Raw genomic sequence first — 72,089 nt, forward strand, 5'->3', positions numbered from 1 at the left:
AACACCAACTCCACATGTAGCCTTGGTTGGCTTCAGAACCATGGGACAGAATGGCAACAACTGAATTTCAGATGTAGATCTCTCTGCATTCAACATTTATGAGTGGCAATAAAAGAGAAAGCTGGAATTGTATCTGCAGTTCCCAACCATGAGCCATAATTTTACACACTCAAACATCTGTTTTAAGATCATGGCAGAGAATGTCGGGTAATTGGCTCCCTTTTGTCCTGGGCCCATCAGTTAGGCCCCATCAATTTTTTTATAAATTCTCAGGGATTTATTAGTAAACAGAATTTGTGGAGCCCGCTGCTGCCACCCTGCAGCCAGGGAGCTTGATGTACGTGAGCGTGGGTCTGTCTGTCTGTGCTCTCCTGGGCAACCACGGAGCTTATGATCCAGGGAGAGCTGCTCTGCACGGAGCCCCCGAGCAGGAGGTGGGAGAGAGAAGCTGGGGGGTAGAGCTCCCTGGGCGGGAGGCAGGGCGGGGTGGTTCCCACCGCCGGGTGCTGCCTGGGGTGGGTGCTTGAGATGTGGGCGCAGAGATGGCTGCTGGAGTCTGGAGGTCGGGCACTAGCTGCTGGGTCTTGCAGCTGGACAGGCCGGGCCTTCGCCCCAGCCAGCTCCACCACACGTGAGCTGCGTGACTGTGGGTCAGGCATTTACATCTTCTGTGCCTCTCTTTCCCCATCTGCAAAGGGGATGACGGTAACAGGTCCTATCTGCCGGGGTGAGTGTGAGGATTAACAGCAACGTGTGTGAGGCCTCAGCCCCACTCTGGGCATGTAGAGAGGCCCCACAAGGAGTTTTTAATGCCAGGGCAGTGAGGGGAATTAGTACCAGCTGAACCGAACCCCCGCAGAGCAGCTGTGCCCACAGGAGCACTTGAGGACACACTGGGTTTGTGCCCCTTTACCCGTGGTCCCATATGGCTTCCTTCCTATGGCCGGTGTGGGCCTGTGCAGGAGGGAAAGTTGCTGATTGCCCGTTGCCATTAGGGCTGAGGGAGCGGACAGAGTCCCTGCGCTGCGCAGCCCCTCCTGGCTCGTCCGGGCCCCCATTCTAGCCCTTGGGCTGCATTGGCGCATCCCTAGCCCTCTGTCCAGACCGCCTATGGGCTCACCCGCCCTGCCTCAACTCCTGCAGTAGCAAAGGTGCTTAGCAAGGCCCAGGCGGGTGGAGGGGACCCACAGAGGGGATTGGCACTCAGTGCCCTCTGTCCGGGGGTGGCATTCTGGCTGAGCTTCCTCTCTGTGTTCTCATGGCAGGGCATTCCCAGGACACAGGGGTACTGGGGACCCAACAGGCCCTGTGGTCTGGGTTTTGAGGTGTTCTGGGGGAGAGGGACTGCCTAGCTTGGGGCCTCTCATTTGAGTCCATTGGTCCCGGCACAGCTTGTCCAGCTGACCTGCCTGGACGAGCTGAAGCTTGAGCAATTCCTCTGGGGAGCACATGTCCCGAGGCGGCTGCTCCCAGCCTGGCCCAGAGACAGGCTCAGCTTTCCTCATTGTGCCTGGAGCTCCGGTCTGGCCTCCCTTTAGGGGTGATGAGGAATCCCTGGTTCCAGGCTGCCCTGGAGCTCCCAGGACAACGGATTCCAGCAACAAATGCGGACCTGGTCACGTCATTCATACAGCTCTGAGCCCACAGACCTGCTGCCCCGCACTGGCCCTGGAGTTTGCAGTTTGCCTCTGGGGACTTGGCATCCTGATTTATGAAAGGCAGTGAGGATCGGATCTACAGCGAGGGTTAAACTGAACAGCGTCTGTCCAGTGCCTAGCACCACACCCGGCACCTGGTAAGTTCTAAGTCAATGTTAACTCTTCTTGTTCATTAGGTTAAATGAGGCATGCTGGCATCCAGTGTGAAATAAACCAGTCCAGGGTCTCTGTTGTAAAGAGATTCCTCTTGATGAGGCATAAATAATACAGACTCTGAAGTCAGGGCACAGTTCAAATCCAGGCTCCATCACCTGTGTGCACATCACTCATTCTCTCTGGGGATCCAGTTCTTCATCCACAATGTGGGCACAAGAACACTGCCACCCTCACAGAATTGTTGTGAGTGTCTCGCTAGGTGGGCGTCCGGGTGTATTATTAACGTGACAGCATGCTGACCGCCCTCCAGGGAATGAGGTTTTTCTGAGACCTGCTCTTGTGCCCTCACGGCCCCTGGCCCAGCGCTCCAGTGCATGTGTGGGGGTGAGCGAGGGGACAAACCCTATCTGTGTGTGGCACAGGCAGTGAGGAGGAGCCGAGGCCAAAAGGTCACCTCTGATTTCCCTGTGATCAGCATGTATCCATATTTCTCACCCGAATGCTAAACAGACAAAGAAAACGTTGGGTTTCCTGGCACAGAACTGTGGCAGGTCTATGAAGGAAAAGATATTTTTAGCTCCAAATGGGAAGTTAGTGTCAGGAGAGGCCAGCTTGGCAGGGGATGTGCACCAAATTGTCTACCAATTAAATTTAGAGGCGCCTTTGCTGGCAAGCTGGGGCTCTGGGCTCACTCAAGAAGCTAGCCTCCCCCTGCCTTCAATGCCCCTGGCGTGGCCTCCGGGCTGGCCTCCCCACCCCAGGGGAGCATGCGAGAGCTCTGTTTTCCCTCACCCATAAGGCTTCCTCTTAGGTGATCTCTCCAAAGGCTGCAGAACGCTCCAGGGACCCCAGCAGAGGGGAAAATGGAGGCTCAGTGCCCCAGGCTGTGCGTCGCCTGCCTTCCACCAGAAAGAATCAGAGCGGGCCAGGGCTGGCTCAGGGTGTGCTCACAGCAGCCTTTCGTTGGACCCTCCCTCTCCACCAAGGGGGTCCCAGCCTGGCCACCTCCCGCCGCCTCGCTCTGGCCCTGGACACCAGCCCTCCTCTTGCTCCTTGGTGGCATCCGCGCTCAGCTTGCATCTGGGCCTTTGTGCCACCATGTCGGCTGCTGACGGCTGTTCCTTGCTCACTTCCCTCAGGTCTCTGTCATTCCTCAGACAGGCTGTCCACCCCGTTTTTGCCTTCACAGGTCTTATCACAAGAGCTGCAGAGTGAGGGGGCTGAGAAAGAGGGTTAGCATGGGACGCAGCTGTTCCTGATCCCCCCATTTACTGGCTGTGTGACCTCAGATGACCTGTCTACCCGCTCTGTGCATCATGTATAAAATGGAGATAATAGCACCTGCCTCAGAGGATTAGATGAGCTAATACTTGTCGACTACTGAGAACTGGGACTGCCATGGAGTCAGTGCTTAGGAAATAGAGGCTCTTATGATTTTTATTGCAGTCTGTGCTTATCTTGTTCACTGGTGTTGTAGCAGCTGGCCTGTAAGCTCTGGGAGGAGACAAGCCACGTCTAACCTGGCCATCGCTATGCTCCAGTGCCTACGACACACCTGTGTCACGGTGGCCAGTACACTCGCGCTGAGTGAACCGGCACACCAAGGCTGTGACAGTGCCTGGCTTTGGACTGTGTGGGCCTTTCTTCACGATGTCCTGAGCTCTGGGGCTCAGCCCAAAGTCCAAAACAAGCAAATTCCATATAGTACTATTTACTCGGTGGAACTGGAGATTGGCCCACTCTAGGAGCTGCTCTTTTGGGCTTGATTCCCTCCATTCCCTGGCCTGGCTGGCGGGGCTGCTCGGTCAGACTGGGCAACGGCAAGGACTGCCCAATGGGTCACATCCTTCAGTCCACGGCATGAACTCAGGGCCTGCTGGGAGCCAGGCTCTTTCTGCCCCCCTGAGCCTAAAGTCCAGTGGCAGAGGGTTGAGGGTGGGCCTGGTCAGTGTGGAGGGGCCTGAAGATCAGGCCTTGCCCCGTGCCTGTCCCCCTGCCCTCTCTGAACTAAGTGTCCATGAGGCTTAGTGGCCCATGTCCACGAATCCTCATTACTAATGGGGCCTCAGCCACATTTGTCGGATTTATGTCTAATGTTCTACCCGTTTATACCTTTTATCAGCAGTTTAACAATGATCCATAAATCTGTCTCCCTGGGCTTCATCTGGAAGATCTGAGTCTCTGGGGGCCATTTTGATTTTACAAATTTTGTAAAGTAACTGGGGCATTTAAACTTTATCCTGGCTGGCACATACTCACACATGTTTCTTTGGCCTCTGGCTTATTAGGAACCAGTTCCCAGCATGGTCTCTCAGGTATTCTGTGGTTCCCTTTTATGTCTGTGAGCAGAATGAGTCAGGGGCCATGGGGGTGTCTGGCTAGGGTCATGTTCCCTTCTTCTGCTCCAGCTCCACCTCCTGGGCCCCACGCTGTTCGTGCGCCTGGGTAGGCCCTCCCTCTGGTTCTGAAGAGTGCTGTCACCTCTCTCCAGAGCTCCCCTCTTGGGCATTTCAGGTCCATGCACGTGGCCCTGAGCTCATGCGGAAGTGAAGAGAAGGTACTCCTCCTTTCCCGTGCTTTTCTCGTTTGGGAGGTGCTACAGCCCCAGGCTGCCAATGCCCTCTCAGCACCGCAGTGTCTGTGGGAGGGGGCTCTTTGGCTTGGTTTGTATCCTCTTCTCCCTTGTACCCAGGTTGGATCACCAGGGACAGAGTGGGATGAGATACCCCAATGACCCAATGTCCCAGCAGATTTACACATAGGGACATCCTACCATGTTGTCAAGCTTGCTGGTCGTGAGCGCAGCCGGGCTCAGCCTGCAACATCAACTGCACGTGGTTTTCCTGGCAATTGTTTAGGGATGATATTTTTCACTGAAGCATGTTGAAAGCCTGCAAGATAAGGGCTCCATGTGGTCTGGAGACAGACAAGAAAGGTAGAGCTGCCCACAGGTGGGTATGTGGCTCTGATTTAGTGGATACCACATTTAGAGAGAGAAGCTTACTGCTTCTTGTCCTGTGGTGTCACTGGTATTCTTCAGAAGGGCCTGGGAGTGCACTGCAGTGCATGTCTCCAGGTGTATGGACGAGCGGCCCTGAGCCATCCACACCTTCTCACTCAAGGTAGGAATAAATGAGGGGCTGGTGTCAAGAGTCAGATTACTGTTGGGGTCAAGGGTCAGTCAAGGGCCCCTGGGGCTGTTTGGGCTGCGTCTTATGGTCAGTAAGTTCTCTTCCTTTGAGAAAAGGTGCTTGGCCCATGGCATTGGAGCCCTGATCTTGTCCTTACTCATCATTCATTTATACAATAATTATTCACTGGGGGTGTGGCGATGTGCAAAATAGACTCATGGAGCATAGATTCTAGTGGGGGCAGACACTGAATACCCACGTGGACAAACGCAGTACCATGTGCTGTGCTGAGCACTATGAGGAAAATGTCCACAGTAGGGGAGACTGACTTCTTCCACGAGGAGGCATGTCTACGCTGGGACCCTGAGGGTGACCTTGAGGTAATTAATCAAGAAAGGTGGGGTGGGCATAGAGGATCAAGGCCCTGTGTGGGAGGGAGCAAGGTGAGTTCTAAGGGACCCCAAAGGTGGTGGCTGGAGTGCAGGGAGCAGGCGGCCATGCTGGGTGGAGGCCAGGGGAGGAGATGGGGTCTCCATCCTAAGAGCGGTGGGATGTAGTTGCTGGTGTTAAGCATGGAGGGACTTACCCTGGCTTCTGACTGAGAATGGGCTGCCCAGGAGCCAGAATGGTAACTAGCTGGGAGGTGACTGGAAGTGTCCAGGCGAGAGACAGCAGTGGCTTGGGCCAGGGTGGTGGCGGTGGAGATGCAGAGAAGTGCACGTATTTGAAAGAGATTGAAGGAGTGGGATCACCAGGGCTTGGGGGGGAGTTTGGACATGCTCTGTGAGGAAAGGGAAGGTGCTGGGGGTGGCCCCCAGGCAGCCCAGTGGGATGGCTGGCTGGCTGGGGGTGACACTCAAGTAGGAAATGTTAAGGTTTGGTGGAAAATGTCACCAGCCCAAATCTGGATGATTGAGTTTTTATGTCTATTATGTTGCAATGATGTTCTAATGTCTGAGAGGAAATGTCAAGCTGGCTATTGGATGCTTTAGACTGGCACCCAGAGAGCAGGCTAGACATAGGTATCTGAGAGTTGTGTGGCGATAGGACGCACACGGGTGAAGGAGAAGGCCCAAGGACCGTGTCCAGGCGACGAGGGATCCAGCAGCTGAGCAAGGTGCCTAGTGTCCAGCTTCCCTCTTGTCCATCCCAGGCTGTGTGGGGCTGCCTACCTTGGGGTTCTGGAACCCAGGCCTGTGGGTTTTCCCAGGTACCAGGAGGGAGGGTCCTTCACGTGGGGGCTGTGGATGGAGAATGCCAGGGGTCCTGCAGCCCCCCCTCAGGGACTGTGGCAAGCCTTTGTGCGGCTTGATGTCCAGACACTCCCAGAGCCCACCTCTACCTGGAAGCAGGCTCCGAACCCTAGCCAGGAGCCCTTTAGCATAAGCATCCCTGGATTTTGATGGCCAAGATGTTGACCCCCCCAAGAGCCCAGGGCTCTGGCAGTTTGCATGAGGAGCAAGTGCTGGGAAGACTCCCCTGGGCCGTCGCAGCGAGGGCTGTGTAGGCTTCAGCCCCGCAGGGGGACTCGGGGTCTTCCTCTGAGCAAGAGGGAGGACCAAGTGGTTCGCTGGCACAGTGGGGCCTGGCCACCCCCACCCGTCAGTTTAGATGGGCTCTGGCCGCTCTGGAAATGATGCCCAGCGTTTGTACTTTTTGGGGAAAACTGTTAGTGCTCAGAAGATTAAATTTTTTGACCAGTCTGAAGATATCTTTTTTCCTCTTCTTTATTCATTGTTATGAATTGCAATCAAAGACAGTTTAATGGTGAAATTGCTATAAAATGGCAGGGGAAATATTTCTTTGGGTATTAGTTTTGTTTTAGTAAGTTACCAAGTAGTGATTTAACTTGCCACCTTCAGGATTATTTCTGCCTCTCAGTGGGGTAATAGAATCAGCAAGATCTACTATGGGCTTCATTTTCTAGAGAACACAGATAAATAATCTCCCAATATGCTCTTGAGCAAACTCAAGTACCTGTGACTTTTGATATCTCCTGTTCAGAACAAGGGGCTGCCACTCTGTGTGGGTGGGGAGGAGAGATGCTGCAGGTCCACCGACAGTCTGCTGTGATGGGGGCAGTTAGGGGTGGAGGCTGGGGCCTGTGGAGAGTCACTTCTGGAGGGGGTCTGCAGGAACAGAAGTGGGCAGGGGTTTCCCAGTGGCCCCGTTGCACCACTGTGGAGAGGTTCCACAGGCACAGAGGGTTCTAGAGAAATGGGAGGGGGCCAGCACTAAGAGTGGGGGTCTGCCCAGCCCACTGGTGACACAGCCCACTTAGTGCACCATGAACTACCCACCCGGTTATTTAATAAACATTTTCTGAGTTCCTACTATATGCCAGTCCCCTGCTTGTTGGGCACAATTAGTTGTGTGGAGGGCACTGGAACAGGATGCCAACAGGTGTATTGTTCATAGGAAAAAATGCAGGTAGAGCAGCCATTCTGCCTGGGGCTGCCAGGGATGGCTTCACTGAGCCGAGCTCTGGCTGAGCCTTGATGGCTGGAAGGACTTTTCTAGGGAGGGAAGGGAGAACAGTACAGGCAGAAGGAATTATTTGGGCAAACGCACGGAGGAATGAGGTTCTGGGCTTGTGGAGGGCAGCTTGCAGGCTGCGGTCTCCAGGGACGCTCTTTCTGGGATGGAAGGATGGGCGGAAGGTAGGACCAGACAGGGCGGCCTCCTCTTCATGGGGCTGGAATGGCTCTGGGACTCGGAGGAGACCCTCTGAGAACCTTCTCAGCCTAGCCCCTGTCTAGACAGGCTGCTGGGGTCAAGGGGGGGAAGGAAGGGGGCAGCAGAGTGGGCAGTGGGCAATCTGGGATCTATTCTGCTTCTTTCTTTATGATGCCCTGTATGACTTTGGGTGATTCACTAAGACCCTTTGAGCCTCAGTTTCTTCATCTAGAGAGCGAGACAGTCTTGCCCTGCCCCGTAGGACGCTGTCAGGAGAGCCCCATGTCCGCAGGAATTGGGCAGCCTCTGGCCTGTGAATCAGTGTATCTACATTTACACAGCCTGTCTGCTGGTCCTGGGAGAGAGAAGATAAACTCGGTTTATCATCCGAGTAATAAAACTGGAGAGGCGGTTGGCTGGACAGTGTCCGGGAGCCCCATCCCTGAGAGCAGCTACCCTAGTCCTGAGCATGCGCAGGACGGGGGAGGCGGCAGTGGCGGAGCAGCTCTCACTGGGTGTGCAGGTGAGGAGCCCTGAGGGGCCTCTCAGGAGTGGGCACAGCTAAGCAACTTGGGAGGGGCACGGTCACGGGACTAGCGAGGGCGGCTGGACTGTGTTTTCAGGAGGCCAGTCTGGTGACTGGCTGTGCTGGTTTGGGGCTGGACCCTGATTGCTCAGGACCATGGAAGAAGGGTTGTGTCATCTGCGGTGTCTTTTGTCTTCCTGTCACAAGGCTCAACTGCTCCTCTCATTAACTGCTTGGCAATTCCTTAGAAACTTTCAATTTGAAAAGGCCCCTCCTTTTTGGGGTGGCCTCATGTGTTGGTCTGGCCTTAGAACAGCAGTGGTAGGGTAGAGCCGCACTGTCCTGGGGTGGCCACCAGCCACTGTGGCCACTGAGCACTTGAAATGTGGCTCATCTGAATGGAAATGTGCTGCAAGTATAAAACACACGCTGGATTTTGAAGACTGGACAAAAAAAGTAAACTAGCTCAATGATTTTTATACTGAGTATATGTGAAATGATATTTTAGATGTATTGATATTGACATTTTAGATATACTAAGTAAATCTATATTTATATAGACATATTAAGTAAAATATATCACTGAATTAATTTCACCTTTATAAAACTTTTTCTTCAATGTGGTCACAAGTAAATGTAAAATTAAATGTGTGCTGCATTTTGTGTCTATCGGGCAGTACTGCTCCAGAGGCTGGAGGGAGGAAGTGATGTAGATGCGCCTGTACGGAGTACCCCTCCTGCCGGGGCTGGGCGCTTGAGTGGCACTGCTCTGAGGCACTGGACGCTCAGTTCTTGGCAGCTTCACACGGGCTCTTATTGCTTCCCTCTTCTGCCTTCTGGGCCTGCTAGGAAACTGTCCCTGGTCCAGGCTGTGGTGGGGAAGCCAGAAAGTTCCACTTGAGGATCCCAGAAAACACATTCAGGTGTCCAGGGGAGATCACTGCCCAGGCCCTCTCTTCACTGGGCAGAGGTCTTTATGGATTGGGGGCAGCTCATATCATTTCTGTAGCTACAGAAACTGGCATAGCCCTGCATGCAGAAGGTTGGCTGGTTAGATGGATAGACGGATGGGGGGTGGTTGTACGGCAGGATGGATTTTCAAGGACATAAGTGAACCTAGAGGTTGAAAACATTGCAGCTGGATGAATGGATGGCTCTGTGGGGCTCAGAGAGATGGACAGGGGAATGGTTGGGTGGGAGGATGGATGATTGAAAGGGTAGATGAAAATACAGGATGTGCATCTGTGGATGAACAGACGAAGGGAGGCTGGCTGGCTGCATAACTGGATGGAGAGAGTGAAAGGAAGTTGGATGATTAGGAGGAGAGAGAATTGGATGGTGGGTTAATGGAGGGGTGAATGAAGAGGGCTCTTTCCCACATGGGCGTTGTTCAAGGTCTGCTGGGGACATAACCTCTTCCTGTCAGCATGTGGCACATTTCCTTCCCTGATTTTTTTGTGTTTTGCCCACACATGTCTGGAGCTTCTCCGGGCTTTCACTGGATCCTCCAGGGAGTTTTCATTGCCGGCTATGCTAATCAAGTCATTCCCTCATTAGGACTGTCAGCTCCCTGCTGGGCCAGCTCTGTCATTTTTTGGGGTGCATGCTGGGACATGAGGTGTATGGGGGTGCAGATGATGTGTTAGACTGTGTGTGGGGAATTCTTTGTGACAGGCTGATCATCTTTCTTTGCAAACCTCATTGGACTTTGCAGATTATCAAGGAATCAAGAGGGTGACTTAGAGGAAGAAGGAAGGGAAAGCATCTTAAAATATTCTGAGTTACTGGGAGAGGAGAGATAGGATAGAGAGAAATTCCTTTTTAGAACACTATTTCTGACCCATGTGGTTGTGTAATAACTTCCCTCTCATATGCAGACTGGGACCTTCCAGAAAGTGCTTTCTCTGATAGCTCATTCTCCTTACTCAGCAAGCCCAGAAGGCCCCGTAGACAGCCTGTCTCCTTTGGGGAAAAGGAGTTTCAGAGATAAGAAAGGAACGCCTCATGTCCCTGGATTTGAATCTTTTTCCGTAGGTGGAGGGAACGGATGCTGGGGTGGGAAGCACTTTGTCTGGTGCCAGGGTCCCTGAGGTGTGAAAGGAGCACAGGCCCTGGGCAGTTGGGGGAACAGGCCAGGTCTGGCCACTTCAAGTTCTGGATTTTGTGCATCAGCAAAGACTTTAATCACAGTGATCAGCAATCAACTCATCACCATTAATTCAATTACATTTCAAGCAGGATTCCTGGGGAGGTTCCTTCCTAAATGGTGCAGAAGAATGGGGCCTTCCTGCACAGCACACGGCTCGCCCGCCCTCTGGGAGGCTGTTGGGATGTGCAGCGACCGGCAGTGCTCTCCTCAGAAAATGCACAAACCTTTCTATAATGTCCTTTCCTCTTATTTTTAAGATTACAACCAGCAAATCTCATTGTCCTTGCTCAAAGTAGTACATTGGTTGTTTTTCCCCCCTGAAGTCAGAAAAAAATGGACCTCCTTTCACTAAGACAATCTCAGTACACAAGGCTCCAGGGCGGTGCTGAGGGTGATGGACAGCTTCACCCAAGTTTTCTAAATGGCGTCGCTATAACCAAGAGTTACACGGCAAGCTTCCTAAATGTTCTCTCTTACTGTAGAATCTTTCACTAAGAATCAACTTTATTGAAGATAGAAAGTTAGCATAAGTACAGCCATCTTAAAAGCTTAGACACCATTTTCTAACCTAGAAGGAAGAAAATAGGAAAATATTAGAACTTTGAAAAACAAGTTAGTCAGCCAGTGTTGATTGCAGTGACCTTTAGTTAGCTAACCTCAATCAGTTAATCATACATACCAAGCTTACTTTACTAAGAACCACCCTAACATTCCGAGGGTGATCTTATATCACTAGACCTCCAGGATGTGGCGTCAGCCGAAATGTATGTGTTTTTTAGAAAAACAATGTGATGTGCTTGTGGAAAAATACTGCCCTTTTTGAAAATGCTATAAGAACCTCTGACTTTAAGTGCTCGGGGTCCTTGTTGAGACCCGCTGCGTGGGGCTGACACTTGGACCCCAGCTAGCTGGTCTCTGAATAAATTCCTCTTGCTTGTTGCATCAAGAGACGCCTTCTGTGAGTGATTTGGGGCGGCGCTCTCCTCTGGGAGAATCCAACATTACCACTTAATGTCCTTGAAGATTGGCTCTTCTAGCAACTGCTCAGACCTCTGTTTCTCTTAGCCCAAAATACCCACTCTTTGGGTTAGCTTCCTTCCCTCACTACGACTTCTGGCTCTGGCCAAGACCTTTTGAGCATCTCCCAACTCCAAAATTTTGGTTTTCTTTCCATTAAAGACAAGAGTGTTAGTTTTTTTTCTTTTGTATTAAGGTATCATTGATATACAGTCTTATGAAGGTTTCACATGAAAATCATTGTGGTTACTACATTCACGCATATTATCAAGTCCCCCCCTAACCCATTGCAGTCACTGTCCACCAGTGTAGTCAGATGCCACAGAGTCACTGCTTGTCTTCGACAAGAGCATTCTTAACGTAGATGGCTTTAGGCCTTCTTGCTCATTCCCATCCTCCTCTGGTCCCCAACCTTAGGCCAGTCCAATGAAGGGAGCTAGACTCATTGTCACCAAGCTGGTTTGGCCAAATTTGCTGGGGTGATTTTAGCTCAGCTATGCTGGCTCAGGTACAGGGCTCAGCCTCTGGGAAGGTGAAGGTAGACAGAAAAGTGGTTGGGCATGCTAAGGGTGAGGTGCCCTCAGACTGCCCATGGCATCTCGTATTTCAGCTTTAGAAATGTGCTGGTGAAGTCATTCTTGGTTCTGAGTAACAGAAACCCAGACTAGTTAGTGACAAAAAGTCATATAAGGACACAGGAATTTCTTTGAGATCCCAGGGACAGGGAGGAAGCTAGGACTCAGAATGGGCTGAGATCAGAACCAGGAGTGTTGCCCGCTCTCTCCCCACCCCGCTCCCAGGTCCCCACCTACTCTACTTTCTCTGCAGGCCAGCCTTCCCCCCTTCTCTGGACATACGGAGGGAGGTGGGCACCCTGACCCTTTGGGTTCTTACTTGGCTCTCAGCTCTGGTCACATGAGGAAATACCCATTCTGAGTCCTGCTACCTGAAGAAGATTCTCACTGGCCCAGGCTTGGGCCTGGCAGTCTCCCTGGGTCCAGCCAGTGTGGCCGGGGAAGGGGGTGGTCATGAGGCAGGAACGTGGCTGCCAGGACCTGCACATGTGGTGTGGGAAGGCACATCCTCAGGGATGATGGGGTGACTCCCGGGCTGTGCAGGCACCCCCAAGGTGTTTGTCATAGGGGGTACTTGGGGCAAATAAAAGGAATCCTTTACCCAAGGTTGGGAAGTTCTTAGGGGACCCTCAGTCCTGTTAATATGGCCGATGTCAAACTACATATGATTTTGTACTATTGCATTATTGTCTGAGTAGTTTCCCATGTCATTAAAATATTTTATAGACTTCAAGTGGCTTCATTACAAAGTAATAATTTTTCTCAATGTGGTACATTGAACTACCAATCAGTAGTCTGAAAGATATTACCAATTGTAAAATTATTTTCCTAAAATAGGAAAACAATGTTATTCTCAGATAAAAGTATCATTTCCTAGATGGATAGGACTTTAATTACAGATGAAGAAGTCTATTCTATTTGTCCATTTTACCTTATTTAATCTTAGCTAGCCTATCACAAATGAGGTAATATTACTGTTAAAGACCAAGGATAAGGAAAATGAGTTAGGAGAAAAATGGAGAAAAAGTGTTCTGTTTGTACATATATTTAATTAATGGGAAACCATTTCCTAATCCAGTTATGAAATTTTGTTTAGCTTAATTGTTGTATGGTTTTGAACATCTCATAGTTCTCCTGCTAAAGGTTTATTTAAAAAAATGAACCAAATGTAAATAAGTCATGGTAGTTATAGTTCATCAATCTATTATCCACATTCACACTGTTTTTTTTCTACTGTATATATTTGTGTATACAAAGTGGCTTTTTCAATAGCAAATAAAAATTTACACACAAAATATAAACTATGGCACATTGTTGAATATAGTTTCACTGTGGAAAGCAGTTCTATCCTCTCTTTAACTCATTTAATACCTTTATTTAAATAATTCATTTCTGTCATTTCGTAATTGTTTATAAGAAACTTTCCTTGCCAAAGTTACATTTTAATTCTTACTGAATAGTTGTTAGGGGGTTAGATTCCTTGTCCTGTTCTTACTTTCAGTAGTAACTCCCGTAATGGAGACAGGAAACCAATTTGCAGCTATGCAGTGTCTTATGATTCAAAGGGCGTCTGGTGAATTGTGCTATTATATACATTTTTCCCCATAACTATCACAAAGTATCCTAGTGCAGAAACTACTTCTCTGTTTGCTGTCTTCTTCATAAATCTTAAGTATTTTTCTGTCACTTAATGAGATCCTATTTCGGGGTACTTTCCTCACTGGTGAGGAACAAAAGATAGAAAGAATCAGAAGTAAGAGTCCTGACTGCCCTGGGGAGGGAGTGGGATTGATTGGTTTGTCTTGTGTTTGCTTGCACATGTGTTTATAAAGCAAAACTTTATTAATCATCTTTTATGTGCCAGGCCCTTTGTTATGTAACATAAACGCAAAGATGAGCAGAGAACAAGATTTATTTTCTCAAGGGGCACAGTTGAGTTGGGCGAGACAAATGCATAAATATATAGTATCTGCAGCAGCCCAGAGCCTTTCCTGTGCTCAGAGCATTTCTTCCTCAGGTCCCCAGCCAGGCCAAGTCCACTTTTATTTTTAGCAGATGTAGCACGATAGCTGTGTTACATCTAATATTTTTGAGATTTTTTTTTTTTTGTAGATAATTATTTTTTATTGAAGGGTAGTTGACACACAGTATTACATTACATTAGTTTCAGGTGTACAACATAGTGATTCAACATTTATATACATGACAGTTCTACGTACCAGCTATCACCATACCAAGCTGTTACAATATCTTGACTATGTTCATTACATCCTGGTTACTTATTATTTTACCATTGGAAGTGTGTACTTTTTTTTGGTTTTTGTTTTTTTTGTTTTTTGTGAGGGCATCTCTCATATTTATTGATCAAATGGTTGTTAACAACAATAAAATTCTGTATAGGGGAATCAATGCTCCATGCACAATCATTAATCCACCCCAAGCCTAATTTTCGTCAGTCTCCAGTCTTCTGAGGCATAACAAACAAGTTCTTACATGGAGAACAAATTCTTACATAGTGAATAAGTTCTTACATGGTGAACAGTACAAGGGCAGCCATCACAGAAACCTTCAGTTTTGCTCATTTTCGAGATTTTTGATCAGTGGAGTGTGAACCTTTATTTTGAGGACATATTTCTTTTTTACTATTCCTATTCATAGTCAAAAGGAATAACATTCTTTATTATTAAAAACAAATACCAAAGCCTAATAAATCTAAGTTGTCACTTTCTTCATGCAAAAGACAGAGTTGTCAAAACTCTAATGAGCTTTTTAACATTTGTAGTGACTGCTTAGCAAACAGAGTAATGTCTTGCTTTATTTTTGGTCATTTACATGTAATATCCTCTATAGGATGATTCATAAGTGTAAGACTCACTTTTAGCCATTGATTTTACATTCAATCAGCAAACAGTCTAAATAGATCACCCTAAATCTGGATGTTTGACAAAGACTCTCCTTAATCAAACTGTAGTCAGGCGCCTCTGCATTCTCTTTTTGGCTGGGACTTGCTCTTGAGCTCTGTCCTTTGCTTATTTAGTCGTTATAGCAAGACTCCTGTTGGCTTAGTTGGGAGAAAATTCTGTGTCCTTGATGTCTGAAAAAGTTCCTCACCCTCCATCCTTGGAATCTGACCACTCTTGGTATCTGCTGAAATTCTTTATCCTCCATCTAAAATCTTTCCACCGTGGCCTGCCCTCAGCGATAATCCTGTTAAGTCAGTTTAGACAGAACCCTCTTACCCCTGTCGTTTCCTCTTAGTAATTTTCCATCACTGACCTTCTTAACTATAAGTCTGCTGTATTCATCAGAGTTGAGCCAGATCTCTCTCCCCTACTTTAAGACCTCATTGTAGTAGTCTCCCTGAATAAAGTCGGCCTCAGCATTCTGTAACAAATGTCATGAGTCATTTTTCTTTAACATACTATAAGTCAGAATGAATTGCTACAAGTTTTTATTTCATGTTAATAATTAACATATTAATTAAACGTGTGTGTGTGTATGCTATATGATTTTGCTATAAACTTCTCAGTAACCTCCAAAATTAGATATTTAGGGGAAAAAAATGTAGAAGACTTTGAAATGGACCAAAAAAGATTAGTGGGACTCTTAATGGAAAACTAAGTACTTTCTAGGATACACTCTTCCTGGTTATCTAATTCAGTAGATTTATGCGTTTAACTGGCTTTGAGCTTTTAACAAGTTCTTAAAATTGTAGATAAGTGATTGAAATGGAAAAGTGTTCTTGACCATAGACATCAAATGGATTCTTACAGTACAGAGACACTTGACCCTACGCCCGGCCCTTGCTTGCCACCCATTTGTGGGAAAAGTCAACAACTGCACTTACCTGAAAATTAATTTAAACATTCCTGATTACTTATATCTCTGTGGTATTATCTAAATTTAAATCTTACTGTGTGCAGAAGAATATGTCCGAGGCTGAACTATAATGTAAGCCTGGACAATAAGGCATGGTTGTTAGAAGTGCAGGAATCATCACAAGCACAAGATAAAAACTAGGTACAAAATTGGTCACTCGATTAATCCTTTTATCAAAGCTCTTTCATTTTGAGACACATATTGGGACACAAAGCCAATGTCCTTACAAAACCAGGCCACATCTACCGTCTAAAAACAAGTATAATAAAATGAGCATGTTGAAAACGTTCAGAACGCAGGAACTGCTTGCAAAGCACCCTCTGGGGTGCCGGCCTGAGCCCAGTTTCCATAGGAGTTTGCAGATTCGGCGCGTAGCGCTCTGTTCCGGAAGTTATTCCCGTCAGTACCGTTGTTCTTCGTGTCAGAACTGGTCTCACTTTTCCTCAGGCGTAGGCTGAAGCCGATGGCAGAAGAGTTTTGGACCGAAGGGCTTGCCGTATGGGGGCGTGGCCACGCAGCCACCTACCCGCCGACGCAGTTCACGTGCCGGCGGCGGCCAGGCGGTGGCCAGGCGGTAACGGCTGCTGTCGCTTTGTAGACGTCTTGTGGCCCGGCCGGGGACTCCGAACCTCAATAACGAGGTAAGTGCCGTGGTCTCCGAGCCTGTGGAGCCCCTTTTCGGGCCTCAGAACGGCTCTTCTGCGTCCCTCCATCGAGTGCGTGTTCTGGCGCGGAGCGAGGGTGGGGAGCGCGGCTGCAGGTTTCCCGGAGCCCGCATGATGGCAGCAGGACCTCCCCTTCTCGGTCTGTAGGCGTGTTCCCTCACACCTTGTGTACCAAGCATAATACCCCTCAACCCCTTCACCCTCCCCCACCCCTCCCCTTTGGTAACCGCTGGTTCCTTCTTGGAGTCTGTGAGTCCGCTGCTGTTTTGTTCCTTCAGGTTTCTTTGTTGTTACACTCCGCAAATGAGGGAAATCATTTGGCTCTTGTCTTTCTCTCTGGCCTATTTTACTGAGCATAATATCCCCGAGCTCCATCCATGTTGTTGCATGTGGTAGGATTTCTTTATTTTGGCTGAATAGTATTCCATTGTGTTTATATACCACATCTTCATTATCTATTCATCTACTGAGGGACACAAGTTGCTTCCCTATCTTGGCTGTTGTAAATAGTGCTGTGATAAACATAGGGGTGCATATGTCTTTTTGAATCTGAGAACTTGTATTCTTTCGGTAAATTCCTAGGAGTCAGAATCCTGGGTCAAATGGTATTTTTATTTTTAATTTTTTGAGGAACCTCCATATTGCTCTCCACAATGGTTGTACTAGCTTACATTGCCACCAGCAGTGTAGGAGGGTTCCCCTTTCTCTGCATCCTTGCCAGCATTTGTTGTTTTTAGTCTTTTCCATGCTGGCTGTCCTAACTGGTGTGTGGTGATATCTCATTGTGGTTTTAATTTGCATTCCGTGATGATTAGTGATGTGGAACATCTATTCGTGTGTCTGTTGGCCATCTGGATTTCTTCTTTGGAGAATTGTCTCTTCATATCATCTGCCCATTTTTTAATCGGGTTATCTTTTAAATCTCTCATGAATGTCTTATAGTTTCAGAGTATAGGTCTTTCACTTCCTTGGTTAGGTTTATTCCTAGGTATTTTATTCTTTTTGATGCAATTGTGAATGGCATTGTTTTCCTGATTTCTCTTTCTGCTGGTTCATCATTAGTGTATAGGAATGCAACAGATTTCTGTGTATTAATTTTGTATCCTGCAACTTTGCTGAATTCAGATATTATACCGAGTACTTTTGGAATGGATTCTTCAGGGGTTTTTTAATGTACAATATGATGTCATCTGCAAACAGTGACAATTTAACTTCTTCCTTACCAACATGGATGCCCTTTATTTCTTTGTGTTGTCTAATTACTGTGGCGCAGACCTCCAGAACTATGTGGAATAAAAGTGGAGAGAGTGAGCATCCTTGTCTTGTTACTGATCTTGGAGGAAAAGTTTTCAGGTTCTCGCTGTTCAGTATGATGTTGGCTGTTTGCTTGACATACATGTCCTTTATTATGTTAAGGTACTTGCCTTCTATATCCATTTTGTTGAGAGTTTTTGTCTTGAATGGATGTTGAATTTTATGAAGTGCATTTTTGGCATCTATGGAGATGATCATGTGGTTTTTGTTCTTTTTGTTGATGGGGTGGATGATGTTGATGGATTTTCTAATATTGTACCATCCTTGCATCCCTGGGATGAATCCCATTTGAACATGGTGTACGATCCTCTTGATGTATTTTTGAATTTGGTTAGCTAATGTTTTGTTGAGTATTTTTGCATCTATGTCCATCAGGGCTGTTGGTCTTTAGTTTTCATTTTTTTGGTGTCTTTGCCTGGTTTTGGTATTAGGGTGATGCTGGCTTCATAGAATGAGTTTGGAAGGATTCCCTCCTCTTGTATATTTTGGAAAACTAGAGAATGGGTATTAAGTCTTCTCTAAATGTCTGATAAAATTCAGGGTGAGTCCATCTGGTTGGGGGTTTTGTTTTGGGGTAGTTTTTTTATTCCCGATTCAATTTCTTTGCTTCTAATTGATCTTTAGATTTTATGTCTTCCTTGTTCAGTCTTGGAAGGTTGTATTTTTCTAAAAAGTTCTCCGTTTCTTCTAGTTTATCCAGTCTTTTAGCACACAGTTTTTCATAGTATTCTCTAATAATTCTTTGTATTTCTGTGGTGTCCATTGTGATTTTTCCTTTTTCCTTTTTATTCTGTTTATGTTTGTAGACTTTTTTTCTTAGTAAGTCTGGCTAGGGGGTTATCTATTTTTATTTTGTCAAAGAACCAGCTCTTGGTTTCATTAATTTTTTTATTGTTTTATTCATCTTAATTTTATTTATTTCTTCTCTGATCTTAATTTTGTCCCTCCTTTTACTGACTTTGGGACTCATTTGTTCTTTTCCAGTTTCAATAGTTGTGAATTTAAACTATTCATTTGGGATTGTTATTCCTTCTTTAAATAGGCCTGGATTGCTATATACTTCCCTTTATAAATGCCTTTGCTGTGTCCCACAGAATTTGGGGCATTGTGCTGTTGTTTTCATTTGTATCCATATATTGCTGGATCTCCATTTTAATTTTGTCGTTGATCCATTGATTATTTAGGAGCATGTTGTTAGGCCTCCATGTTTTTGTGGCCCTTTTTGTTTACTTTGTACAATTTATTTCTAGTTTTATATCTTTGTGATCTGAGATGTTCATTGGTACAATGTGAATCTTTTAACATTTACTGAGGCTCTTTTTGTAGCCTAGTATGTGGTCTATTCTGGAAAATGTTCCATGTGCACTTGTGAAGAATGTGGATCCCGCTCCTTTTCCGTGGAATGTTCTATAGATGTCTGTTAGGTCCATCTGTTCTAATGTGTTGTTCAGTGCCTCTGTGTCCTTACTTATTTTCTGTCTGGTTGATCTGTCCTTCAGAGTGAGTGGAGTGTTGAATTCTCCTAGAATGAATGCATTGCATTATATTCCCCCTTTTAATTCTGTTAGTATTTGTTTCACACATGTAGGTGCTTCTGTGTTGGGTGCATACATATTTATCATGGTTATATCCTCTTGCTGGACTGACCCCTTTATCTTTATGTAATGTCTTTCTTTATCTCTTGTGACTTTCTTTGTTTTGAAGACTATTTTGTCTGATACAGGTATTGCAACTCTTGCTTTTTTTCTCCCTATTAGTTGCATGTAATATCTTTTTTCCATCCCTTCACTTTTAGTGTGTGTATGTCTTTCGGTTTGAAGTGAGTCTCTTGTTGGTGGCATATATATGGGTCTTGCTTTTTAATTCATTCTGTAACTCTGTGTCTTTTGATTGGTGCATTCTGTCCATTTACATTTAGGGTGATTATCGATAACTATGTACTTATTGCCATTACAGGCTTTGGATTCATGGTTACCAAAGGTTCAAGGGCAGCCTCTTTACTTCTAACTGTGTAACTTAAATCAATTATTACACTATTATAAATACAGTCTGATGATACTTTATTTCTCTCCCTTCTTTTTCTTCCTTCTCCACTCTTTATATGTTAGCTGGTTTATTCTGTACTCCTTTTGTTTCCCTTGACAGACTTTGTGGATAGGTGATTTTATTTTTTCAATTATGTAGTATAGAGTTGGTCTACTTCCTTTGCTGTGGTTTTATTTTCTCAGTTGACAGATATTTGGCCTAAGGCATACTTCCATCTAGAGCAGTCCATTTAAAATACACTGTAAAGGTGGTTTGTGTGAGATAAACTCCCTGAACATTTGCTTATCTGGAAGTTGTTTAATCCCCCCTTCAAATTTAAATGATAATCATTCTGGATAGAGTATTCTTTGTTGGAGGCCCTTCTGTTTTATTGTGTTGAATATATCATACCATTCCCTTCTGGCCTGTAAGCATTCTGCTGAGAAGTCTGCTGATAGCCTGATGGGTTTTCCTTTGTAGGTGAACTTTTTTTCTCTCTCTGGCTTCTTTTATTACTCTGTCCTTGTCTTTGATTTTCGCAATTTTAATTATTACATCTCTTGGTGTTATCCTCCTTGGGTCCCTTGTGTTGGGAGATCTGCAGACTTCCAAGGCCTGAGAGACTATGTCCTTCCCCAGATTGGGGAAGTCTTCATTCAGCAATTACTTGTTCAAAGACACTTTCTATCCCTTTTTCTCTTGCTTCTTCTTCTGGTACTGCTATAATGCGAATATTGTTCCATTTGGATTAGTCACGCAGTTCTCTTAATATTCTTTCATTCCTAGATGTCCTTTTTTCTCTTTCTGCCTCAGCTTCTCTGTATTCCTGTTCTCGGATTTGTATTCCATTAACAGTCTCTTCCATCTCATCCAGTCTGCTCTTAAATCCTTCCATTGTTTGTTTCATTTCTGTTATCTCCCTCCAGAATTCATCCCTTAGCTCTTGAATATTTTTCTTTGGCTCCATCAGCATGCTTGTGACTTTTATTTTAAATTCTTTTTCAGGAACATTGGCGATTTTAGTTTCACCAAGCCCTCTTTCTGGTATTTGAGGGATTTTGGATTGAATAAGGTGCTTCAGCCTTTTCATGGCAATGGGAGTGGTTGCTGGTGAGTGGCGCAGGTGTCAGCTGGGAGAACCAAGTCTGTTCCTCCTAGCCGGTTGCCTTGCCTGTCTATGCTGTCTGTACTCGTTAACCGCACACAGGGAGCTGCCTCTGGGTTAATCCCCTAAGGTGCTGTGGGCGGGGCTGCACTTGGGATGGCCTAGGGGATTGGTGGGGGTCACAGATCATCGGCGTGTGTTCTGCAGCAAGAGCATAGCCCCTTCGTGCTTCCTAGTCTCTGCACCCATCTCCCCTACTGTGCCAGTCAACTTTGTACAGCGCGCAGCCCCTGGGTTAATCCAGTAAGGTGCCGTGTGAAGGGTGGCCTTTGGGATTGCCTAGGGTGCTGGTGGGGGTTGCTGCTGACTGGCACATATTCTCACGTGAGAATAGAGCCCCTTTGTGCCTCCCAGACTCTGTGCCCGTGTCCACTATCTGTGCCAGTCAGCCGTGCACAGGGAGAATCCCCTGTGTGGTTGCTGTAGGTGGGGCTGCTCTCCGGCTGGTCCACAACAATGGCGGAGACAGCAGGTTTGCTTGCAGGTGATGCCGGGAAAGACGGAATGGCAGACTTGTTATTGGTGTGAGGGGCCTTGGAGCTGCGTTGCCACCCAGGGCTATAGGGCACCTGAAGTTCCTTAAAGTTCCCACCCTGCTGGCCTGAGTGTGCTGGGACGATTTTGTCCACCTGTTAAACCCTTTTCCCTTTAAAGCTTTTAAAGTGCCTGCTTTTCTTTTGTCCCAGTGCAGCTTAGTGTGTGAACCGGTTTGCAGTTTTAGTGTTGGATTTTGCTTTTCCGCTCCTCTAATATACAGAGCACCATGCAATGTGTGTCTGTGCTCCTGGGGCAGATTATTTGGGCTAGTTATTTAGCAGTCCTGTGCTTCCACTCCCTCGAGACTCTGATTCTTTTCTTCCCACTGGTGAGCTGGGGTGGGAGGAGTGCTCAGGTCCTGCTGGGTCAAGGCTTTGTATCTTACCTTTTTCCATGAGATACTGGGTTCTTGTAGATGTAGCCTGGCTGGTGTACTGTATCTTCTGGTCACTCTTGTAGGAAGAGTTGTTTTTGCTGTATTTTTTAGATATATATGGTTTTGGCAGGAGATATATGCCACCCTACTCACACCGCCATGTTTTGCTATGTAGAATTTTTAAATTGTTCCTCATCACAAATAAAAAGAAGTAAATACAATAATTTATTCCCCAAATGGCCAAATTAGAAGTCCCCGTATAAAAAACATAAATTTTGTTAAGTATAAAATATTTCAAACATGGAAAATGTTATAACAAATGTTCCTTCATCTACCCTGCGTTTGGCAAATGTCAGTATTTTTCTGAATTGTAGTATTTAATTTCACCCACCTTCTTTTCCACATCAGAGGTAATTACTCTCACAGTGTGTGCTTTTCTCATACATATTTTTCACAATTTTAGTAACATATGCCCACTGTATAGTATTGTGTTGTATAGTTTTAAACTTTGCCTGTGTGATGTGATACTGTGTCATACTACATGTATCATCTAAAAGTGACCTTTTTTGCCAAACATTATTTTCAAGGTTTATCTGTGATATGCTTGCAGGTCTTCTGTATTGATTTAAAATACTACATTGCTTTTGCTTTATTTATATACAATTTTTTATCTCACTTGCAACATTTTATTGTTACAACATTTTGTTGTGTGACCTAAGAATGCTGCCATATAGAGTCTTGTGTGTAGCCTTTTCCTGTTAGGGGAGCTGTGTCTCTGGAGAGATTCCTGGAAATAGGATTTTTATTAAATGTTGCTGGAGTTCCCTCCAGATGGAGTATACCAGTTTACATTCCTACCAGCAGTGTATGACCGTGCCTGTTTCATTGCAGCCTCATCAACAGAATGTATTGTCAATTTTTTTGTTTTGCAGTCTCACAGATATGTCATGAATACCCAGAGTTTTTAATGTATCTAAGTAACACAGATATACTCATTTTTCTTTGTACTGCAGGCTTCCCTAGAATAGTACTAGCTCTTGGAATAATTGTTTTCTAAGAACCCTGGGGTTTTGTTGCAGGTTGATTAAAATGTATGGCAGAGTCACTGCATTGCCAAAAGAGGCTGGCTAGTTGACTGGCTAGCAGATAGCCAACTAAGAGTCAGTTCAAAGTAGACTTTACCTTTATGTTTGCTCACAGCTTTGTAGATCAGAAACTTATCATTGTTACCCCACAAGTATAAGTCATTCTCTCAAAAGCAAATTTACATGAACTGTAAGCTTATAGAAGTCTGTGTACGTGAGAAAGCTAGTTTTTTTAAGAATTAAGAAATATATCTAATGTAGATAGTAGCATTCATCTTGTAAGACACATTATTTTCCTTTCCTTTGACCTACATTAGCTGCTTGGAATATAGAGCCACAGAAAGGGTTTTGTTTTACTTGCATGATTCAGTGTTCAGTTATGACACATCTGTCCCCATTATTGAGTTATTCCAGTACAAATTGGATTTCTTTAGTCTCTGAGCAGGGGAACTCTTCTTGGAATCTCCTTGAGTTGGACACTGCCGGCTTTTCCTCTTTGTGGTTCCCTTTTTGTGTCATTGTCTACCAAAGAGGTGATGCAGGTTACATTACCAGGCTAACTGAGGGCATGTGCATGGCTGGGTTCTAGATGACGCCTCCCTTTCAGCACCTGTGTTGTGTGCTCTGTGTGTAAGTCTTCACTCCTCCTCCTGCTCTCATAGATTATATTGAATGCATTCTTTTGCTGTTTGGAAGTACTCAGCTTGGGCTTGTCAGTCATAGTGATGACCTACAAATTTGTCCTTCAGATGCTGTCTTCATATTTTTTTCCTGTCGTTTCTCTTTCATTTTGTTTCTTCTCTGTCAGCACATATGATTTCTATTATTATGCCACTGTTATCTCCCACTCACTTTATTTCTCTTTCCTTCCTTCTTTTCCATCAAAATCATACTTTTCCACATTTCTAACAATGATAGTTCTGTGCGCTTTTGGTTGAAGATTCAAGAAAGAAAAACATTGGCCTTCAAACAGTGCATGACGTTCTGATGATATTGGGTGTTTTTAGGTCTGTTTGTTGACTTGTAGTTTATCTGTCAACCAGCTTCATAATTAGTAGGTGCAAATGCATTGTCAACCTTTTAAATCCTAACCAAAAGGCTATTGGGAGCTAGCTAGCTGTCAGTGGTACAAAAATGTAAATGCTCGGAGGAAACTTAAGTGCTTGAGGTGAGTAGTTGTGAGAAAAATAGAACTGTAACTCCATTTTTACATAAAGTGAATATACTTATGTTTTTTAATATACTGAACTTATCAAATTTTTTTGCTGCCTATACACTGGTACTGAAGAAATCAGCATACTGAAGGAAAAACACTAAAGTCAGTATACATACTGAAAAAAAAAAGGCTATGAAAGCACTTCTTGGCATCAGCATGAAACAAATTGCATGAAACATTCCTTTTGCTTTTAAGAATTCCCTGATGTAGTACTGGCAACCATAAAACTCCTTACATTGGAATTGTAAAATTGGAGTCTTGCTTTCCATAATTGGAATGCAGTGCAACTGAGGACCAACTCTGCAATCTATTAGTTAAGTTTGTTTTACAGTGCTTAACAAATGGTATATAGTTACCTCAAGCACCAGCAGGGTATAGCACTTAGAAATATTTGTTAATAAATTTTACTGCATAATTTATCACTTGTTATTAATTATTTTATGAATGACTTAATTTTCAAAAAATGTCATAAATCCCTATTATGTTGCTTATAAAATGTAGCCATTCTTTTTTACTTAAACCAAGTCTAATGACTTTTCATTGATGCATGTATTTTATTAACTGAGATACCTAAAATAAAATGCACAAATCTTAGTGTACAGCTTGAGGCATTTTGACATGTGTATACATTCATGCCACTATCACTGAGATCAAGATATCAGACATTCTAACTAATTTTTTTCTCTTTCGTCAATTTCACCCATCCCCCATCTCCTTCCCTGTGGCAATCATCAGTCTGTTCTGTGTTTATGGATCGGTTTCTGTTTTGTTTTAAGGTTCCACATAGAGTATTTGTCTTTGTTTTATTTCACTTAGCTTAATAACCTCTAGGCCCATCTATGTTGCACATGGTGAGGTTTCATTCACTTTTATGACTGAGTAATACTCCATTATATACATACGTACCTCATCTTCCTTCTCCATCTGTCTGGTGATGGACACTCACATTGTTTTCATATTTTGGCTTTTGTAAATGATACTTCAGTGAACATAGGGGTACATATATCTTTTTGAATTAGTGATTTTGTTTTTTTCAGGTTAAATTCTCAGAAGTGGAATTACTAGGTCATATGGTATTTTTCCTTTTGTGAGAAACCTCTGTACTGCTCTCCATAGTGGCTGCACTAACTTAACATTCTCATCAACAATTTAGGAGAGTTCCTTTCTCCACATCCTCTCCAATTCTTGTTATTTCTTGTCTTCTTGAAATTAGTAGCCAGTGTGACTGGTGTGAAGTATCTCATTGTGATTTTGATTTGCATTTTCTTGATGATTAATGACGTTGAGTATCTTTTCACATCTGTTGGCCATCTATATGCCTTCTTAGGAAAAATGTCTGTTTGGGTGCTGTGCACACTTTTAAATTGGATTACATTATTTATTTTCTTTCTGAAGTTGAGTTGTGTGAGTTCTTTATATATTTTGTCTATTAGTCCCGTATTGGATATATAATTTGCAGATATATTCTCACATATGGTAGGTTGCCTTTGCAGTTTGTTGGTGGTTTCCTTTGCTGTGCAGAAGCCTTTTAATTTGATGTAGTCCCACCTGTTTATTTTTGCTTTTGGTTCCCTTGCCTGGGGAGACACATCCCCCCCAAAATTACTAATGTGAATGTTCGAGAGTTTACTGCCTATGTTTTCTTCTAGTTGTATAAAAACTGTGTTTTAAAGTTTCAGGGTTTATATTTAGGTGTTTAATCCATTTTGAGTTTATTTTTGGATGTGGTGTAAGATAGTGGTCCGGTTTCATCCTTTTTCATGTAGCTATCCAATTTTCCCAACAACATTTACTGAAGAGAGTCTTTTCAGTGTGACTTTTTTCTACATGGATCTAACTTTGAAACAAACTCTAAAGAGGTCAACATATCTAGGGGGAAAGAAACCTGATGACTCTGCATTCTGTTAGTATATACTCACTGCATTTGAAACAGTGAATGAAAAAGTGATTGTTGCAAACTTTCTGGTTGTTTATTTAACAAATATTTATTGAACAATTACTATATGTGATCCACTGTGTTCGGTGGTAAGATTCAGTGTTGAGTAAAACCAGATACTTGGAATTTATTACCTACTGGAAGGAAGACACATTAAACATAATTAGATTAAAAGTAAAATATTGAACTAAAACTAACAGTCATGATAAGTTCTAGAAGCACTCTAAGTGCTCATAAATGGAATGATTTACCTTCTCCGGGAGGCCAGAAAATAGTTCACTGAGAAGTGACAGTTGAGCCAACATCAGAGGGATCAGATGTTTACAAGCTAACTTGGGTAGAAAGAGCATTCGTACTAGTGGATATTGCAAGTGTGAAGACTTGGAGGTAGATGTGATCATGGTGAGTATGAAGGAATAAACAAGGCCCATGTGACCATCCTAAGAGCAATTGGAAACCACTGGGGAGTTAAGTAAAGGTGTGACATCAGATCTGCATGTTAAATAATGTATTATGACTGAATTGTGGATAACTGGGGAGGGACAAGTGTGAGTTGGAAATAATTTTAAACACACTCAAGAGGAAATGCCAGGTAGGCAGTTGTGTATTTAGATCTGGACCTAAAAGAGAGATCTCAGACAAAGGTAGAAATATTTGAGTCATCTTTGGTTAGGTGGCAGATTAAAACAATATATACATACACAATCATTTAGGGTTCAAAAGTATTTTGTGAAAAGAAGAGTTGCCCTTGAACTCTTGACTGATGAGAGGCCTGTGAGCCTTAAGAAAACCAAGATAGATTGTGTAGAGAGGCAGTAGGAAAACCAGGGGAGCGATCTGTCCTGGAAACCAAGGACAGAGTGTTTCAAGGAGGAGGCCCGCAGCAGTGTCAAATGCTGCTGAGATGTCAAGTAAATGAAGTCTGAAAAGTTCCTGTTGAATTTTGTGATAAGTTTAAGTGGACCATTGGGAAGGGAAACTGGAAGTATGTGGAATGCATGAAATAGTTTGAACTCTTTACAAGCTTAGCTCTGAGGCAGTTAAAGAGAGAGGGTGCTCCTAGTAAACTTGGTAGTGTGGATGTTTTGTTTTATCTTTAGTGAAAATGATCCCGCATGATTAAAAATCACTGGGACACATCCATTTAAAAGATTGACAATGCTAGAGGAAAGGAATAGTCTATAGAAAGGGTTCTAGGGAGACAGAAAAGGATGGGATCCCAAAACACAATTAGGAGACTAACCTGACATATGTGTAGGGGTATTTCTTATAACTTTATTAATAGAGGATGAGGATGCAAGTTAATTTGTATTTGTGGTAATCAAAGATTATGGTTCCCATCTGATATTTACTTTCTCCATGAAATTGCAAAAAAAGAGGGAGAAGGTCTGATGTTTTAGGAAAGCACGCAAAGGTTTAAGATAGTCGTTGTAGAGTGTATTGACCAAGAAGATAGAGTAGGGTTGCTAGGAAGTGTAGAGGCCCATTGAAGGTTAGCCATGGGGGATTTATAGTAGAATCTCAAGTACTTTCTGCCTCCTCTGGGTGCTGTGAAAAAGACTCAGAATGTTGCTTTCATCCAGTATCAACTAGAGGGATTTTAAGTTATTGGCAAGTGTTGGTCATGTACCCAACCTGGATAAAAGAAGGAAAATTAAAAGGCCTAATAACCATTTGAGAGAAGGTGAAAGGGGTCAGTGAACTGGTGGTTTCAGTGAAGTCACAGACCATGTGGTGGATGAAATTGAATAAGCAAGCTGAAGGATGTTGTGCTCTCATTGTGTGGAGTATTTGAATTCATGATTTTAGAAATGGAATAGTTATTAGTGAATGACAAGGGATACAGTGTGACCATGGCATTGGGTGGCTAAGGTGGAAACGTTTAGTCCATTAGAAAAGAGGAAGTCAAGAAGTGAGGATATAATATCAGATGGGTTATTCAAGTGGACATCTACCTCACCCAGAATGATGGCAAAACTTAGGGTGGAGAGAAACTGTAAATTGGTTGCCAATATCTTCAGTGGATAAGGGATGAATGATACTAATAGAGGGTAAGAGAAAGTGTTAAGGCGAAATCCAAGAGCCTTGAAGAAACAGGATGAGGTTGATAATGTTATTTTGGTGAGAAGAATTTGAGGAATTGTGTGTGCCAGGCACTCCTGCAAGGCACAAAAAACACTGTAAATATTGCAAGGCCCTGTCCTCTGAGAGGAGGTCAGACTAAAGAACAAGAAAGCCACATGTGCAGTTAGTGACAGTACTGTGAGATCCTACCTACAAAGTATAGTGGGAACCTCAAGGAAGAATAGGTTATGTTTAGCTGAAGAAAACATTGAAGGTTTCACAGGAGAGATGATATCTGAACTAAAAGTTTATGTAGTTTTTCAAGTGGAGAAGGCGAAGGACATTACAGAAAGAATTATAAGATGTATGGTTCCTAACAATGACAGAGGAACATACACTCAAAATGATAGCATCCCTTCTCGTAGTAAGCACTACTGTAATACGGGGTTCTTTATCATTATAATATCTCCATCTCTTTGCCAACAGTCTATTCTTTTGTTCTAGAGTTCAACATTGTTCTCTAATAGGATGAGTGAAAGCATGTATCTGGTGTATGTATGTCCTTGTGTTTTTGGTGTTTCTTTTAAAATTATGGTTGAAATAATATATTACCAAAAACAAATGCAGAGGGGCTCCATAAATAAACAAAATACAATTCTTTGACATATTTGCCATGGTTGTTACAAACACTCCTTCAGGAAATTAAATGTCTACCATTATGGGTGAAGTTCTGTTTTAAACCACAAGGATACAAAGATGAACATGATGGTCTCTGATCTCAGGGAACTTTATTATGATCCAGGAACAAGATGTAGAGGTAATATCAATATATTAACCACAGGGAATGCTATGACCTTTTTAGAAATCACAACTTACTTCCCTTAAATCCTCAGACATGTTTTTAGAATGTTGATTAATTTTTTCGCTGTTTATGGAATAGGTTTGATTTCATCAAACAATACAGTTAAAACAAAAATTTGGTTCAATTGGTAGAGTAATCTATAATAAGACTCAAAACAAAGTATGTTTCTTCTTGAATTAAGAGCCTTCCTAATTTTGGCTTTATTCCTCAAAGGTTGTGAAGATGAGAAAAGAAGTGAAGAGAATCCGAGCTTTGGTTATCCGAAGATTTGTCAGGAGTGTGAGCAGACTGAAGTCAGAAAAGTTAGTCACTTACACTACTGGTCCTGGGACTAATGAAATGTCAAAAGTTGTCTTTATTCAGTATTTACAAAAGTGAAGGGTGGGACCTAGAGGAATAATTAAATATCTTACTCATGCAGCACCTTGTTTTATGTGTGGAAAGGATGTGAGATCAAATGTGCTGTGTCAGCATGTCATTATATGGTTTGGACCTGACTGACTTTTAAATATGTCATGAGTTTTTCTGATTTTTCCCAAAACACTCCTTTTGGCCATTTTGGAATGAAAGCTCTTTGGGGTTGTTTATATGCTTTATGTTATTGGGAGTTAAGATGTTGCTATAGTTCAACAAATGTACTAATTGGTAATTAATTTGAAATTCTCAGTATCTTGTGGAAGTGCTTATGAAAACAATGTATTCAACCTAATTTTTGTGAAAACATGCTTTGTAATTTATTTTCACTAGTATTAGGGGCAAATATGCTATTTATAATTTTCATGCTAAGGTGTGTTTTATTCTATTAAATATTTCAGAAGGTAACCTTCCTTTCCAATACAATCAGATTTTTAACTTATATATTCCATTAATTCCAGAGAACAAGTTTTCATTTAATAAAATTTAATTCAACCTTTAATTATTGCTTATGAAATTTGTATTATGTTAAAACAATGTGTCATTAATCTGTTAGTTAAAAAATATTATTAGGCCATCCTGTGAAGGAATAGAAGGCAAACTGTTACTGTTAATAGTCATTAATATAGTGCTAGTACAATGCTTATCTTTGTGAAAAACTTGAGTTTGTTGATGGAATTGGGGTATGTATTGGGCAAGGGGAGGACAGTACAGGATGACAGAGTGTTTATTATTTAGAGATTTATTCTGCCTTTTTAAGAGAAATGAAGAGATTTTTCATTTGATAGGAGTCTAAGAGTCTAAGATAAATGCTTTCCTTTGCTACATATTGTATTATCTGCAGGGGTACTGAAGATGCACTGTTAAAAAACCAGAGACGGGCACGATCGCTTGAAGAAATCCATGCCATGAAGGTAAGGACTTCCGTGGATGTGTACATATGTGTGTCTCCATGTCTCCTGTCAGCCTGCACTTTGTGGCTGTGCAGGGGGTAGAGGTAGTGGTTGTGTTTATTTGAGTATTACTTCCAGTTGACTAAGACTTACTTATATGGGTCTGTTTAGTGCAGAATGTGCACATCTAGAAAGCTGTAATGTTTAAGCTTGCCTTTTTCCATGTTTTTTTTATGGAATTTTTTAAAGTACTAGACTAATTTGAGCCTAACAATGCTAAACTAAAGTCATGTATGTTCATTGATGCCTCATGCCTAAGGTTTTTGTTTTTACTGTAACGTGAGCCATAAAGTTTGAGAAGTTCAAGCATTGAATGTTCATGCTGTTTGGCAGTGTGGGTGGTGATATTGGAGGCTGACATCATGCTTTGCCTATTGCCAACTCAATAAATTTTTGTGTGGTGGTGTCAGCATTTTATTCAGCTCTGTAGTAACTTGAGATAAAATTCGTGTTGGCTCAAAATGATCCATATTTTTGTTTCTTTCAGCCAGACTCTTCACTAGCATGATTTTCAGGTCTTCTCACTGCTGTTACTTTGTGGAAAATTTCATTTACCAAATGACATACTATTAAATGTCTGGGAGGCTGTTTTATTGCAGAACTTAAAAACATCATTTGGTACCAACAGTTACCTTAATTGCAGGGTCATTTTGCATGTATAGTTGACTGTTACATTTTGGTATTACTTCTAAGTTTTGAGATAGATAAGAAAGCAAGACAGTTCTCCAATAATGCTTTAACTGAGTTAGATTATCAAAACTTCTCACCATATTTTCCTTTTGAAGAGATGATTAAGTGTTTTATAGGACAAAATTACCACAGTTAATCTGAGTTGAAGTTGTAGGACATGGTTTTTCTTTGGTGTGAAGTATGTTTTTTGTGAGGTATTTTCATTTGTTTTATTTTCAAAATACTGCAAAATTCGTGGAATCCATGTGATACATCATTCTCAAAGCTCCAATCCCCTTTTTATCCCATCATTCAGTAAAAATACCCTATATTTGACTTCTGATTATCATTTGTGTCAATTTGTGTTACACATTGTTTAGGCTTTTTTATATACTGTTTTTTTCCCTATGAAATTTCTATGGAAATAAAATCTTTAGAGATCTTTGTTCTGAGAATGACACTAAGATGGGAAATTACGATTTATCCTTTTGCCTCTTTCACTTTCACTTAACCAAGGTCCTTACTAAATTAGATTGCTTTATATAAATTTTTCCATATGATTTCTTCTGAATAGTTTACAATCATAGTCCTAAATTATCCAGAGGCTTTGAACTACTATACAATAGCTGATTTTATTTTACCATGGAAGGATGCATTATATACAGTAAGGCTATGTGCAGTATGTGAAGAGTTTGAGAAAAGAAGATTCATTACTGTTTAGAATACATTCCTTCTTAACTCTCAATAGTTGCTTAAATTTAATAATTAAAAAAGAAAATCCTATTTGATCTATGTGTGAAGGTTGTTTTTTCTTATCCTTAAATTTCCTCAGCAGTAAGACATCAGGCTCAGTCATAGAGTTCATAGGTTTGTAACACCTTTATGGAATTGTTGCCTCATAGAAAGCTAAAATTCAAGGCCGGTATGTTCCTTGCACTCATAAAATTAGTAGTAGTGAATTTGTGGTAGTGGTTAGGGTAGTCTAGATTGGTTGCTGTGACTTCAACACTTTTTGTAATGTTATTTGAAAATTGGATGAAGTTTAAATGAAGCAACCGGAATAAAAAGAACACGAGGAAGACTGTGTTTGCTTTCGTTACATGTCAAATTTCATTTCTCATTCATGGTTCTTTTACAGAGTTGGTCTTCCTTTCCAGAAGAGGCACATAGAGCATTAAAAAAAATCGAAAGGTCATTTCTAATTTCTTAAGGAAGTGTTTATCATGTACATGGGAATATCAAAGAAATGGTCACAAGGTAGAAAATTCACAGTTTCAATTAAATTTGGAGAAAAACCTCTACTTACTTGTTTTTTTCCAGATGGATTTTTTTCCTTGACTCATATACCACTACGTTTTTATAGCCTTGTTCATGACTTACTGTCCTATACTTGCTTTCTATGATGATAGGGTGTTTTGTTGCAAGATGACTTCTTTGAAGAAAACCTGAGATATTTTTAGAAATGAGAGTTTGTGTTTTCTGGCCAAGAAAAAAAATGCCCTGATCTTTATGATGCTATAAAGTCATAGGTTCTAATTTTATAGACTATAATGGATGAATACCAAGTCTTTGTTCATGCTTCTGTTCAAGCAACTTTTGCCTGTGTTTTCTTCTAAGAGTTTTATGGTTTCATGTCTTTCATCCGTTTTGAGTTTACTTTGTGTATGGAGTAGACAGTAGTCCAGTTTCATTCTTTTGCATGTAGCTGTCCAGTTTTCCCAACACCAGTTGTTGAAGAAGCAGTCTTTTCCCCATTGTATATCCATGGTTCCTTTATCATATATTAATTGACCATATATGTATGGGTTTATATCTGGGCTTAATTCTGTTCCATTGATCTATGGTTCTCTTCTTATGCCAGTACCATACTGTTTCTGATTACTTTACCTGTGGAGTATAGGTTGAAGTCAGGGGGGGTATTACAGCTTTTTTCTAATAGTGCTCACACTGAAAACTTCAGTATTAGTATAAATACTGGCTTCTGAGATTGTTCCATGTTTTTCTTCAGAAATTAGTTTGTTAACTTTCACAGATCCTTAAGTTACTGAGCTAGAGAAGAAGACGGTAAACTTAACTCATAAAATCAATCAGTCAATCCAAATGTACAGGAAATCGCTTTTTCCACAGTAAATGTAGTAACTAAGTTTTACTGAGCATTTTCTCCATGCCTGATACTATATTGTATGTTTTATATTCATTGTCGCATGAGGTAGAGATCATTATTATCCCTATTTTATAGACTAAGAAACAGAGACTTAGAAAATTAAGAATTTTCCCAAAGTCAGATAGTTGTTTGGTGGTGGACTTAATTGTACTCCTAAGGCAAGAACTTCCTGAAATATGTCTGGGCGCTACTCTTCCTAGAGGTTGAATTCTCGAGGTAAAATAGTAAATATTGATACTTGCCCTCTTGGTGTGACAAAAGGCCCAAAGATGTGCAATATGTTTGTTTGTTTGTTTTTTCAGATTCTTTCATGCCTCACAGCTAAATATACGCAGTTACCTCTGTCTACATTTTTTTTTTCCCTTCTTGTTCTCTGGGCCATTACTTTTCCCAATGCTGATTATTCCTATGCACTGAAAACTTGCATATTCTTCTGTGAGACCTTGCTAAGACTGCTATCCCTTTCTTCTGTGTTTTAAAACTCTTTCTCCCTCTGTTTGATTCTTCCCTGATTTTTACATGCCCAAGTCTCTGTTAGTAAAGACATAGCTTGAGTTGGCATCAGATGTTGGGATTGCCGTGCCTCCTGCTCCTTTGGAGCCTGTTTCTAAGTGGTTGTCGTTAGCGGACCCCAAATAGGAAAAATGATGTAGATTATGAAAATAACTATATCATATCATTTGAACTTTACCACAACCCTGTAAATTAGGCAGAATCTTATTTCCGGACATGCTTACAAGTGTTCTACACTGCACACATCCGTTGGATTTCAGGCTTATCATCATATGTATTCATGTAGAAGAATTTTGGAATACTTCTGGTTATGCATGCTTTCAAAAAGTTGAGATTTGTCTCTGTAATTTCACATACTGTGATTTTGTGAGTTTTTTCTTATGAATGCTTAAAAATAATGCCTTATCCTGTAAGTACACTATGTTAATTATTTGTGTCAAATGAACATTCAGCTTGCTTGTTCTACTAAAATAATTCATAACTTAATCTAAGTATAATTATTTTTGACAGTTTGACCTTTTATTTGTAAGCCAATACAAAGAATCAAGTCAGACTCACATATTAGAGATCTTACCTAAAGTCCAGGTTTACTAATAGTTTCAAGGAAACAGGCAATCAGAAAGCCCAAGTGAAGCAAGGAAGGATCGGGGATTCTGTGCAGTTCCACATGGCCTGCCTTTCTACACCAGACGTGCGCTTTTCTAGCCCAGAGTGGGTGAGATCTTGAAATGAGGAAGTCTAGTTGTTACCTCATGGCAGAGAGCATTTAGATTTTGAAACTTCTCCAGTACCCCAGGGTTTTATATAAACTGACATGATATTATTTTCCAGTGTGCCATGTCTCAAATCCATGGATTCTGGGTTTATTTACTATTAGCCTCATTAACAAGGAACATCCTACAAAGAACATTCTTCAGGTAAGGACTTTTCTGTTAACAAAAATCATTAGCCTGTTTCCATAAGGACTAGTTATTAGTATATTAACATATAGATTAAACTCTGTTACCTACTTTTCCCTGAATTTCCTCCTGGTAAAGATTTGAATGGATCCCAGGACAGCTGCTTTAATTCTCTCTGCAATTTTTAATAGCTCCCCTTTAGCTTCATTTGTGTTTTCCTTCAGCATTTTGGACATACTTCAAACCTACAGAAAAATTGTAATACCACAATATGATGACGATAATAATAATAATAATAATAATGCTTTGTATCACGTCCATGTTTGTCCCTTTGCTGGTGATGCTGAGTTCCAATCATTTGGCTTAGATGTTGTCTGCTGGATTTTGTCATTTTAAAGGCATGGTTTTTTAATACTTATTAAGTATTTTATGAGATGATAAGTTTGAGACTGACTTTCATACTAGTCTTCATCGCTGTAGTCTTTCATTCAGTGATGTTTCTACAACAGAATCAGTTAACACTTTTTTACCGTTTCTATTTCTCTGCTGGGATTTTTTTTGTTTCTGGTAAGATTGCAATTCATTGAGAGGAATTTTTTTTTCCTCTTATATCTATTGAAGATAGTGATAACAGCCATTATTGCCTGAAGAGAGGAAAAATGTTTATTTCTTGGTTCTTTGTATGCTGGGTACTTTTGTATTTTAACCTGGATATTTCGAAGATTAAGTAGTAGAGATTCTGGGTTTGCTTCCTTTGTTTTGCAAAGAGTGGTTGTTGTATGGTTTGGCTTTGACATCAAACTGATTTTTGTTTTTGGATAGCAGCTCCAGCCTCAGTTTAAATCTTTTGTAGTGAACTACTTTGAACCTGTTCCTGCATGAGAGGTTCAGGGTTCAGGGTAGGGATCTCTTACGTGGTTCCTCCCTCTGTGGGTTTCCCTTGCTCTCTCCGTGGATAAGCTATCCTGACTTTACTCTTCCACAGGGTGGTTCCTTTGCCACTGCTCCTGACCATGCAGGCTGCAGGTAGCCTCAGGCGAAACTCGGAAGAGATGCTGACTTTGTACAGCTTCCTGTCTTTACTCCCAGGAAGCTTGGACTTGCCGTCAGAGTCTGTCTGCTTCCACGCACCCTTCATTACCTTCAGGCAGGATTTTTTGTTGTATGTCCAGGTTTTATGGTCGTTATTGGGGGAGGTGGGAGAGAAGGAGGTTAGTCACATCATCTGTTAGTATCTTAGCCTCTCATAACCAGAAATGGGATTAACCGAAGTTGGAAGTAATTGTAAATAGCTAAGGAAAGAGGCCTGTGCACCTCAAGACACTGTAAATGTGAATAAGTAAGAGACTGAAGAAGAAAGAGAACCCAAGACAGTATGTCTAAGACACGAAGAGAAGAGTCTGTTTCAAGAAGGGAGTGATGAATTAGGGCTTTTTGTTGATGTTGTTGTTGTTTTTGAAGTTAGCAGTATTATTTTCAAAGCAGAAACTCATATATTTGATCATGATTGATGAGTTTATCAAGTTGTGGTTCCTCTGTGGTCTAGCCTACTTAGCAGGGCTGTGCTGATAGAATCAAAATGGTTTTTGTGGTTATTCATGTGATCTAAGTATATCTTCCCACCTCTCCTCTTCTCCCATCCTGTTACTTCTGTGTAAGAAGATGTCTAACTAACTCGAAATTCTGAATTGTTTGAGTAGCTGTGCTTTCTTCCTTCAGGTCTGAAACCTAGAAGGGAGAAGTGTAATGTTTCTTTCTCATCGACTTCCCTTACACCGTAAGCCGACCCATATACCCAGATAGGGTCTCTTATGGCCACATGATCTGCCACAGTCAGTACTGTGACCTGTGAATCCCTTTCATAAATCTATACTTTATAAGATTATTTTTCTTAAATGCATTAAAGAAACCAAATAATAAATAATTTCTTGACATCTTTAGTTCACCTTAAAAATCTCCAGTAAAAACTTTCACCTTGGCATAATATTTTTACCAAGAGGAAGCACTTACATAGTGCAGGTATCAATGAAAATGATTCCATCTATATGACTGTTACCTTTATTTCTACTTATCCTGGTACATTTTCTCTTCTGTTTTCTTTGTTTTGGCTATCTCTTATGTTATTGGTATTCTCTTTTGGTGGTCGCTTGATTAAATAGATAACTAATGTAATAGGTAAATCTGTAGGCTGAACAACGTAAAATTCAATGGCTGTTGTACTAAGGTGAATCAGAAAAAATAGCTGTTCTTGGAGAGGATGTCACTACACGGACAGGCTATTCACTCTTGGAGGGCATAAAAACTGGTGTATCCTTTTGAACCAGACATTTGGCAACATGTGTTGAAATTATTGACTAAGCATTTCCATTTTAAGAATACGTTCTGCAAAAATACTTCTAGATACACAAGGCTAGAAGGGAATATTCATAAAAATATTGTAATACTGGAAAATACTGTGCTTAGCATAATTTTAAAAACTTTTGAAATCACTAAATTACAAATTTATGTAAATTTATATGTAAATTATAAATTAATAGATTTTAAAATTAAATGGAGAGTGAATAAAATAAGGTGGGGAAAAATATCGACCCTAATGAGTTGTTTCATTTTATACATATACATTTTTATTTATATATATATATATATATATACACACACACATATATATATATATATTTTGTTATCATTAATCTACAATTACATGAAGAACATTATGTTTACTAGGGTTCCTCCTTCACCAAGTCCTCCCCACATACCCCATTACAGTCATTGTCCATCAGCATAGTAAGATGTTGTAGAATCAGTACTTGTCTTCTCTGATATACATGTATATTTAATGGTTTTACATACAACAGATACATTCTTCTTATACAGTAGATTTTTATTTAAATAGAGACTTTAAAAAAGTGTAAAGCAATATGAATTGAAAAACTTCCCTCTTAAAAAAATATTCATTGTACAGCAAAAATTTATAGAACGCAAAGACTTATTATATTGACATCATACGGGTGGGTGTGTGCACATGTGCGTATGAGTGAGCAGTGCATTTTTTTTCGTTATCATTAGTCTACAATTACATGAAGAATATTATGTTTGCTAGGGTCCCCCCTTCAGCAAGTCCCCCCCACAAACCCCATTACAGTCACTGTCCATCAGCGTAGTAAGATGCTGTAGAATCACTACTTGTCTTCTCTGTGTTGCACAGCCCTCCCCATTCCACCCTCCCCACATTATACATGCTAATCGTAATACCCCCTTTCTTCTTTCCCGCCCTCATCCCTCCCTACCCTCCCATTCTCCCTAGCCCCTTTCCCTTTGGTAACTGTTAGTACATTCTTGGGTTCTGTGATTCTGCTGCTGTTTTGTTCCTTCAGTTTTTCTTTGTTCTTATACTCCGCATATGAGTGAAATCATTTGGTATTTGTCTTTCTTCGCTTGGCTTATTTCACGAGCAGTACAGTTTTATATCGTAAAAGTTTTGAAAGTTTTAATGTGTTACTATTTAATTTTTTACCATGATTTGTTCTAAACTGACTTTTTTTGGTATCATTAATCTACAATTACATGAGGAACATTATGTTTACTAGGCTCTACCCTATACCAGGTCCCCCCTACAAACCCCCTTACAGTCACTGTCCGTCAGCATAGCAAAATGTTGTATAATCACTACTTGTCTTCTCTGTGTTGTACAGCCCTCCCCTTTCTCCCATCTCCCCCATTATGCATGCTCATCATAATGCACCCTTCTTCTCCCCCCCTTATCCCTCCCTACCCACCCCTCCTCCTCAGTCCCTTTCCCTTTGGTACCTGTTAGTCCATTCTTGGGTTCTGTGATTCTGCTGCTGTTTTGTTCCTTCAGGTTTTCCTTTGTTCTTATGCTCCACAGATGAGTGAAATCATTTGGTATTTCTCTTTCTCCGCTTGGCTTATTTCACTGAGCATAATACCGTCTAGCTCCATCCATGTTGTTGCAAATGGTAGGATTTGCTTTCTTCTTAATGGCTGAAAAATATTCCATTGTGTATATGGACCACATCTTCTTTATCCATTCATCTACTGATGGACACTTAGGTTGCTTCCAATTCTTGGCTATTGTAAATAGTGCTGCGATAAACATAGGGGTGCATCTGTCTTTTTCAAACTGGGCTACTGCATTCTTGGGGTAAATTCCTAGAAGTGGAATTCCTGGGTCAAATGGTAAGTCTATTTTCAGCATTTTGAGGAACCTCCATACTGCTTTCCACAACGGTTGAACTAATTTACATTCCCACCATCAGTGTACGAGGGATACCCTTCCTCCACTACCTCGCCAACATTTGTTGTTCTTTGTCTTTTGGATGGTGGCGATCCTTACTGGTGTGAGGTGATAGCTCATTGTGGTTTTCGTTTGTATTTCTCTGATAATTAGCGATGTGGAGCATCTTTTCATGTGTCTGTTGGCCATCTGAATTTCTTTTTTGGAGAACTGTCTGTTCAGTTCCTCTGCCCATTTTTTAATTGGATTATTTGTTTTTTGTTTGTTGAGGTGAGTGAGCTCTTTATATATTTTGGACATCAAGCCTTTATCGGGTCTGTCATTTACAAATATGTTCTCCCGTACTGTAGGGTACCTTTTTGTCCTATTGATGGTGTCTTTTGCTGTACAGAAGCTTTTCACCTTCATATAGTCCCACTTGTTCATTTTTGCTGTTGTTTTCCTTGCCTGGGGAGATATGTTCAAGAAGAGGTCACTCATGTTTATGTCTTAAGAGGTTTTCGCCTATGTTTTTTTCTAAGAGTTTTATGGTTTCGTGACTTACATTCAGGTCTTTGATCCATTTTGAATTTACTTTTGTGTATGGGGTTAGACAATGGTCCAGTTTCATTTCCTACATGTAGCTGTCCAGTTTTCCTAGCACCGTCTGTTGAAGAGACTGTCATTTCACCATTGTATGTCCATGGCTCCTTTATCAAATATTAATTGACCATATATGTTTGGGTTAATGTCTGGAGTCTCTAATCTTTTCCACTGGTCTGTGGCTCTGTTCTTTTGCCAGTACCAAATTTTCTTGATTACTATGGCTTTATAGTAGAGCTTGAAGTTGGGGAGTGAGATCCCCCCTACTTTATTCTTCTTTCTCAGGATGGCTTTGGCTATTCGGGGTCTTTGGTGTTTCCATATGAATTTTTGAACTATTTGTTCCAGTTCATTGAAGAATGCTGTTGGTAATTTGATAGGGATTGCATCAAATCTGTATATTGCTTTGGGCAGGATGGCCATTTTGACGATATTAGTTCTTCCTAGCCACGAGCATGGGATGAGTTTCCATTTGTTAGTGTCCCCTTTAATTTCTCTTAAGAGTGACTTGTAGTTTTCAGGGTATAGGTCTTTCACTTCTTTGGTTAGGTTTATTCCTAGGTATTTTATTCTTTTTGATGCAGTTGTGAATGGAGTGTTTTCCTGATTTTTCATTCTATTGGTTCATTGTTAGTGTATAGGAAAGCCACAGATTTCTGTGTGTTAATTTTGTATCCTGCAACTTTGCTGTATTCCGATATCAGTTCTAGTAGTTTTGGGGTGGTGTCTTTAGGGTTTTTTATGTACAATATCATGTCATCTGCAAACAGGGACATTTTGACTTTTCTTTACCCATCTGGATTCCTTGTATTTCTTTGTTTTGTCTGAGTGCTGTGGCTAGGATCTCCAGTACTATGTTAAATAACAGTGGGGAGAGTGGGCATCCCTGTCTTGTTCCCGATCGCAGAGGAAAAGCTCTCAGCCTCTTGCTGTTCAGTATAATGTTGGCTGTGGGTTTTTCATATATGGCCTTTATTATGTTGAGGTACTTGCCCTCTCTACCCATTTTGCTGAGAGTTTTTATCATGAATGGATGTTGAATTTTGTCAAATGCTTTTTCAGCTTCTATGGAGATGATCATGTGGTTTTTGTCTTTCTTTTTGTTTATGTGGTGGATGATGTTGATGGATTTTCGAATGTTGTGCCGTCCGTGCATCCCTGGGATGAATCCCACTTGGTCGTGGTGTATCATCCTTTAGATGTATTTTTGAATTCAGTTTGCTAATATTTTGTTGAGTATTTTTGCTTCTATGTTCATCAGTGATATTGGTCTGTAATTTTCTTTTTTGGTGGGTTCTTTGCCTGGTTTTGGTATTAGGGTAATGTTGGCTTCATAGAATGAATTTCAGAGTATTCTCTCCTCTTCTATTTTTTGGAAAACTTTTATAAGAATGGGTATTATGTCTTTTCTGTATGTCTCATAAAATTCTGAGGTAAATCCATCTGGCCCGAGGGTTTTGTTCTTGGGTAGTTTTTTGATTACCACTTCAGTTTCTTTGCTGGTAATTGGTTTGTTTAGATTTTATGTTTCTTCCTTGGTTAGTCTTGTGAGGTTGCATTTTTCTAAGAAGTTGTCCATTTCTTCTAGGTTTTCCAGTTTGTTAGCATATAGGTTTTCGTTGTATTCTCTAATATTTCCTTGTATTTCTTTGGGGTCCGTCGTGATTTTTCCTTTCTCATTTCTGATTCTGTTGATGTGTGTTGATTCTATTTTTCTCTTAATAAGTCTGGCTAGTGGCTTATCTATTTTGTTTATTTTCTCAAAGTACCAGGTCTTCGTTTCATTGATTTTTTTCTATTGTTTTATTCTTCTCAATTTTGTTTATTTCTTCTCTGATCTTTATAATGTCCCTCCTTCTGCTGACTTTAGGCCTCATTGGTTCTTCTTTTTCCAATTTCGATAATTGTGACGTTAGGCTGTTCATTTGGGATTGTTCTTCCTTCTTTAAATATGTCTGGATTGCTATATACTTTCCTCTTAAGACTGCTTTTGCCGTGTCCCACAGAAGTTGGGGCTTTGTGTTGTTGTTGTCATTTGTTTCCATATATTGCTTGATCTCTATTTTAATTTGGTCGCTGATCCATTGATTATTTAGGAGCATGTTGTTAAGCCTCCATGTGTTTGTGGGCCTTTTTGCTTTCTTTGTACAATTTCTAGTTTTATACCTCTGTGGTCTGAAAAGTTGATTGGTAGAATTTCAATCTTTTGGAATTTACTGAGGCTCTTTTTGTGTCCTAGTATGTAGTCTATTCTGGAGAATTTTCCATGTGCACTTGAGGGGAATGTGTATCCTGTTGCTTTTGGCTGTAGAGTTCTATAGATGTCCATTAGGTCCATCTGTTCTAGTGCATTGTTCAGTGCCTCTGTGTCCTTACTTATTTTCTTTCTGGTGGATCTGTCCTTTGGAGTGAGTGGTGTGTTGAAGTCTCCTATAATGAATGTATTGCACTCTATTTCCTCCTTTAATTCTGTTAGTATTTTTTCACATATGCTGGTGCTCCTCTGTTAGGTGCATATATATTTATAATGGTTATATCCTCTTGTTGGACTGAGCCCTTTATCATTATGTAATGTCCTTCTTTATCTCTTGTTGCTTTCTTTGTTTTGAAGTCTATTTACTCAGTCAGTACTAGTCTGATACTAGTACTCCAACAGCTGCTTTCTTCTCACTGTTGTTTGCATGGAATATCTTTTTCCATCCCTTGACTTTTAGTCTGTGCATGTCTTTGGGTTTGAGGTGAGTCTCTTGTAAGCAGCATATAGATGGGTCCTGCTTTTTTATCCATTCTGTTACTCTGTGTCTTTTGATTGGTGCATTCAGTCGATTTACATTTAGGGTGATTATTGAAAGATATGTACTTATTGCCATTACAGGCTTTAGATTCGTGGTTGGTTACAAAAGGTTCAAGGTTAGCTTCTTTAGTATCTTACTGTCTAAATTTTCTCATTTATTGAGCTATTATGAACACTGTCTGGTGATTCTTTATTTCTCTCCCTTCTTATTCCTCTTCCTCCATTCTTTATATGTTAGATGATTTATTCTGTGCTCTTTTGTGTTTCCTTTAACCGCATTTGTGGGTAGTTGATTTTATTTTTTGGCTTTAGTTAGTATTTTGTTGGTCTGCTTTCTTTGTTGTGATTTTATTTTCTCCGGTTTCATCTGTTTAGCCATAGGAGTGTTCCCATCTAGAGCAGTCCCTCTAGAATACCCTGTAGAGGTGGTTTGTTGGAGGCAAATTCCCTCAACTTTTACTTGTCTGGGAATTGTTTATTCCCTCCTTCATATTTAAATGATAATCATGCTGGATTCAGTATTCTTAGTTCAAGGCCCTTCTGTTTCTTTGCATTAAATATATCATGCCATTGTCTTCTGGCCTGTATGGTTTCTGTTAAGAAGTCTGATGATAGCTTGATGGGTTTTCCTTTGTAGGTGACCTTTTTCCTCTCTCTCTAGCTGCCTTTAAAGCTGTGTCCTTGTCCTTGATCTTTGCCATTTTAATTATTATGTTTCTTGGTGTTGTCCTCCATGGGTCCCTTCTATTGGGAGTTCTGTGTACTTCCGTGGTCTGAACGATTATTTCTTCCCCCAGTTTGGGGAAGTTTTCAGCAATTATTTCTTCAAATACACTTTCTATCCCTTTTTCTCTCTTCTTCTTCTGCTACCCCTATAATGCAGATATTGTTCCTTTTGGATTGGTCACACAGTTCTCTTAATATTGTTTCATTCCTGGAGTTCCTTTTATCTCTCTCTGCATCAGCTTCTATGCGTTCCTGTTCTCTGGTTTCTATTCCATCAGTGGCCTCTTGCATCCTATCCATTCTGCTTGTAAATCCTTCCAGAGATTGTTTTGTTTCTGTTATCTCCTTCCGGACTTCATCCCTTAGCTCTTGCATGTTTCTCTGTAGCTTTATCAGCATGGTTATGACCTTTATTTTGAATTCTTTTATAGGGATGTTGGTTAGGTCTGTCTCCCTAGATTCCTTCTCAGGGGAGGATGTCTGTGTTAGTCTGGTGTGTATCAAATTCTTCTGCCTTTTCCTGGCAATAGAGGTAGTTGTGGGGAACTGATGCATGTCTCGGCTGGGAGAATGTCCCTTCTTACTGGTTTGTGGCCTTCCTCTCCTGGGAGAACGGCGACCTCTAGTGGCTTGTGCTGGGCAGTTGTGCGCAGACGGGGTTTCTAATTCTTGCCTGGTTGCTGTGAAAGAAGCTCTGCCCTGCTGCCTCGGGCTGCTGCTCCACTATGGCGGAGTGGCGTCAGAGGGGAAATGGGCGGGAGGTATTTATCTCCATGAGGGGTCTCTGAGCTGCACTGCCGCCCATGGTATTAGAGCGCTCATAGTTCCCCGGGATTCCCAGCTGCTGGGCTAAGTGTCCTGTGGCACTTCCGTCCAGCTGTGGGGTCCCTGTCCCTTTAAGTCTTTCAAAAAGCACTCTCTTTTCTTTTTCCCAGGGGCACCAGCTCGGGGATCCACTCACAAGGTTTACTGTCCCATTTCTCTAGTATCCAGCGCCCCACTCAGTGTGTGTCTGCGATCCCCATGCTAATGGCTAGGCTGGGTGTTTAGCAGTCCTGGGCTCCCTCTCCCTCCCCGCTCTGACTCCTCTCCTCCTGCTGGGAGCTGGGGTGAGGGACGCTCGGGTCCCACCGGGCCAAAGCTTGTATCTTACCCCCATCACAACACGCTGGGTTCTCACAGGTGTAGATGTAGCCTGTCTGTTGTCCTGTACTTTCTGGTTTCTGTTTTAGGGATAGTTGTTTTTGTTGTATTTTCAAAAATATATATGGTTTTGGGAGGAGATTTCTACTGCTCTCCTCACGACACCATCTTGGCTCCGCCCCTCCACATCCTTTTTATTTCTCATCTTTTTGGTTCTTGTTATTCTGACTGGAGTGAGGTGATATCTCACTGTGGTTTTGATTTGCATTTCCCTTATGGTTAGTGATGTGGAGCATCTATTCATGTTCCTGTTAGCCATCTATATATCCTCTTCAAGAAAATGTCTTTTCAGATCGTTTTCTGCCCATTTTTTAATTGGATTATTTGTTTCTTTTTGGTGTTGAGTTGTATGCATTCTTTATATATTTTGCGTATTAGTCCCTTATTGAATTTATTGGTTGCAGATAAAGTCTCCCATTCCATAGGCTGCCTTTTCACTTTGCTGATGGTTTCCTTTGCTGTGCAGAAGTTTGATGTAGTCCCACTTGTTTATTTTTGCTTTTGTTTCCTCTGCATGGGGAGATGTATCCAGGAAAAAATTGACAATGCTGATGTTCAAGAGTTTAATGCCTAGGTTTTCCATTAGGAATTTTATGGTTTCATGTCTTATAGTTAGGTCTTTAATCCATTTTGAGTTTATTTTTATAACACTAAATCATCTTTGCAAATACTGGGAAACACCCTACTTTATTATTATTTTAATATTCTGTTGAATTTTGTTTTCTGGCATTTAGGATTATTATACCTACTTCCATAAATGAGAAGGAGCTATAGTATTTTCTTATTTTTACTATTTCTAATACATTTTGGTGTTAGATTTATGATAGTTTCTTAAAATAAATTAGAAAAGCAAACAATGGGTAACTTTTTCAACTTTTTCCTTGATGTCGGTCTTACGAAATTCTTATAGGGTTGACTTTGATAATTTATATTTTTTCCAGAAAATCATCCAAGAGTTTTTGATTCTTTCTTGTATCTGCTTTATCATTTAAATTTTTTATCTTTTTTATTTGCCAGAGATGTGACTATTTTAAGTCTGGTTTTCTACAGAGAACAACCTCAAGTGTATTTATTAGTGTTCTTAGCGTGTTTGAATTATTTGGTTTCTCTGTTCTTCTTGAAATAATCTAATATTTTCAATCCATGTCAGTGTTGCCTGTTTTTCACATAGGTGGTAAAAGTTGAGCTTCACTTTGATCTGTCACTGTTTTGCTGCTGCTCTTTGGCATTTCCAGATTATTCCATGAGTAAGTGCTACAAAACAGTGATCTCTGTTCTTTTCTGTCTGATCTATCCCAAGCGTCTAGCATAGTTCCTGGCACATGGTAGGGGTAGAACAAACACATACTCATTGGCCAAGGAAAGAATAAATCTGGGGAACTGCCAGGAGGCACCTCTCCCGGGGAGACCTCCTGGGTTCCAGGAGGAGGAGGAGACAGGTGACAAGCCTGAATGCCTCAGAGCGCCATCGCTTCTCCCGGCCTCGCCACCCACAGCCAGCTCCCACAGAGTGCAGAGGAAGTTCTGGGGAGCCGGTGCTGAGGGCCATCCCCTTTTGAGCTCTCTTCTCCCCTGCCTGTGACCTCAGGTGGTGAAGTCTCTTGTGGCCACAGCTAGAGATGCTGGCAGGAGCATGAAGGTGGGAAGAAAAGGCAGAGAAGGTGAACACTAGGCAGGAGACCAAGTAGGTGAGTGGAGGACCTAGACAGAGTGGCAGGGCCTCAGGGGAGATGACATAGTTATTTTGGTGAAAAAGACCGCCAGGTCAGGTTTCATTTCTGGCCTTGCGAAGCCCTGAGTTGAGCCCAGCACATCTGGCCTGTGGCTTCTGAGGATAGGGTGATCATGCAGCAGACTGTGCCTTAGGACTGAGGGAGACCCCCGGGGCCGGGCGGGTAGGTGCCCTACAGGTGCTCACCTGCCTGCACTTCATCTCCAACTTGAGCTGCCAGATAAAGTGCAGGACGTCCAGTTAAGTGAGAATTTCAGGTACATGACAAGTATTTTTTCAGTGTGAGTTTTTCCCATGGAATTGAGGCAAGAGGCATCCAGGACCTTGGAGAGACTGTTTACTGGGATGGCTGTCAGAAACGCCTCCGGAGACCCCCAGCACACCGTAAGATGCTCCCAGCAGAAAGTAGAGTCTATTGACATGAAAAGGCAAGGCCCCTCACGTCCCCCGGTCTTGCTCCTCAAGTGCAAGCGTGCATTCAGCAGCTGTCCCTACCTTCCGCACCTGGTAATGGCCCTTTGGACAGGCAAGTTCAGTCCCAGGCATGCTGCTGGACACAGGGACGAGTGGGACGAGCACTGGCCTTCCAGCAGGTCCTGCCTGTCCCTGGAAGTGGGGCAAGGGCCCAGGAGCGGGAGTTTGTGAAGGCTGTGCCTTGCATAAACTGAATGTCAAGGGCTCGGCCAAGAGGGTGGGCTGAAGGTATGAGTGGCTGGGGGGCCATGCAGGAGGTGACCAGATGCTGAGGGGGAGCAGCCTGGTGGCCACAGAGGGGGAGATGGGAAGCCAGGAAGATCATGAGTTCCCTCCCTCCCAGGCACATCCTCAGTGCCATTTACTTCCAGGGGCCCTGAAAAAGCTGAAGGACAAAGTCTTAGTTTGTGGGCCACAAAATAAGCTTTGAGAAGCAAGTGTCGTAGAGGCAGTAACCTCTAGGTATCGTCACGGAGTTTGTGTTACCTTCAGACTAGCCTCATTTATTTCTGGCCGAAGGTTAAAGCTATACAAATAATTTTAATGGACATAATTATGTTCTCATCACAAAATAATGTGGCACAGTTCCATAATTATTCAAAAATGATCATTGTGAGAGCAGCTATTAATTAGTGAATAGCTTTGAAAAAAAATTTCAATAGATTTGGGAAGCATTGTTAATAACCCATTATGATATATCTGGGGGTCAAATCACCGTATTGTGTCAAAGCAGAGATTTATGGCTCCATTTTAAATCCTTTCAAAATAATTAAGAATGTGCTCTGCATCTGACTGGGCAGGTTTGAGGCAAGAAAACCATGTATCTGCATTAGGAAGGGAATGGATCATTTCCGGCCAAAATGGAGATCAAAACTCTTGACATTTGGCAAGAGCATGCACATTTTAAAGCTTCTCAGAAAGCATTAATGATTTTTGACAAATAGCATTCAGCTTTTGTTTCCCTTTTCCCATGGCCTTCTTTCAAGCCCAGAGAGGAAATCCACATTGTCAGGGACTTCTAAGCTTGACTTGGCACTTCAGGGAGTCCAGCCATGTGTGTCATTACTGGCAAAGGGAGGGTATTTCTACTCTTTTTTTCTCCAGAGCAGGTCTACGGGAGGGAGCTCTGCCCTTACCTGTGAGGGAGACACTTACCTTTTGGTGGGTAGGTTGCTGGAATCCCCTTTGGCCCAGAAACCTTCCTGTCTCTCCGGAGCCTGAAATATTAGGGCATTTTGAGCCTTTGGGAGCAGCCCTTCCTCAGGGACTTCCCTGGACTCCTTACTGGGGAGGCGGGCAGGAAGTTGGTGCTTATTGGGTGTCTCTGCGCCGGGTGCTGAGCCGCACACTTCACATGCATCATCTCCACCCTCCAGTGGAGCAGGTCCCCACATCCCTGTGTTACCAGGGAGGAAGCTGAAGCTCAGCGTGCTGACAGCATCCCGCCAGACTGTCTCGGGGAGGAGGCCCAAGGCCGGAGAGGCTCTTTAGGTCCAATAGACCATCTGATCTTTGGCCCCTTTGGTGACTCAGCCAGGAAGAGGTCATCCAGCCCCAGCGTTCATCGCTCGGGGACGGGTGCTCAGTACCGAATGCTGTGTCCCATTCAGCGTGAGCGATGATCATATCCACCCATTGTGTAAACCAAAAATGCATAAAAAGTAAAAGATGATCTTTTCCCCACCTTACAGTCTTCTAATCCTATTTGTCAGAGGAAATCACTGTTAGCTGTTGAGAGTGTACATTCCAAATACCTTCCTATGCATGTGTAAACGTAATATTTTTAGTGTAAGGATCATAAAAACTGCTCTATGATATGCCTGTCACGCAGTAGGTTGTGGATGTGCTTTGGGCATGTATATGCAGTTGCTTCATTCTGTTGATCTGTCGTCTGTCAGCTCTCCTGCTATCACCTATTATTTGTTATCTATCTACTAACTATCTATCATCTATCTATCTATCTATCTATCATCTGTCTTTCATTCTTTTCTTTCTGTCTGTCTTTCTGAATCTTTCTCTCTCTCCCTCCCTCTCCCCTTCTCCCCTCCTCTCTTCCTTTCCTTCTCTCTTGTATAGTTAGTTCTACCTTCAAACTGCGGTCTTCAGAACAGATCTGACTGGTCACCACTTCTCCCTCCCTGTCCCCCGTTTCTTTGACTTTGTTCCCACCATCCCTTGGTCGCTCTGCTCCTGCTGTGCTGGTCTCCTTGCTGTTCTTCTGACTTGCCAGACATTCTGCTGCCTCAGGCCTTTGGAGTCACTGTTTATACTACTTGGCATGTTCTTCCCAGGAAGCCCTGTGGCTCCCTCTCTTCCTTCCTTTCATATTTGTGATCAAATGTAGTAAGGACCTTCATGACCATCTCTCCAAAGATGGATATAATTTTTTGACGTGATTAAAAAAATTCATGTACACATAACACCCGAAGTCAAGGTCAATGTTATCCTTCCTGATGAAATAATAGAAGCTGAAATTTACAAGATGAAAAAGTGGAATGGCCTCTCTATTCATGCACCTGCACCGCACCACGTGCAGAAGAGGAAGGGAAGGACTGGAGGCCCAGGACCTGTCAGAGTGTCCAGAGAGGCAGTGGTCTGACAATCAGGCAGAAGGAGGAGCTGTGGCCTGAGGGTGAGGCTTGAGTTATTGACAGGGGGCGTGACTAGTAGTGATGAGGTCTAGCGTGTGGCTCTGGGTGGCCACATGGGGTAGAGGAGGAGGACGCTGGAATAAGGTGGTCTAGGAAGTGGAGGTCAGGGTGCAGGATGGGCCATCCATGTGGGTGTCAGTCACCTAGGAGGGGGAAAGAGGGGAAGATAGTGCCAGGGACCCAAGTTGTGGTGAATGAATTGCCAGTCATTGAGGAGGTACGGAAGTGGGAAGTGACATGATGGCAGAGAGGAGAGGGACCCCACTTCCCATGCCCAAGGGCCTGGGGAAGTGGCGTCCTCCATGGGAAGCCGGGTTTCCAGAGAAGGCATGAGGGCTTTTGAGTAGACGCTGATGACACGGGAGAGTTTTTAAATTATGGAGCTGTAGTTCTAGAAAGCCCAGTGGAAGGCTGGAGTTTTTGGGGAGCTCTGTCCTAGAGAACTACGAATACTGAAATTCCTCATTGAACATCTCAGACACCCTTAATAAGAGAGTGTATTTCTAGCATTTTGTACCCATTTCCCTTCAGCTTACCAACTTACGTATAGTTATCTGATTTAGGCCAAAGAAATGCTCCCTCCTTCCCTTCCTGCCATCCTTCCTTCCTTCCTTTTTCTTTCTTTCTTTCCACTTAATGATTCCCTGTTGTCTGAGTTGCTGTGTCACCTCCCAGCTCTGAATGAAAACCACCTTTGGCTGTAATGGCTCTGCCTCTTTCCTAAGCTCATACCTGTGTCCACGAGCCCGGCTGGGCAGTTTCCCGCTTAATTCCCCTGCCCCACCTTCCTCAGAACAGCGGAGTGCCGGTGCAGATGAGGACACAGGCACAGAGGACACCGGCAGCTCGGGCAGGGGCCGGGCCTCCCTCCTAGGGTCTTGGCTGTGGACATCACAGAGACTTCCAGAGAGGGCTGTGCGAGCTCAGGAAAGACTGCTCCAAAGACCCTAGTTTTACTCTGGTTCTGGGGAAACTAGCTTATATGACAGAGCCTGTGAAAATGTCCAGCAGGTTTCCTGGTGCACAGTAGGTTGGTTTTTTTAATTGGTCAAAAGGCTTCTGGTGGCAGTGGGGTGTCCAAGCCATCTGTTCGGCCTCCAAGGGGCTCGTGTGGAGCTGTGGCTGCCGCACAGTGAGTTGCTGATGCAGAGACATGAATCACAGCACGAGAGCTGCTCATAATCACCTTATATGTGTTTTCAGTTCTCGAATTTAAAACCATTTACTGCTGGGAACAGATGTTAAATTCAGTACGCTTGTCAATTGTTGGCGCTGTACACAAAAAAGATGCTTAAAATTAGAAGCCTGATTGAATTTTAAGTTTAGTGATCACAGTGGTTGGAACTAAAATAATTGAAACAGTAAACAGCTTATTGTGGGAGATGGGAGTAGGCAATGGAAAGAGAGGCTTGACGTGAAAACCCACTATGCGGAGTTACATGACTGTTAAGTTAATTAATGCTTAATTGTGATGGAAACCCTCCAGCAGTGCGTCAGCCTTAACACATTCATTCATGACTTAGATCAGAAGAACAGCCACCAGGATTCACTAATAACAGTGATGGTGATACCCATTATTAGTGGGCATCTTCTGTGTGCCTGATACTGGACTTGAACCTTTATGTATCTGATTAATGTCTAAATTGTTTATTTTTTATTTTCCAGGGTTAGGAAGGGCTGACCATTTAGGCGATCTCCTGCTTTGGCCAATTAAAAAAAATGTCATGAAATTTCATAACTCACGACTTCCCATTTTAGCCATTTTTATATAAACAACCCTGTGACATTAAGTACATCCACATGTTGGACAACCATCACCACTATCCATTCGTAGCATTTTTTCATCATCTCAAACAGAAACTCTGAACCTATTACACAGTAACTCTCCATGTCTCCCTCCCTTGGCCCCTGGTAACCTCTATTCTACTTTCTCCATGGATTTGCCTTGGCCAAACTGGATAAGGCTGATGCCGCCTCTCACTCACTCCAGACCCCCAGATAGAAGGGATCCACTGTTCTCACTGTGGTGACCCTTTCTGGGATGCAGAGCAAGACAGGCTGGCCCGAGGCCTCTCTGGATGCCCCCGGAGCACCACAAGGAGGGTGTGCTCAGGGAAGGCTGGGTCTTGGACCCCAAGGTCTGGGAGGCCTGCTTCCCCTGCAAAAGCCTTCTGCCAGCTCCCTGCGTGGCTCCCTATCCTGTCAGGGCTTGGGATGGCGCAAGTGCTGCAGGCCCCCAGCAGCAAGAGCTTTTTGTTCTTTGGACATACGGGTCCTTCTCTGAGGAGCGCCGTCCCCCGGGCCCCCACCGTCGCCAAGGTGGCTGCTTCTCCTTCTCATCCCAGCTCAGGAGTTTCTCCAAGAGGCTTTGCTGGGGTTCAGCATGACTCTCACTCTCTGCTGGTTCTGGGCACCGCCGGTCCTTCCAGAGAGTTCTGCATGCCTTGCATCCCGGTCCTGGCCACGCGGGGCTGCCAGTGTCTGCTCACCTGCCCATCTGCTCTGCAAGCTTGTGGGTTGTGTGAGGGCCGCAGGTCCCATTCAGCTGTATCCCGGTGCCTGCATGTAGTTGATACTTGGTACGTAAGTGTGAGGTGAGTTCCCTCCACGACTTCCTGTTGTGGAAACAATCGGTGTGTGCCACTTGACAGCCTGCTTTCACTGGCATCTGCCTTGTGCTTCCCCAGGTTCCTGCCCAAGTACACAGACTGCTGGGCATAGGCTGTACAGAAGGTGTGGGAAGGAACAGAAAGGTGAAGTCTTAGAGCAGCAAGAGGCCCAGGCCACCTCAGTGGCTGATGTCCCCTGCTCAGGAATGTGCTCTGACCCCTCCAGGGGGAAATGTGTTCTGTGGGCATGGGTGTTTGTTGAAATTCAAGTGAGTTCAACTCAGGACTCAGTTTCCCTATTTCTTTCTGAGGTTTGTTCCTTAACAGGGCTTCTTGGCCATGCTGGAGGGCTGTGTGCTTCACAGGCCTGCTGGTTTCCTGGTGCTATTGTTGGTGGACTGGGAGCAAAGTAGATTTTAATTTTCCGCAAGTGGTGTTTCAGTTTGAAATGACACAGAGATATCTATTTCTGCCTTGTTAGGTGCTTCATGTGGTCGTCAAGATAATTGTTCCATAAATACTGTTGTAGGCTTGGATCTTGCAATGAGGCACTAAGAGACGGCCAGCTACCCCAGGAAAGTCCTTGGTGATATTGCAAGGTCAGAGATCAAACCGGAAGCATGCAGGCCTTGGCGTGGAAGAAATGTGGTCAACAGTGTCTGTTGGTATTAACAGAAGAATGACATCTACGAAAAGTGAAGGCCCCCAGTCTGTTTTCACCGAATATCTCCTCTCTCACAAACGTATTTCTCGGAGGCATGCATGTGTAATTTTTTTTTTTTTCATGGTCAATTTGGCTTTCAAATGCCATATACTCTTTATTTATTTACTTATTTATTTTTGTAGATAATTATTTTTTTATTGAAGGGTAGTTGACACACAGTATTACATTACATTAGTTTCAGGTGTACAACATAGTGATTCAACATTTATATACATGACAATTCTAGGTACCAGCTATCACCATACCAAGCTGTTACAATATCTTGACTATATTCTTTACATCCCGGTTACTTATTATTTTACCATTGGAAGTGTATACTTTTTTTTTTTTTTTTGTGAGGGCATCTCTCATATTTATTGATCAAATGGTTGTTAACAACAATAAAATTCTGTATAGGGGAGTCAATGCTCAGTGCACAGTCATTAATCCACCCCAAGCCTAATTTTCATCAGTCTCCAATCTTCTGAGGCATAACAAACAAGTTCTTACATGGAGAACAAATTCTTACATGAATAAGTTCTTACATGGTGAGCAGCATGTGTAATTTTTTAATTGCAAGAAGGCACACAGTAATCAGGACCTCTAGATTTGAATCCAGATTCTATCACCTGCCAGCCCCAGGCCTCTTTTCCCCTTTGGGACTCAGCTTTACCAGGTTTAAAGTGAGGACGAGAAGCCCAGCATCTAGGGTGACTGCAAGAATGAAATGAGGTGAAGCAAGGGCTCACCCCTGGGCCTGGCATAACACGAATGTTAAATGTGGGATGGGTACTGTTGCAGATCAGTTTGATTAGAATTCCTCGCTCCGACTGAATCTGGACTGCAGTCTCTCACATGATCCCAGACAGACTGTGGTCTCAATCACCTCTCTTCTTCTCCGAGTAGAATCTTCAGTGATTCTGATTTGAGAGTTCTTTACGCCATGGCCCATAAAAGGCCTTTGGGAGGGTATCCCAGCCAGTTCTGTGCCTTCCTGCTTGGGGAAGACTCACTTTTGTTTCAGGGTCTTCCTGCCAAACGTGTTGGGCAATATGTCCATGAAAGAAAAGGAGATGTTTGGTGTGGATAAGGGCTGTGTATGTGGTTGGGGCAGGTGAGAAAGGACCTGCGGGCTGGTCTGGGGAACATGCACTCCTCAGCTGTGCACTCCTCAGCAGGCGAAGGCTGCTTGTGTTGTGTGTGCGTGGTGCGGTGTGTGTGGCTACGAAGGCGTCTCTGTGCTCAGTGGGGACCTGGGATTCGCCCAGCTGATGAATGCTGCTGCTGTGACAGCTGACTTTTTGTTTCGAGATTCATTTTGGGGTACATAGTACAAAAACTTGAGGTGAACAGTTACTGATCAGAGATGCAGACGCTACATGAAAACTGCTTTGCTTGCGATCTGATTTAATGGGCAGATAACCCAGAGTCCTCGAGATAGTCGTCTGCCCACTATTGAGCACAATTTGTCAGTTAATGGTGTGAGAACCCGCTGCATGACAGCCTGTGAGGTTTGCAGTTGCTCTCTGAGCTCCAAGGATGCACTGGAAGCTGTCTTTGGAAGTGCCTACCAGTACCCTCCCCACCCACTCTGTCTCAGCCCTGCTGGCTTTGTCAACACCAAATCTCACCAAATCCTGGTGACAAGAGGTAGAGGGAAAGAGCCAGGCCGGGAAGTCAGGCTCTGCCATTTGTTTGCCATGTGACAACTTTTTCTCTTTTCCTGGCCTCATGCATGCTGGTAACTCTCACTGTTAGGGGCAGGTCCTGCCCGCCCCTCCAGCGGCCAGGAAGCGCTGGCTTCGCAGGGCAACGGGTGCTCTGCACAGCTCTGACGTGCCTGTGGGGAAGGAACATTAGGCCCCAGAAGCTTTCTCTTCATCTTCCAGGCACCCAGGGCTGTAGAAGGTGGCCACTGTACAGGTGTGGCTCCTCCGGGGTTAGGAAAGGTTAGTGGAAGTAAGACGCAATGTTTATTGATCTCCCCTCGTGTTTTGTCTTCCAGGGCCTCACTCTCTCTCACTGGTGTGTTGTCTTTAGAAGGTTCTGGACACGTCTGAAGAATGGTTGGCAAATGCAGCTGGAATGCCCATCATTTCTACAGGTATGTTACCTCCTCAGGACAATGGAAACTGGTTTTCTTGGTAGCCATAGAATTCTTTGCCTTTCTGTCTTTTCCACTGTGCATCTGGAACAGTGTTTCCTCTCAACAGCCTCAGGAGCTGGTTTTCTTAAACAAGTGAGAAAAAGGAAGATGATTAAAATGAACCAAAACAGAAAAAAGCATTGAAGGGTGAGATCTCCATCTCATTTATCTAGCATTGTAAAATCTTATTTCATTTCATTCCTGTGTATTCACATATCAAATCAACATGGTGTCACTTCTCTAATAAAGAGGAACTGAAAGTTGAGATATTCAATTGCCCAGTAGCCACGGGGACCCTTTTCTGTGTAACACCTGACTGGTTAACAAATGGCATTCTGGTTACGGAATCTGAGCTCACAGTGTTCTTCACAAGAACTGTCACATCAGAAGCATGGCTGCTCATCTGTAAAATCCATATCTGCCTTTGCTGGTTCCCTCAGGCATCGCCCTGAACTTGAGTGGCTGGTGGCAGGTGGGTGCGCCCAGCTTTCTGCTCCTGTGTCAGGAATCCCGGTCCTCCTTCCTGGTGTCAGGAGCTGTGTCCAGGTCCCAGTACAAAGAGTGCGTTCAGCTCACTGTGGGTCTCCTTGCCAAGCTCCGGGCTTGGCTTGTTGGCTTGGAGAGAAGTTGTACCAAATCACAGGCTTTCCCTTTTCACCTGGGCCCAAGTCAGTCGAGATGTCCCCTTGCTGAGAAATACTGCCCCCACCAACTCGAGCGCGTGGGAAGCTTCCTAGAGCTCTGCCCTTTCTGTGTTAAGGTAACCCTCCTTTCTCTGTAAAGCTATGACCTTGGCAGTGGAGGGAGTTGAGGGTTCAGGTCCTTCCCCTACCGTCAGGGCTGGGCCCTGGGGCAAGGGAGGCAGAGGCTCCAAAGTCACAGAGTGGCTGGGAGCTTTGGTGTCATACCCATCACCTCGCTCCGAGGGAGGCGGCCCTTCCAGTGCTTGGAATGAGGGACTTGGTCACCAGGGTGAAGGAGTTGCCTGGGGTCCTGCGCTGTGAGCGACTAGACTTGGGCCCTATGATCAGTAAATTCTGGGATGAAAGCCGAAGAGAAAACTGACAGAGATTTACCTGTGAAAGTGGCTCCCAGAACTTCTCTTGTGTTTCTGGAGTCCCCATGGACTCTGTTCAGGCTTGTTCTGGACTTAGGTGGTTTTAGCCACGCAAGTCTCGTGTCCCGGAGACCCTCTGCCCGGTGGCTGGGTGGCGGAGGAGCTGATCCTCGCTCTCCCAGGGGCGGTGTCTGACCTCAGGCTGGGAGCTGCGGCCGGGAGGCAAGCCCTGGCACAGCCGGCTCCCAGAGGACGGAAGGTGGGGCCGGGTGTTGTGTGGGCACAGCGAGCCTCTGCCCCGGCCCCTTCCTCAATTGTCCGTGTGCTTCTCCCCGAGTCACCATGGGGCAGCTGACCACACCGGCTTGGCCCCGCTCCTCCTCTGTGCCTCCTGCCTGCTCTCTAGCCCTGTGATGGCCTCTGCCACCCCCACTCCAGCTTCTCTGGCTCAGAAAAAGTAAAAAAAAGTTCAATTTCACAGACACATCAGTTTTCCTTGTGGGCCCCCTTTTCTTCTCTGGGAGTTTTCCAGTGGCTACTGTGGCATCTGCGTGCAAAGGGGCCAGGCTTCAGGCGGGGGATCGGCTCCGCTGCGAAGGCCCAGTTTTCCTCAGGGCCCTTGTCCTGCCTCAGTGGCTGTGAGGGCTAGACTCGCGAGCCCTGACCCGAGGCTGTGGCCTCAAGGGCAGCGTGGCTTGTAGGGATTAATCCTCTTAACCCCAAACGGCTCCACTCCGGCGGGGCCACCGGAGCCCTTTAGTGTGCTGGTTGTGTGATGAGCCGCAGCTGGCGGCCCCTTCGGCTCCCACCTCTGTGCCTTGCCCCCTGTGCAGACAGTGGGCTCCTCAGGCCGGCTCTGTCTCAGCCTGAGGGCTGGGGCCTGCGTGCTGGCACCTGGCCGCTGCCAGGAGTTTGTGAAGGTGCCCAGGTGTAGGATATGAGAGGATCGGGGCATGGGGGGCTTCACAGTTAGTAACACTGTGTAGGGTAGAAAGAAAATTTTCCCACAGTCCTAGAAGCTGAAAACAAGGGGAGCATATAGAATCAAGACCACTTCCTTTGGGGCTCGTGTCTGAAGTGGGAGATGCAGATCTGATCATCACATTCCATCGAAGTGCCACACGCAGGCCAGGTAGGCGGGTTGGGAACTCCAGAACCAGGGCATCAGCCCAGCATGCAGTTCAATCGTGTCTGATGCAAGGGAGCATGGGAGTCAGTTAATATCTGTGATTTCCAGAAAAATCAGTTTGTGTCACAATCAGACTGCGGAATTAGAGTGAAGGAGGTGCCCAAGCAGCTGATGGGGGTCTTTTAAGGGAAGTGGGTTTCAGGCATGGATTTTACATTTACCAGAGGGGAGCAAAGGGAGCCCAAGAAATCCGATGTCTCTGGCCCTCAAACCCGCCTGAAAGAGCCTGTGTCCTGTTGTCTGTCCCTGAAGGCTGGTCTTCACGGTCTGACTCCTGACACCAGTCACCAGCAGGGACGGGAGCTGTTCCTCCACCAGGGAGGAAGCAGGCTCCTCTGTGCAAGGAGTGAGCTTCTCTTTTGGCTGCCCGCGGTCAGGACCCAACCATTCTGGAGGGCTCTTGGCTGTTCTGCCCTTCCCAGGCAGGGTGGGTCATGGCAATGCTTGTGCTACCTGGAGGCCGGTGCCATGAGAGTGGGCTGGGAGATGCCATGGAGAAGAGAGCGCGGATCCTGTGGGTTGTTAGAAGCTCCTGGCCTGAGACTTCGGCACAGGCAGCAGGAATGAGTTAAAGTGCCTCTGCTGCTCGATGCCAAGCTGACCTTCAAAACCTCTCCTGATGATGTATTTACATTCTTTAACAGGTCATTGCTCTTCAAATGTAGGGAGCTGCAAGGAAGGAAAGTATTAGGCCATTATCTTCCCATCCAGAAAAATCGTGCTGCTATTATCAAAAAAAGAAAGACATTTTTAGAAAACTTTAGCTACAGAAATGGGAAAACAGAAAAGCTCTAAACCTTGTTCCTCTACCCTGTCCTCATAGATAATTGTTACAGTTTCTTAGGGATTCCCTGTGGGAAAAATTAGGCACATACTTGCATGTATGAATCTAGATTCTTTTTTAAACTCAAAAAGGATTACACTTTTCTACATGTTGCTTTTTTTCTCCAAATAATAATTTAGCCTGCAGATTTTCTTTGTCAGTAAAAACAAATCTATCCCACCCTTTTTCATAGCTGCATAGTAGTCCTTTTCTGAATATATTGCATTTTTAGTCCAACTGATGGTCACTTCTGTTGATTTTGATTTTGCTCTTACCAACAGTGCTATGACGATTTTGTATATATTTGGGGGGAACCTTTGCAATAAGTTCAGAGAGTAAATCCTAGTAGTGAAACTACTCAGTCAAAGGGCATATGAATTTTTTATCTTGGTAGCCATCATCCTGCTGAAACCAGTATAGGCAAGGAGGCAGGAAAATAGGCAGTGGAAATTGGCCTCTTTTATGTTTCTTCTTGTCAATTCTTTACATCTGTATTTCAGTTTCCTATTAAGCTGAGTTTTTCTTATTGGTTTTTGTGAGTCTTGATAAATTAGTCTTTGTTGTATATGTTATGTATATGTTTGAGGTTTTTCAACTTTCTTTTTGTGGGCATAGATAAATTTCAATGATCATGTAATCAACTTTATCACTCTTTTTCCACTGTAACATTTGTGATTTGTGTCACATTTTGAAAATTATGGAGTCAAAATCCTCCCAGCCTCTGACCAGCTCCATGATCTACAACCCTACTGCACAGAGTTATTTGTGGAAAGAATTGTAAGAGGATGTGTGTGTCAGGTGCCACTGCTTGACACCTGTGATACGTATGACTTAGCGCTAGACCCCACATATTGGCCTACTAAAGTGAGTTTTCCCAAAGAGCAGTCTCTTCAGGAAGCATTTTTGCTTCATCTGTAACTCAGTTGGTCTGGAAAGAAGTGAGGTTTCTCTTATGAGTACATGATGCAGTGGGTGATGAGTGGGTGATGCAGAGAACAAATGATCCAAATCAAGGTACCGGGTGAGTGAAGACTGGAGGCAGCAGGGCATTAGGGGTCTGAGATGGGGGGCTGGAGCAAATGGGCACATTGTGGTGTCACCACTGGGGTTTGGGGTGACGGCCCTTCACTTGTCCTGGGTGTTCTCCTGACCCTTGATCTGTAAGTTTATTCGTAGAAACTTGGGGCTTGTACTCAGGGCCAAAGTTTGGAATTGGAATTTGCAAGATAAGAGATGGAATGGCTTCTCTCTTCTCATGGGTGTTAGAGACAGTGGGATTGACCTGGGGTCCAGGGCCTGGGGACAGTGCAGCTTTCTCCTTATCTGTGCGTGTGCACGTGTGTGTAGCTGGGTGTATGGTAAGTCACTAGGCTAGAAGCCAAGCGCCCTGAAGCCCCTTCCTTATCCTCTGAGTGTCCATTCTGTACTTGGTGTATCTCTCTCTGGAGAGGTGCTGGGCTTCCCTTGGCCCAGGGCCCCTTGGCGTTGTCAGTAGGACTGCTGTACGGGCACAGCTGCACTTTACTCCTCTGGTGGGAGGGTAGCTTTTGGGCCAGGCTGCGAGGTGCGGGCACTCTGGGCAGGGCCATATTCTGGGGTACAGCTTTGAAAATGAAGGGAGTTTTTTAACTTTGGCAGAGGACAGCAATGGACTTACTTTGAGGGCCGACCATTTAGGCTCGCTCTGGAGGTGCCAGGGCCATGCCAGTCAGTGTGTTATTTCTGTGCTGACATCTCTGAGACTACGTGTTTCTGAAGTATTTTCCTTGGTCCTTCTTTCCCTTTTACACAGAATAAAACTTAAGAAAACTGATTTATTAATGTGGAATACAATACGAGAATCTATCTGTGGTTGGCTCCTCACAGTGGTTGATGAGTAATTTGTTATAAACTATTATTTTAAAAATACAATTTTAGGAGGAGGCGGAGCCAAGATGGCGGCATGAGTAGGACAGTACTAATCTCCTCCCAAAAACATATATATTTTTGAAAATAAAACAAATACAACTATCCCTAAAACAGAGACCAGAAGACACATGACAACAGCCAGACTACATCCACACCTGCGAGAACCCAGCACCTGGTGAAAGGGGTAAGATGCAAGCTTCAGCCTGGCGGGACCCGAGGCCCCTCACCCCAGCTCCCGGCGGGAGGAGAGGAGTCGGAGCGGGGAGGGAGAGGGAGTCCAGGGCTGCTAAACACCCAGCCCTAACCATCCGCACCAGAGCACAGACACACAGTGCATGCGTGGGGTGCCAGAAACTAGGGAAGCGAGACAGTAAGACCTGTGAGTGGGTCCCACAGCCGGCGCTCCTGGGACAAAGAAAAGCGAGTGCTTTCTGAAAGTCTTAAAGGGACAGGGACCCCACCGCTGGACGGAAGCATCCCGGGTCACAGTCCAGCCGCTGGAAATTCCAGGGAACTCTGTGCACACTAATCCCCTGGGCAATAGCTCTGAGACCCCTCACGGAGGTAAACAGCCCCCCGTCCATTACCCCCGTCCATTACACCTCCGGGGCCCCGCCATAGCAGAGCACCAGCCTGAGGCTGGCCACGCCAACAGCAAAGGGAGCTTCCTCCATACCGGCTGGGCAAGATACAGAGACCCAGTCTACACGCAATTGCGTAACACAAGCCACTAGGGGTCGCAGTTGTCCCAGTAAAGAAAGGCCAGGAGCAGCTGGAAAAAGTCTAGGCTCTCCCAGCTGACACGCTTCAATAGCATACCACTGCACCTATCAACATGAAAAAGCAAAAAAATTTGATTCAGACAAGACTAACCCAGACAGCTTCGACATCTTCGACATCTTCCCCTGAGAAGGAACCTGGGGAGATAGATTTAACCAGCCTTCCTGGAAAAGAATTCAAAACAAAAGTCATAACCATGCTGATGGACTTGCAGAGAAATATGCAAGAACTAAGGAGGGAGAATACAGAAATAAAACAATCTCTGGAAGGACTTCAAAGCAGAATGGACGAGATGCAAGAGACCATTAATGGACTAGAAAACAGAGAACCGGAATGCAGAGAAGCTGATGCAGAGAGAGATAAAAGGATCTCCAGGAATGAAAGAATTTTAAGAGAACTGTGTGACCAATCTAAATGGAACAATATCCACATTATAGGGGTACCAGAAGAAGAAGAGAGAGAAAAAGGGATAGAAAGTGTCTTTGAAGAAATAATTGCTGAAATCTTCCCCATACTAGGGGAGGAAATGGCCTCTCAGACCACAGAGGTACACAGAACTCCCATAACAAGGGATCCAAGGAGGGCAACACCAAGACACATAATAATTAAAATGGCAAAGGTCAAAGACTAGGACAAAGTATTAAAGGCAGCCAGAGAGGAAAAAAAAGGTCACCTACAAAGGAAAACCCATCAGGCTATCATCAGACTTCTTAACAGAAACCTTACAGGCCAGAAGAGAATGGCATGATATACTTAATGCAATGAAACAGAAGGGCCTCGAACCAAGACTACTCTATCCAGCACGATTATCATTTAAATATGAAGGAGGGATTAAACAATTCCCAGACAAGCAAAAGTTGAGGGAATTTGCCTCCCACAAACCACCTCTACAGGGCATCTTACAGGGACTGCTCTAGATGGGAGCACTCCTAAAAAGAGCACAGAACAAAACACCCAACATATGAAGAAGGGAGGAGGAAGAAGAAGAAGGGAGAGAAATAAAGAATCATCAGACCGTGTTTATAACAGCTTAATAAGCGAGTTAAGATAGACAGTAAGATAGTAAAGAAGCTAACCTTGAACCTTTGGTAACCACAAACTTAAAGCCTGCAATGGCAATAAGTACATACCTTTCAATAATCACCCTAAATGTAAATGGACTGAATGCATCAATCAAAAGACACAGAGTAATAGGATGGATAAAAAAGCAAGTCCCATCCGTATGCTGCTTACAAGAGACTCACCTCAAACCCAAAGACATGCACAGACTTAAAGTCAAGGGATGGAAAAAGAAATTTCATGCAAACAACACACAGAATACAGCAGGTGTTGCAATACTAGTATCAGACAAAATAGACTTCAACATAAAGAAGGTAACAAAAGGTAAAGAAGGACATTGCATATTGATAAAGGGCTCAGTCCAACAAGAGGATATAACCATTATAAATATATATGCATCCAATACAGGAGCACCAGCATATGTGAAACAAATACTAAAAGAATTAAAGGAGGAAACAGAATGCAGTGCATTCTGGGAGACTTCAACACACCACTCACTCCAAAGGACAGATCCACCAGAAAGAAAATAAGTAAGAACACAGAGGCACTGAACAATGCACTAGAACAGATGGACCTAATAGACATCTACAGAACTCTACATCGAAAAGCAACAGGATACAGATTCTTCTCAAGTGCACATGGAACATTCTCCAGAATAGACCACATACTAGGCCACAAAAAGAGCCTCAGTAAATTCCAGAAGATTGAAATTCTACCAACCAACTTTTCGGACCACAAAGGCATAAAACTAGAAATAAATTGTACAAAGAAAGCAAAAAGGCTCACAAACACATGGACGCTTAACAACATGCTCCTAAATAATCAATGGATCAGCAACCGAATTAAAATAGAGTTCAAGCAATACATGGAAACAAATGACAACAACAGCACAAAGCCCCAACTACTGTGGGATACAGCAAAAGCAGTCTTAAGGGGAAAGTATATAGCAATCCAGGCATATTTAAAGAAGGAAGAACAATCCCAAATGAATGGCCTAATGTCACAATTATCGAAATTGGAAAGAGAAGAACAAATGAGGGCTAAGGTCAGCAGAAGGAGGGACATAATAAAGATCAGAGAAGAAATAAATAAAATTGAGAAGAATGAAACAATAGCAAAAATCAATGAAACCAAGAGCTGGTTCTTTGAGAAAATAAACAAAATAGATAAGCCTCTAGCCAGACTTATTAAGAGGAAAAGAGAGTCAACACATATCAACAGAATCAGAAATGAGAAAGGAAAAATCATGACGGACCCCACAGAAATACAAAGAATTATTAGAGAGTACTATTAAAACCTATATGCTAACACGTTGGGAAACCTAGGAGAAATGGCCAACTTCCTATAAAAATACAACCTTCCAAGACTGACCCAGAAAGAAACAGAAAATCTAAACAGACCGACTACCAGGAACGAAATTGAAGCGGTAATCAAGAAACTACCCAAGAACAAAAGCCCTGACCAGATGGATTTACCTCAGAATTTTATCAGACATGCAGAGAAGGCATAATACCCATTCTCCTTAAAGTTTTCCAAAAAACAGAAGAGGAGGGAATACTCCCAAACTCATTCTATGAAGCCAACATCAGCCTAATACCAAAACCAGGCAGAGACCCCACCAAAAAAGAAAACTACAGACCAGTATCCCTGATGAACATAGATGCAAAAATACTGAACAAAATATTAGCAAACCGAATTCAAAAATGCATCGAAAGGATCATACACCATGACCAAGTGGGATTCATCCCAGGGATGCAAGGATGGTACAACATTTGAAAATCCATTAACATCATCCACCATATCAACAAAAGGAAACAAAAACCACATGATCATCTCCATAGATGCTGAAAAGGCATTAGACAAAATTCAACATCCATTCATGACAAAAACTCTCAACAAAATGGGTATAGAGGGCAAGTACCTCAACATAATAAAGGCCATCTATGATAAACCCAAAGCCAACATCATACTGAGCAGCGAGAGGCTGAAAGCTTTTCCTCTGAGATTGGGAACAAGACAGGGATGCCCACTCTCCCCACTGTTATTTAACATAGTACTGGAGGTCCTAGCCACGGCACTCAGACAAAACAAACAAATACAAGGAATCCAGATTGGTAAAGGAGAAGTTAAACTGTCACTATTTGCAGATGACATGGTATTGTACATAAAAAACCCTAAAGACTCCCCCCTGAAACTACTAAAGCTAATACCGGAATTCAGCAAAGTTGCAGGATACAAAATTAACACACAGAAATCTGTGGCTTTCCTATACACTACCAATAAACTAATAGAAAGAGAAATCAGAAAGACAATTCCAATCACAATTGCATCAAAAAGAATAAAATACCTAGGAATAAACCTAACCAAGGAAGTGAAAGACCTATACCCTGAAAACTGTAAGACACTCCTCAGAGAAATTAAAGAGGTCACTAACACATGGAAACTCATCCCATGCTCCTGGCTAGGAAGAATTAGTATTGTCAAAATGGCCATCCTGCCCAAAGCAATATACAGATTCGATGCAATCCCTATGAAATTACCGACAGCATTCTTCAATGAACTGGAACAGATAGTTCAAAAATTCGTATGGAACCGTCAAAGACCCCGAATAGCCAATGCAATCCTGAGAAGGAAGAATAAAGTGGGGGGGATCTCACTCCCCAACTTCAAGCTCTACTACAAAGCCACAGTAATCAAGACAATTTGGTATTGGCACGAGAACAGAGCCACAGACCAATGGAACTATTTAGAGACTCCAAACATTAACCCAAACATATATGGTCAACTAATATTCAATAAAGGGGCCAAGGACACACAATGGGGAAATGACAGTCTCTTCAATAGATGGCGCTGGCAAAACTGGACAGCTACATGTAAGAGAATGAAACTGGATCACTGTCTAACCCCATACACAAAAGTAAATTCAAAATGGATCAAAGACTTTAATGTAAGTCACGAAACCATAAAACTCTTAGAAAAAAACATAGGCAAAAATATCTTAGACAGAAACATGAGTGACCTCTTCTTGAACATATCTCCCCGGGCAAGGGAAACAAATGCAAAAATGAACAATTGGGACTATATCAAGCTGAAAAGCTTCTGTACAGCAAAGGACACCATCAGTAGAACAAAAAGGTACCCTACAGTATGGGAGAATATATTCATAAATGACAGATCCAATGAAGGGTTGACATCCAAAATATATAAAGAGCTCACACACCTCAACAAACAAAAAGCAAATAATCCAATTACAAAATGGGCAGAGGAGCTGAATAGACAGTTCTCTAAAGAAGAAATTCCGATGGCCAACAGACACATGAAAAGATTCTCCACATCGCTTGTCATCAGAGAAATGCAAATAAAAACCACAATGAGATATCACCTCACACCAGTAAGGATGGCTACCATCCAAAAGACAAACAACAACAAATGTTGGCGAGGTTGTGGAGAAAGGGGAACCCTCGTACACTGCTGGTGGGAATGTAAATTAGTTCAACCATTGTGGAAAGCAGTATGGAGGTTCCTCAAAATGCTCAAAATAGACTTACCATTTGACCGAGGAATTCCACTTATAGGAATTTACCCCAAGAATGCAGTAGCCCAGTTTGAAAAAGACAGATGCACCCCTATGTTTATCACAGCACTATTTACAATAGCCAAGATATGGATGCAACCTAAATGTCCATCTGTAGATGAATGGATAAAGAAGATGTGGTACATATACACAATGAAATATTACTCAGCTACAAGAAATAAACAGGTCCTACCATTTGCAACAACATGGATGGAGCTAGAGGGTATTATGCTCAGTGAAATAAGCCAGGTGGAGAAAGACATGTACCAAATAATTTCACTCATATGTGGAGTATAAGAACAAAAGAAAACTGAAGGAACCAAATAGCAGCAGAAGCACAGAACCCAAGAATGGACTAACAGTTACCAAAGGGAAAGGGACTGGGGTGGACGGTTGGGAAGGGAGGGATACGGGTTTAGAAAGAGAAAGGGGGCATTACGATTAACATGTATAGTGTGGGGGAGGCACGGGGAGGGCTGTGCAACACAGAGAAGACAAGTAGTGATTTTACAGCATCTTAACTACGCAGATGGACAGTGACTGTGAAGGAGTATGTGGGGGGTACTTGGTGAAGGGGTTAACCAATAAACAATGTCCTTCATGTAATTGTAGATTAATGATACCAAAATAAAATTAATAAATTTATATATATATAATTTTAATTACTCCAGTAGTACATTCATAAATATATCCATACTTGAATAGGAAAATCACATAAATAAGGCTGCAGGCCCCTTTGACCTGCCCAGTCTTGGCTCCTTCCCCACTTTCCTAACGGTTGCTGTGGTGCCCAGTTTGGAGTATATCCTTCTAGACCTTCATTCTGTGCACCTGCACACACACACTGACCCAGGAAGATCTGTAGTATTTGTCTGTTTATGTGCGAAGCATTGTGTGTCTATGTGCTGAAAACATGAGAGGTAATATACCATATATCTTTCTACAGCTTGTGTTTTTCATTTAGAAAAATAGCTTGGCGATCCAGCCATGTTGGTACCCAGAGTCCACTTCATTTTAAAAACCGCCTCATGGTTGTGGTAGAATAATGTACTTCTTTCCCTAAGATGTCCATGAAACAGCAGACCGGGACCGCCTCCATTTTGTGTCCTCCATCTTGAATAACTATGTCCCCTACATGACCCCTAGCCGACCAGGCCGCCTCCATTTTGTTCTGTGTTCTCCATCTTTAGTAAGAAGTTTCCCGCTCAAGCCATGCCCATTCCCGCTGAAACCATGCCCAGCAACCTGTGCAACAAGACCCCGACCCTCCTCAGCCAATCAGCTAAGGCCACAACCATCACCCCACCAATTGCCCAGACCCGTATAACATCTTTGTATTTTTGAAACTCGCTTGCTCTCTCTGGCATCTCGCCGCTGCGTCGGTGCAGATAGGAGATTGAGCTCCAGCTAGATTGAATAAAGGCTCTTTGCTTTTGCATCTGACTCAGCTCCCTGGTAGTCTTTGGGGATCACGAATTCTGGGCATAACAGTCCATACCGTACTCCTTGGAGCTTGGGAATATGTTACCTTACATGGCAGAGGGACTTTGCAGATGTGATTCAAGATGCAGAGCTTGCAATGGGAGATTATTTGGCATTCTCCTGCGGGCCCAGCCATCACTTGTCCTTAACAGTGGAAGAAGAAGGTGGAAGGACAGGTAAGAGAGAGGTGATGTGAGAGGGACGGGCAGGTGCCAGGTTTGAAGATGGAGGAGGGGCCATGAGCTGAGAAGGCAGTGATCTCTGGAAACGGGGGATGGCTCAGTTGGTAGCCAGCAAGAAAAGCAACCTCTGTTTTACAACTGCAGGGAACTGAAGTCTGTCAGCGGCCTGAATGAGCAGGCAATAGGTTCTCTCCTAGAGCTGCCTGGCGGGAACAGCCCAGAGACACCTTGAGTGTAGCCTGTGAGATCGCTCGTCCTGCTAAGGATTCCTTGAACACACTTGCTTGGGCCCAGGGGAAATTATTATTCTAGGCAGTGTTTCCTGGAAGTATCTTGGGTGATCTGGAGTAAGAAATACATTTATGTAGTGACCCACCCACATATAAAACTTAGAGGAAAATTTCAAGAAATTATACTTGTCCTTACTACATCTGTTGCATTCTGATACTTTGTAAGCTGCTCGATTTTATTCAGATTCAAAGCTGGTTGCTAGCCACCAACTTTATTTCACAGTTCACAAGTGAATCTCAGCCTGTAGTTTAAAAAACACTGATCTAGAAGCTGCCTGGGTAGGTTATCATACAGTAAGGCTGAGCGAACATGTGCTCTGACCACTCTTTAGACCATCAGAGATCTCCAAGAATGACAAATTCATTTTTGACAGCGTACTCTACAATTCTGCAATCACAGGACTTAGAAACAAGCTAATTTCTCATATATGTTTTATATTATGATTTAGTATTTCTAAAATTTTTGTTCTAAAGCTGTCTGTTGAAATAATTACAGATTCACAGGAAGTTGCAAAGATAGTACAAAGAGGTCTGTCCCCTCCTCTAGTTTTTCCCAAGGGTTACATCTTACATAATCAAAACCAGGAAACTGACATTGGTACATTGTATATGTAGAGTTGTGTTATTTACTCCATTGTGTAGATTCATATAAACACCACTTCCATGGAGGTACAGAACATTCTATTTTGGTAAAGATCTCCCTCTCTATAGTCGTACCCATCTTCCCTTTTCTCAACCATCCCTAACCTTGGGCAGCTAATCTGTTTTCCATCTCTGTAATTTTGTCATTTTCAGAATGTTATGTAATGGAATCTCATAAGATGTGACCTTTTGAGACGGGCTTTTTTCACCCAGCATAATGCCCTGGAGGTGCTTCCAAGTTACTGTGTGTATCAGTAGTTCCTTTTTTTTTTGATGGATAGTGTTCCATGCCATGTATGATGGATTAACCATTCATCTATTAAGGGAGGTGTTTGGTTTCCAGTTTTTGGCTGTTATGAATAAAGCTGTCCTGAACAATCATGTTTAAGTAGTGTGTGGATATAAATTGTTATTTCTCTGGGATTGCTTATCATATGATAAGTAAATTTTTAGTTTGATTAGAAATTGCCAAAGCACTTTTTGAAGTGGCTGTACCACTTCACATTCCCACCTGTAATGTATGAGAAACACAATTTCTCTACATTCTTGTTAGCATTTGGCAAAGTCACTGTTTATGTTACTGTTCAAATAGGCGTAGTGGTAGCTCGTGTGGTCTTCATTTGCATTTTCCTCATGGCTAATGATGCCAAACATCTTTTTGTGTGCTTGTTCGCCATCTGTATATCCTTTCTGGTGAAATGTCTCTTCATGTCTATTTTTTATTTTGAGAGTTGCGTATTAGTCTGGTGGATGGTGGCTAGGGAGGCATGGTATTGTTTGGTGCTTTTTGGTTCTGAATGTATAAGAATGGAGGCTTCTGATCTTAGGACAGTCAGACATGGATGAAATGGCCATGCTTGTTTATATTTCCACCAGCACTTCTTTGAGTGCCTGTTTCCCCATATCTTGGTAAATATTAAATTTATTGAACCTTTTCTGGTCAGTTTGAGCAAAAATAGATCTGCCTTTGAGACTAAGCATCTTTTCATAGGTTTTCAGCATTTGTATTTACTCTTTCAAGAATTACCTGTTTGTAGCCTTTGCCACCTTTTAAAATAATCTTTAGTCACGCCAATAATTCTGTTATTCATTTTTTTTAAAGAAAATTTACAGGTAAGGCTAATGTCCATTGAGTACCATCCTATTCCTTAACATACTGCCCCCAAACTTAGTAGGGGGTGGGTGTGCCGGCCTAGCTGTGGCGTGGTCGGTCTGGGTGGCCTGGACTAGAATGACTGCTCTCTTCCATAAGGTTTTTCTGGGAATGTTCTCATTGTGAAGCCCAGCAAAGGAAACAAACATGTAAGCCATTTTTGAAGTCTCTGCTTTGTGTCCAGTTTGCTACTGTCCCATTAGCTAAAGCAAGTCATGTGGTTAAGGCCACCATCAGTGTGCGAGGGCACTGTTAAAAGGCATAGGTATAAGGAGGCATGAAACTGGGGCCATTATAGAACCAGTCTACCATGGCCCCCCTTTGGCTGCAATTAGTCACATGCCTCCCACATGCAAAATACGCTTTCCCCCATTCCAGGATCCCCAAAGACTTTCCAGTCATGTCCTTATACTTGGAGTCTAAGATCTCATGCTTTACAGTCAGATCTGTACGTGGTTCCCTGGATGCAGCTTCTCTTGTTCTGGGCCCTGTGAATTAAAGACAGGTCACAGCTGCCTCCCCCCCCCGCCGCTCACCTTTCCTTGTGGTGAGACAAGGACAGGACCACAGCAATAGATGCTCTCACTCAAAAGGGGAAGAATGGGAGGAATATTGCATCACTGTCTGTAGCAATCCCAGAATCAGGTGGGAAAAATGTTGCCAGGTTCCCCTATTTTTGCTGGGACTTAGCTTCTAGGTACTTGCTGCTTCAGAGGTGGTGAATGTGCCTTGATCCATCATTTTCCAAAGCTCTTGGCACCACCGTCTGAGATGTCCTCCCTTTTCCACTTCCTGCCTTGGTCACTCCTGAAGAGAAAACACGCTCTATGAACAATTTCTCATCCTTTTTCCTATCCATAGGTCATTGTACATTCTGAATAATTTGAACCCAGCCCAGAGGCACTTACGACAATACAACCTTCTCAAAAGCTTTGTGGGTTTTCTGTGCATCTTGATTCCATTTTCCCAAAACCATCCCCATAATTGTTTTAAGAACTTTGTCTTATCTAGGCTTAGTAACCGCTATTCTGGGCATGTCAGACAGTGTTCTTAAGATTCCTAGGTTTGCCTGTGTTCAGCTGAGAGAGTCTGTGGGGCAGCTTCTTAAGTGTTTATTCAAGCTTTTGCTTGTGTCAGGTTTCGTACTGCCCCCTTGGCCAAAGCAGGTCACATAGCAAACCCAGAGGCAGTATGGGCAGGTGTTTCAAAATGTCATGGATTCAGGGAGGTACGAAAAAATGAGGCATTGATGTGTTCCATCTACCACAAAAGGTAATTTTGAAAAGTTTGGTGTGATGTGTGTGTGTGAACATGTTGTATGATATGATTCTGCATCTTATTGTTTTCATTCAGTAATATCTTTTGGTGTGTGATCTATTCCTTTTTATTGCTATAAGAATTTCACTGTGACTGTACAGTGCATTTTACTGAGCCATTTCTGTGAGGAATAAACATTTGTGTTATTTCCAATTTTTTCACTATTGCTGTATTTCAGATAGTCTAGGATGTACCTTTTTTTCTCACTTTAACATCTGTAATTCATGATGTCTTACAGTTATTTCACAGGGTTGTTCTTTTGTTGGTACACAAACAGTGATGCACTTTGCAATCAGTGTTTGATTAGATTTCATGAAACACGATATCAGCATTGATGAATATCCTTCACGGACTGATCTCCAAATTCGTTGTAACGATTTATGTTCTTATCCTTGCTGTCTTTCCTTGCCAACATTGGTGCGTGGTTAGATGTTTTCTTGTTTAGGCAACCTGAAAGAAATGAGGCAGTATCTCGCTGCAGTGCTAAGTGCGTATCCCTGATTAAACATGACCTCATATGTACTGGTCATTTATGTTTCCTTTCTGTGAATTGCCTGTTTAAATCTGTTGCCTGTTTTTTAATAGGATTTTGTATTTTTCTTATTGACTTATAGGAATTCTTTATACGTGGTAGACTCTAATATTTCATTAATGCATTGCAAATATCTTCTTCCAGTTTGAAGTTTATCTTTTCACTTTAAGTATAGAGTTCTTTTTTATAGATAATTTAAATGTTAATGGAGTTGAATTTTTAAAATCAGTCTTTTTTATGTGTAGGCTTTTGTGTCTTAAAAATTCCTTCACTCCTACTACTGTAACTACTAATAGTGGTGGGCACTATTTCTTGAGCAGTTACTGTGTGTCAGGCACTGTTCTACGTGCTTTACACGTAGTCACTTGTTACCTCAACAACCTTATCGAATAGTAATTACTAACTCCACTCTACACCAAGGAATTAGGGGGTCAAGTAGGTGTGGTAGGTTGAATAATGCCCCCTCCCTCCCACAAAGATAATCACATTCTAAACCCTGTAAACTGAATATTACCTTATATGACAAAGGACGAATATTACTTTATGTGGCTAACAATGTAATCAAGTTAAGGATCAAGGATCTCGAGGTGGGGAGAGTGCCCCGCATTGTCCGGGTGTGCCCAGGGGTGATCAGAGGTATCCTTATGAGAGGGAGGTTTTACTGCACAGAAGAAAAGGCAAAGGGACCAAAGTGGCAGTGAGGCGGCCACAAGCCAAGGAACACCAGGAGCCACTAGAAGCTGGAAGAAGCAAGGGGCAGATGACATATTTTCATGTTGTTGTCCATGGGTTTTGTCTTTAATGAATTATCTCTCTTTTTCTCCTTTTAGGAGGATTAGCTCTATCTCTTTTTTCTGTTGGGTAATTTTGTTCCTACGAGATCTTTATATGTGTATGACACATGTACTTTCCAATAGGCAACATCACTTTTCACACGGTTCATGTTGTCTTCCCATTCAGACTTCTACAGTTTTAATCAAATTGATCATTTTTAATTTATATATTTAGCTGTGATTTGCTTAAGAAGACTTTCTCTAACTTCACATTTTCTTCTAAGGTTTTGAGTCTCTTGAATGTTTAGGTTTTTCATCTATCTGGAATTTGTTTTTGAGAAAACTGGGTGGGGACATAATTTAATTTTTTCCCCCACTGTGGAGAATCAGTTACCTCAATACCATTATTAAAAGGTCCAATTTCCTCCCTCGGACCTGAAATGTCTCTCGCATGCGTGGATCCCTTTCTGGCCTCCCTGACAGTCCGCTGCTCAGCTGACCTCTCTTTAATACAAACAGTGTTCATTCTAGTTTTACACGGTTTGATGTTCAGCAGGGCAAGCTCCCCCTCTTTTTCAAACTGGTTTTTACTACTGTTGTACGTTTACATTTTTAAGAATTAAAAAGCATTTGTTAGAGAAGTTTTAGAGCAGTTTAAGGTTCTTAGCAAAATTGAGGGGATGGTACAGAGTTTCCCGCATGCCCCCGGCCCCCGCACATGCACAGCCTCCCCGATGATCAACAGACCCAGCAGTGGTGCATTTGTTAGATTCAGTGAACTTCCCCTGCCACATCAGAACCACCCAAGACCACGGTTTACATTAGGGTT

The 72,089-nt window shown here is 43.1% G+C and overlaps 1 long non-coding RNA gene across 1 annotated transcript; it reads left to right on the forward strand.

Annotated features, from left to right (window-relative positions):
* The first annotated feature begins 29,123 nt into the window (after positions 1 to 29,123).
* LOC130680355 (uncharacterized) lies at positions 29,124 to 54,640 on the forward strand. The gene is made up of 3 exons (XR_008993342.1): positions 29,124 to 29,314; positions 30,271 to 30,340; positions 54,359 to 54,640. It is a non-coding gene; the product is annotated as an uncharacterized LOC130680355 (long non-coding RNA).
* Positions 54,641 to 72,089: the final 17,449 nt, after the last annotated feature.

The sequence above is a fragment of the Manis pentadactyla genome, chromosome 13 (assembly GCF_030020395.1).
Source record: "Manis pentadactyla isolate mManPen7 chromosome 13, mManPen7.hap1, whole genome shotgun sequence".
NCBI lineage: Eukaryota > Metazoa > Chordata > Mammalia > Pholidota > Manidae > Manis > Manis pentadactyla.